At 39.2% G+C, this 72089-nt stretch overlaps 1 protein-coding gene and 1 long non-coding RNA gene across 2 annotated transcripts; one reads left to right on the top strand and one right to left on the bottom strand.

Moving 5' to 3' along the window:
• Positions 1-11969: 11969 nt before the first annotated feature.
• On the bottom strand, positions 11970-13359 carry LOC110934641. Its single transcript, XR_002588516.1, has 2 exons — positions 13309-13359; positions 11970-12177 (listed from the first exon to the last, which is right to left on the bottom strand). It is a non-coding gene; the product is annotated as an uncharacterized LOC110934641 (long non-coding RNA).
• Positions 13360-59476: 46117 nt separating this feature from the next.
• On the top strand, positions 59477-64273 carry LOC110936367. The gene is made up of 7 exons (XM_022178735.2): positions 59477-59921; positions 61563-62117; positions 62605-63202; positions 63296-63396; positions 63480-63569; positions 63740-63867; positions 63950-64273. The coding sequence occupies exons 2-7, from the start codon at positions 61653-61655 to the stop codon at positions 64092-64094; spliced, it is 1527 nt and encodes a 508-aa protein (XP_022034427.1). The 5' UTR covers positions 59477-59921; positions 61563-61652; the 3' UTR covers positions 64095-64273.
• The last annotated feature ends 7816 nt before the right edge of the window (positions 64274-72089 follow it).

The raw sequence follows: 72089 nt of genomic DNA, 5'->3' as shown, positions 1-72089 counted from the left end.
TGTCGTAGTGATCGAAATAATTCAATAATAGTGGTGACTGAATAACACCGTGTTTTGAAATCAACTGAAGGTTCAACGGAGTAAGTCTGAATGTTGGTTTCAAAAAAAAAATCTCATAGGATTTTCGATTGGAAATGAAACAAATAAATGATGTTTTCGAGCAAAGATGAAAAGCAATGAATATCACAAAATGTTCGATCGATGCTGAAAGAACCGATAAGAGGTACACTGGAATATGACATGAATTTTGTGTACCATTATCTTAACACACGATTGTGTTAAAATTGCATTAATATGATAAACCAACAAAGCGGATTTAATATCAACAAACAAATAAATAAATAATTAATACATGATGTGAGCAACGAGATTAGCGCAAGCTTCAAACTTGTGAAAAATAAACGCCACCACAAGGTGATCGTGATCAAAGAAACGATTCAATGAAGCCGAAGACCAAACAAGCATGTTATGGTTCAAAGCAAATGAAGTGCTTGTTAGGATTATTTCGAATATGATGGCCTCAATCCATCATATGGAATCTTGAATCGAATATATATTATGAGCAAGTTCAACAATTGAACTTGGTTTTGTCACATTCCAACGATGAATGCATGTGTTAACAAGAGATTTCGACATGGTTACAATTAACAAACCATGTAATGTATTCAAAAGAAAAGAGTTTCAACTAGTTCGTTGACTCGATATCAAAAAGTCAACACTTCGCAACAATGCGGTTCATCTAGAATACAATGCAAAGATTTAGAATAGCGGAATAATGTATGAGATGTTGACAAAACAACAATTCGAAGTGAAACCACATGCGTAACAAACAATGCATGTGTAGCGTACGAATTTGTCAAGAAATAAGCAAATGAGTGTTTGCTATTATGACATGAGATCCTCATGATGCAATTACCGTTAGGGGGAGTAGAAAAGCGAAAGTCTACTCACAATATGCAAAAAGTCAGGATTTCAATAGAAAACGTTTAAGGACTTTACCTGGAACTTCGTGTGATGATCGGTTGTTAGATGACATTACCATGGAATGTCGAACATAGCGTAATCGCCATTAATGAAGTAGGGGGATGCGGAGACATGTGACTTCTTTTGCAGCGCCAACAAGTGTGAGTCTCTTCAAACTAAGTATCGATTGTTGTGAAATCTTGTTTTAACGTACCTCAGCGTGACTCATGTCATTTGCAGGAACACGTGGCAAAGTACCGCATTTCGGTTGGTGTTCTCACGCTGACGGGATTAACATCATTGTTGTCATGCCGATTTGTGTTTTCTCCAAGGCCTTGCCTCGAAAGTCGTCTGTGGTGTACTTCGACGTCCGCTGACGTATAGTTTAAGTTTCACGTATAGTTGCGCAATAGCGTTTCGTCCCGCGTAGGTTACCTGCTCGGGTAACTAAAATAGCATAGACAATACAGATAATGGTGTTTGCCCGAGTTGTTAGTCATGGTTTCTAAGTGAGGACCTTTAATGAATTTCGACATAAGTTACTCATCAAGAGTTTTCCAAAGGTCTTATATGCGTGTTATCAAAACCCTCCAGGTTTTGCTTACTGTGTGTAATCGTCTCGTGTATCGTGTATCAACTCAACACTTATGTATTTTTTTTTTAAACCGAAATGTTGACTCATTGTTTCGGCAACGGTTGGAACCCATATTCGAGTCTTAGGCGTTCTGTATGCGTTCAAGTCTTAATAATCTAAGTCCCCAGAGGAAAGTGAGGTTAGCGCCTAGGTATCTCTACAGAAACCTAATTCGCTGAAACCTATAGCTCTGATACCAATCTGTCACACCCCGAAATATCAGAGCTGGCATGACTGGACCGGTATCTTCATTGCACAGCGGAAGCAAATAAGCTAAGACTTCTAAACAATGAACGCCAGCTAAGTGCTCGAAATCCCATGGGTTCTCCTATTCCAACCGTTCCATAGTTTTGAAAATGCAACCTGAGAAAGAACATGCGAAAAAGTCAACATAAAGTTGAGCGAGTTCATAGTTTGTTTTGAAAAGATTTAACATAAATCTTTTTGATAACCGGTTTAAAAGTTGTGGAGAAAGCATAGTAAAATCATTTTCTCGGCATGATATATGAAAGTTGTGAGTCTAGCCCACGAGAGTCTTTGTAAGCAGGACCAACTCGTCCTCTTACTTGTACATAAGTTGAAAACATTATCAAAGTTTGTAAATACATGTATTATGAGTTTGCGTCAAATGAATATTAAAAACATTTGAAAGTTATAGTGTTGTAAGTTGGTATGTAAAGCGTCTATGAACATGTTGATCATTAATGTTTCGCGAGGACATTAATATATGCGACGACATAGGAGGTACTCAACCCGCGTAGGCAATTTAAGTGTCAAACTCTCGACGCTGGACACAACAGCACTCTAAGTGGTCACCCATGGACCGTGAGTGGGGCTCGCCCGTACCCATTAGATCTAACCTTTGTTCCTTGGTCCTCAAAAGGATTAATGGCACCTCAGTTACAGCCTATGCTCACATGATCTAAGAGTTCATTCCATAACTTAATCATACCCTAGTTTGACATGTATTTCCCCCCGAAAGTTGTAAACCGAAACGTTGAAAGAAAAGGGGAACATGATCTCACTGAGTTGTCTCGTTTTACGTACGCAGGCCAACCCAGTTCCGTTGTAGTAACTAGGACATTCCCGTCACTAGTCATGAAAATCATGCACGTTTTGTAAAACTGGTATGTTTAGTATAAATCGTTCGTAAACCATTCAAGTTCGTTGAAAATCATTTGCAACATGGTTTATAAATATGTGTTTTCGTTCATCGAAATATTGTTTGCTTTTGCAAAAACTTGCATGTCTTTCCACCCCCGAAAACATTTATAAAAATGTAAAACAGTAAAAAGTGGGGGTTATGAACTCACCTTGACATTCCTGTGCAAAGCTAGCTTAACGTGATTCCGTGATGTTACTCCAAGAATGTGAACTTGCTAGCGTAGCGTGCAACTATGACATTCCTACGAAGGAATACTTATGAGTTTTCTAATAAAATAACATAGTTAAACTACGTGTCCGAGCTCTACCAAGTCGTTAATAAAACGACTCTACGAAGGTGTTGTTAGTTTAAATTAAAATAACCAATCCGTGGTTATGTGATCCCGTTTATAATCGGGATAGAACTAAGTCTCGAGATCGACTTAGTTTTCGAGTGATTAATATATATATTTATATATATTCAAATATAAATATATACCTGCGATGTCGTGTTGGTTGTCGTGAATTAGAAAGCGTAGGTGAATAGTAGTACGGCTCTTTCGAAATGTGGTATATGACACAGTAGTTTACCGTTGTAGTTTTCGTAGAATGTAAAATAAATATATATACATATACATATATTTGATATCTTGATTTTTGAAACGAATATAACCCGATATACTGTTGTTATAAAAGCACTCGAAAATATTCGAGTCGTCGACACTTAAAATAAATATAACACTTATATTTAGTTCACATAAGTGTTTAAAGTTGACGTGTGAAATAAATATAAACAATTATATTTATATTAAATAATCGCCGAATAATAGTCGTTCGAAATAAATATAAACATTATATTTATTGTATAAAAGTGTTCGGAAATCTTGACATTCGAAGAATAAACCTTATATTTATTTTATAAAAGTATTCGAAATCTTGACATTCGAAACAAATACAAACATTATATTCATTTGTAAAAAGCGTTCGAAAGTATTGATGTTCACAATAAGTATATACCTTATATTTGTTTACAAAAGTGTTCGGGAGCATTGATATTCGAAATAAATACATACAATATATTTATTTTAAATGAGCATCGGGTTTCATTAGGCTTATAACGTCGTCAAAATAAATATACTTCTATATTTATTTTTATAAGAAAAGTTGTATTTCGATAAGTGTCGTCTTTATAACAACATACGTTTCGTAAACCGAGTTTTTAACGAAAATCGGACAGAGTTTCCTCTGTTTTTGGACGATCCCGACAACTAAATGTCGATATATTTTGCAAAAATTCAATCAATTTTCACAATATAAACGCTATGTATATAATTTTCGTCAATTGTATCAACGGCAAACTAATGTGTAATCGTTTTAACCGGTCGAGCTCGATTCGCGTAGTATAAAGATCTAAGATCTATTCTAACATATATATACGAGAGTTTTAACGCGTCGTTAAAACTTTACCGGGTCTTAAAGTTGACCAAGTTTGACCATCTTGACTGAGTTGACCCGATGTTGACCCATAGCCTGACTGACTTTGACTGCTTTGACCCGGAACCGACTGAGTTGACCCGAGTTGACTCGGGTGTTAACTGAGTCGACTCGGTTTGACCGGGTTTGACTGCTGTTGACCTCACCCGAACCGAAATTCTGACCGTGATTGACCGTTGACTGGTTTGACTCGAACCCGCATCTCGAACCAAGCCGTGCCTATACTGAACCGACGTGAACCTGAAACAAATCTAAACTAAAGCGTGATCTGAGATGACATTGAAACTGTATAACAACCACCACAGCCGTATCCGTTCTCCGACGTGGCTCCGACAGGCTCCACCTCAGTCGTCGTCACCCGAACCACCACCATCATCAGTGTCATCATCACATACACCACCTGAAACAAACGACATTGTAACCAACCTCACAACATCCTCTTCAGAAAAAAAAAAGAAAACGAAGCGAACGGGAACAAGGGTTTTACCGGATCCACCACCGTCACCTCCTTCGCCGCCGCCGTGAGCGGCGGCGCTACTTCTGCATCTCCGATTCCTCTCTTTCTCTCTCTGCTCTATCTCTCTCGATCTAGATGCGTGGATGGTCGTTTCACCGAGTGAACCACAGCAGGGACTCTCCGCCATTATCGGCCCCACCGTGACTGGTCGGGGACCGGCCGTTCATCTTCGTCAGAGAGGGGAGGTGGGGGTAGGACGGATGAGAGAGATGGGAGGGTGATTGTTTGGGTCTGGTGCATCTTTGAGGAGATTGAGGGTGTGGTTGTGTGACATAGGAGGATTAGGGTTTTCAAAGGAAAGGGATGAAGAAGAGCAGGGGAAAAACTGGTGGGGGCGTGTTTGGTTATCTGTGTTTTCAAAATGAAGGAGTAGGTTTACTACTAACTTATATACCTAGGGTTTAGTTAGTGGGTTGGGCCCAAGGCCCATTAAGTGTATCTAGTTGTTGCTCGGCCCAGTATAATTTCAGAAGCCCGTTAACACACCCAACTCCCGTGAGATGTCGTAAAATATAATTCCTGTATTAAAATGCTAAAAATACGGTCGGTAATCATTGTTTGCGCGTTCGGTTGTCGTTTACTATAATAACCGTGTAAATTCGCATCGTTGCTGTTTTAAACCGTTTTTCTATCCGGTTTTGACTATGGATATAAAATTTTAATCACGAAGCTAAAATATATCGTAAAAATTTAATATTTGTCGGCGTTGTTAGTAATTTTGTACGGTGTCAGTTCGTTATCGCTTAACGCTCCGTAGATTTCCCGAAGATCACCATACGCGCACTGTAACGTCAGATAAGCGTTCCTAGGCATTCCAAAAGCCTAATTAAGTTATTTCGTGTCTTAAACACTATTTATTAGCGAGTTAAACCCTTGTTAATTCCGTAATTAGAAGCCCTTAATTACCGGTTGTCACACGGTGTGATCAAGTAAGGAACCAATCGAGACATAGTATTGAAATTTGTAAGATATACCTGGCAATCTAAGTCCTTCATGACCAATGCCAAGAAATCAGTTTCAATTTTCTCAACTTCATGTTGAGGACAGTAATTTTCATTGATAATGGCAACAAACTGTTCTCATGTTAGATTATACAACGGGATTTTCCCAGTAGCCTGGATTAGCGACCTCCACCAAGCTAGAGCTGCTCCTTTAAAAGATTGTGAAACAAACTTCACAATGTCTTGCTCTGCACATCCGCTAATATCAACAACGTTGTCCATCTCATCGAGCCACGTCATGCAGTCGATGGCTCCCTTTTCCCGTGTGAAGTCTCTAGGCTTGCAGGAGACAAAATATTTATACGAACAGGTTTTAACATGTGGCTCTTGATTAAGCACAACCAGTCTAGACGGAACACTCCTCTGATTTGACGAGTTACGAGAATCGTCCTCCTTTGAATCATGTGATTTAGAAGGGGGGTTACTACGAGCCACAGGTAGAGTCTTAGAGTGTGTATCACTTGATTCATTGTATTGTCTGTCAAGAGCTCGAGTAACAGCATTATCGATTAATGCCTGCAGTTCCGCACCAGTTATATTAACTCTGGTAGCATCATTATTCTCCCTCGGGTGGCTGTTAACTTCATCTGATCCAGCCATGTAGCTTGTTTGCTACACAAATATTGACAATGATTTATTTAGAGGTTATTATGGAATCATCATTTTTGAACGATTCATTAACCATGATAGTGTAAACCATATTGGTTAATTTTTTAGTTATATTTAATTAGTATTTTCGTTATAGTTTATCCTAGTTATAAAACATTAAGTATATTAAAGTGGCGCAAAAGGCCTAGTCACAAAGACAGTTTTTTTTTTTTTTTAATTTATAAGCCATGATTTCGGAGAATCGAGGCATTCAGGTTTGAACATATTTTATTACCTTTTTCTTGACAGAGAGTCAAAGACTACAACTGTCTTTTGTCCCATAGGACAATAGGTATGGCCCGTAGGCATTTCATCATTTTAGGGATGATTATATAAATAAGAAGGGAATTGGAATGACCCAATTTGAGGATGACTTATGTGATTTTATCGTATCACATTTTGCCAAGAATGCTAACATACTTTCAGACGTTAACAAGGATTTGAATCTTTTGAATAGGTTCTACCATCTTGGCCATGTCTGAAATGACAGGTAGGCTAGGTTTTACCTTTAAGATTCTTTTTAATATTATGAGCAGAACAATCCTAAATTGAGATGTTATCAAGGATCTGAATCTAATTGTGGAACTACCATCTCGGCCCTGTCTTAAGATGACACATGGCTAGGTCTTGTCCTTTTTAGATTTTGCCATCTTATTATAATGGTAGATCTTATAACAGGAACGTTATTTTAAATTATTTCATATATTATATTCATATACAATGATATAAATGAAATTTAGATAAAACATTCCAATGATTTTAAAAAGAGGTACATAATTGCCCTGAGCGGGACTTGAAAGGAATAATGTTGTCCTTGAAGGGACTGAAAGATAAATATGTCCTTATAAGGACTACTAAGGAAACGATCTTCAGCAAAAGGAGTTTCTTCTTCATTTTATTTCTGAATGTTTTCTCCTTGGTTGCACGTTAATCCTAGTCGCAGTACGAAGCTCGGCCTTTCCTAGGCTTCAATTGGGGAGAATTTCCATTACAGCTTCTTTGCTTGGCGACATATTAAAAACATATAGAATTGAAAGCAATAATTCTCCGAACAGAGATGAGAGTATTCCTATGTTAAGTCTAGACTCAGAAGGTCAAGGAATGTGCTACTGTGTCATTGAGATTAAACACAAAAGGCTAGTGTTTAATTCACTCAATGTTGGCTCTGATACCAACCTGTCACACCCCGATATTTCCACGTATTACCAGTGGCCCGGTGGGGAGTATCGTGACGTAGTTGATGTCATTATAGTCAAACAACACAATTTAAAATGCACAACGGAAGCAAAAGATAAATATATTACAATCCGATATAAAGTAATATCAAAGTATTACAACGGAAGGTAAAGGATCCGCAGGCGGATCTTAAAACAGAAAGATAACATCGTTCAACAGACTTTAGGCATCCAGAACTTGCGAGATTCCCTATTGACGCCCTGAGCTCCCGGCCAATTACGTATAGTACCTGTCACTTAATCTTTTTGAGAAAATACGTCAGTTTACACTGGTAAATACAACTTAACTGACTCATTTTGAAAATGTTTTAGAAAATTTATTTGAATGCACATGGCACAAAACTTTTATAACTTGGGACAATTATATAAAAATAATCTTGTATACAGATTTACATTGTTCGTTATACATTTAGGGCCCGATGTAGAAACCGAGTCACGATTAACAGACACACCACAAGTATAGGCCCACAAGAGAGTGAGATACCGTTTCCCTTATGCAACTGTCAGGTGTACGCCTACACCCCGTGCAAAAGACGTGGCCATTTTTATTTTATAATGATGCCAAGGATATCCGGGACATGGTCATTAACCCCTAAAGGCCTTTATTTCAAACAAGACAGATTAAAGCGGGTTACCTCAATAATTTAATCACAATACGATTAAACATTCAATACCCGACCAAGCGGTATTATTATAATACCGTATCCCAAGCCCGTATAGGGAAAATAAGTTAAGAGTATTTATCTGAGCTTAAAATGCCATTTATACTCATCCGTATATCCTAATCAGCAAGCACAAGTACTTCTACTAGGGCTCTTAATCTGAGACGAAAGTTTTTAATAACCTTTTAGATTCCTAACGAGTCTTTAATTAAGCCTATGCTTAGACCGGTTAGCTTTGAAGGAAGATACGGTTCAAAACGCATGATTAAGCGAGAACCGGATTCGAATGTGGTTTAGACCCAACAAGCTTGTATACTTGTGTAATAAGGGTAAACTAAACACATTCTGGATTTTGAGATAAAAATGATAAGGTTTGACCCGTTTCGGCTAATTTATGTAAACTAGTTACATAAGCCGATCCGAACGCGAAAAGTGCGTAGCGGGTAACCAAATGAGTCATGAACAGGTTTCCTAAGTTAATATGCCCTAAATATGTTGTGATATCAGTAGGATACCTTCCATTATGCCCAAAACGAATTAAGGACCAATTTATGCCCCGTAGGGGTATTTTAGTCATTTTAAAGGTTATAAAAAAGATTAAATATTATTCTGAGTTACAGGTCTGATTTAATCAGTAAATATACTTAATTTAATAAGTTATAACAGTAGGTATCATATATATGTGAAATTTATTAATTATAACCATACTATGCACCGTAGGGGCATTTTGGTAATTTCACATAGGCTTAAAAGGTCAAAACTGAAAACCTGAGTTTAAAACTTTTCCTTACTGTTAAAATATAAAAATTTACTGAATATATCAGTAGGCGTCAATCCTTATATGTTTAAAATAGTTTTGATACATACTATGCGTTAAAAACGCTTAAAAAGGCGATTTGGAGCCATTTCCGTGTTTTCAAAGGAAAGCTGATGTTTTTATTATCCCATAAAGCTCAAAATATTTTATTTATCATATTAGATCAGTAGAAAAAGGTTTGGCATCAAAAGGATTTGTAAAACTCATTTTATAGTCCAAAAGGGCAAAACCGACAACTACCGAATCAAGCTTAGAACCCTATGTTATGCTCAGCCTAAAAATAAATAAAAATCTTCAAAAATCCCAAAATATTATTTTATATCAGTAGGTAGAAAGTTTGGTATCAAGAATTGGGTTTAGATAGGCTATACGTTAACTATGTCGTTTAATTAGTAAAAAGCTTTTCATTTACGCTAATGAGCATAACTCCTAATCTAAACCTCAAACTGATATCAAATTTTAGGGACAAGTTTATAAATCAGTAATAAAGATTATTGTTCTCTCACATTTTCAAAAATTATTGTTTTAGGGTCAAAAGGGCATAACGGTCAACATTTAGGCATTTTAACGGAAACATGCATGATCTAGGATTTCTACGGAACCAAGTAGTATAACATCGGAGGATTATACTAACCTATAATATGGTCCTAATGGAATCCTAAGGCATATCTAACTAAGTCAAATCGGGTCAGAACTGAAAGTCAAAGCAAAAGTCAACTTTTGCGACTTTCGGTTCCGAACCGAGCCTATACTTAGAATTGTCGGGTTGAATCATGCTTAGGCATGTTCAACTAATATTTACCAAGTTATTAAAGTGAGAAAACTGATTTTATGACTTTTATATTAATAGTTATGAATTTATTTAAAACTAACCCGTTTGACTTTTATTTGACCCGACAATTAAGCTAAGTAAACGTGGTAATTAGGAGGTGCCCTTTTTGAGGGTTTAACACCTACCTATTTACGGTCACGTAGCCATGTTCGTTGCGAACAATGGCTTAACCGTTTAAAAGTCAAAGCGTTTATCGAAAACGCTTGACTTTCGGTTATAACCGCTAAAAATTAAACTAAGCACGAAAGGACACTTACAAAGGGTCCAAGAAAGGAGGGAATTGATCTTGGATGTTCAGGTATGAAGCACAAGGGCCCCAACTTAGAACAATTTGATCAAGGTGTGAATGAGAGCAAAAACAAGTGGGGTATTTATAGGTTTTTGAGAACCGTTAGGATCGTTTCTCGTAAACCGGGATTTGATCTCAGCCCTACAAGTATGCCCTCTGATTTAGAAAACCATGGGTGTCCCAAATTCAGCCCGTAGAATCAACTATGAGAGACAAGAAGCAAAACAACAACTGGTTTTCAACATTTCTGGAACTGGGCATCGTATACGGTCCGTAAGGGACCAGATATGGTCCGTAAGGACCAGTACAGGTATGCATAATCTTTCAATGTTGTCATATTTAGCCCCTGCACTTGATAATTGTCATTTCCGAAACATCTAAGGCCCGTTAAACCATTCTTAAGGCTCTACAATGATGCCTAAGTATAGGGAACATGAAACATGCTCAAAAACATGCCGGATGTTGGTTCGTTTGGTCGTACGGTCACGTTGTTCGGCTAATTACGACGAAACACGGACGGACGGACGCGAAAAACGAACCAAATTACGCGACGAATGGAATTTTATCAAGCCAAACGCTAAAATAAAATATTTTAGTGCTTACATAAATTTTTGGGTGTCCGGATATATTCAGAATGCAAGATATGCGCAAAAATGCAAACTTGTGCACTTTTTGACACTTTTAGTCCCTGCATGACGTAAAAAGTTTATTTTTGCGCACCAAACACCTCTAAGCCTATATCTAAGCTATATAAAGGATGAATAGGGTATATTTAACTTATGGTCATAGTTCGGAAGGTCCGTTACCATACGAATCGGCATACTTTTGCAGTTTGACGCAAATAGTCCTTTAATTGCGCAAAGTAGCGCGAAATGCTGTTCAATGATATCTAAGCCTTCCATTAGCCATATTGATCATTACCAAGCGTATACCTACATATTACTATGCTCCCGTTCGCTTAAATGGTCACCTAAAGGCGTATATTCAAAAGTTGACGCTTTAGGTCCCTCTATTGCGCAAACTTGTGTATCTCATCATTTAATAGCATTGAAACCTCACTTAATCCATATTAGGCATTCTTGAAAGTATTATTAAACATCACGATACTTCGGGTTTGCTAAAAGGTTATTCAGAGGTATATTTAAATATATTGACGCTTTTAGTCCCTCTAACTTGCAAAGTTGCGCGTAACTTAACTTATAGGAATAAAAGCCTTGGACGGCCAACGATTGGCATTACCGAGAGTATAATAAAATATCATGAAGCTCTCGGATTGTTAAAAGGTCACTCAAAGGTAAGAATTAACATGTTGACGCTTTTAACCCTTTATTGCGCAAACTTTTAATTAATTACGCAAACGGCTACACTTGATTAACAAGTGGCTCATTTGTGAATATAAAACCGTAAAAGGTTATTTAGAAACTTATTTTAGGTATGTTAATACTTCCAGTTCTTTCAAAATTAATGTTTTTCGCTTTTTCAAAAAATTGGTCCCTTAAATTCATGGTTTGACTTTATTAGGGTTTATTACACGTGTCAATACATCATTGGACGTGATTTTACGAGGTGTTACAGTAACCAAGGTGGTAATCAAGATGGTGATCGAAGGGGAAATCAAGGACTGGTCAATCAAGAAGTCAACGGTCCTCAACGACGTCAACCACATCTGTAACACTCTTCTTATAATTCCATGTTTAATGATAAAATACAGACTTTTTAAAACAAAATACATAGTTAACAAAAACTTAGTTAATAAACTAAGATGTACTTCATTATAGCATTTGAACATAGTCAACTAACTAGATTAAAATATTCAACGTTTAGAAGTGTTTACAAAACAACATGGTTTGAACTAGATTAGATTATCGCGGAAGCATTCAAAACTTGTGTTCGGTTCTTGATTTCCTTGCTTGATCGACATCCACAACGAAACGAGCATTACCTAAGGTTAAAACCACATCAATTATTAGTTTTGACATCATAATATCAAATAAATTCAAGTTCTAATGCTAAACAATGAAAAACAAACAAAATCAAAATTTTATTTCAAACTGACCGTAGGTTACGGTTTGCCAAGCTCAAAACAGAACTGCCAGACTGTGAGCCACGGTTCAGAACCGTGGCCTACGGTTCGCCCAGCTCAAAGCAGAACTGCCAGACTGTGAGCCACGGTTCAGAACCGTGGCCTACGGTTCGCCCAGCTCAGCCTTCTTTATTATTCTTTTTTCGCTTAATTCCTCATAACTTTTTATTTACATATCCGTCTTAGCCGATTCTTTTTCCTATATGTTCGTATTAAGATTACGGATCTAACCATATAAATTTCACTTAACAAAACCCGGATTATGAACGAATGGCCCACAAAATCCTTGTTTCGATTATTCGACCCGTTAACTATGTGTGCAAATTGTTCGCCAATTTATTCTTTGGCATTCTAATCTTATTTACCCATTCCCCGGGCTTGAAATTCTTGGCGTATCCATACCATTACATGGCTTAACGCTCGTGTTCGAATTTCATGCTTGTTTTATATAAATTCAAGCATTGCCACTTTATGCAATTCTTGCAACTAGTTTCAACCATTCGACCCGATAACACAGATTCATAACCTTAACATTGTATAACCATTCATTACTAAAATTGTTATCTAGCACCAGCGCAATATGAGGCTTTCAAATCTTTACGCGCAAGAATCGATATAAGGACATAGTTTTTGACCCGTTTGGTTGACGAGTGAAAATCCTTACTTTAATGTCAAGCCAAACTATTTCTAACCAATATTTGACCCGTTCTCTATGATACACCGAACGATTCTAACCGTTCATTTCAACCCGTATGGTTTATTCCCACCATACTTTAACCATTTACTTTGACCCATTTGGTTTGCCGAGTGAACTTCGTCACTTCCACGACTTACCAAACATACTCTAATCATTAAATTTGACCCGTTTGATCTATCGAGTGAACTTCGTCACTTCAATGACACATCAAACGCGCATATCACTCCACGATACTATTAACAAGCTATAACTAAACATTCTTGCATAACGTAACGAAACTAATAGTTACGTACCTTTAGTGCTTTTCCTTCAAGCGCGCATCAACTCCGGCTCGTCCGCTTGAAAATTCAATTCCTTTGCCTATAGAGTTCAATCAATGACTTGTTTAGAACTCTTATTATTTCATATAATGCATAATTTACCATAACATTCAAAATGCGTTTTTACTCAATATTTCAACATCTAGTTTTCTTTTAGGCATTTCAACAAACACCTAAAGGGCATAATTTTGCTAAATCAATAACCAAGTTTCATGACTAGTTATTTAGCCAATTTTGAGCATTTTTTTCACAAATTCAAATGTCTAGTTATACGTCAACACCTAGACTTATTTCATGGAGCTCAAGTAACACTAGATTAATAATCATAATTCTAGTGTTCATCATCTTTCTACAAAACCCATTTAACACATAAATGGATGATTATGAATCTCATATCTATTGACACTAACTGTCACGGCCCTCGGCCCCGGTTTGACCCGGTTCAAGAGCCGCGGGGCAGGAAATCCCGTGATATAAATTTTAAGCGACAGCGGAAGTCTTTTATTACAGGATCTTTTCACCGAAAATGCTTGTTTAATATATTACACAAAGGTTTAGGGATAAATTCCCGTTATTTACAATAAGTTGATTTCACAAAGAAATCTTTATTTTCAAAACATGTTTTATTTATTTATATTGAGCCAAGCCACTTCTCTGAGCTGGTAGTGCTTTACTGCACTTTTCCTGGATCACACAGATCACCTGAAACATGTTTGAAAAAGGTTTTGTCAGCGGGGAAATACTGAGTGAATCATTCAAGTTTCTAAAACGACCCGTTAGTTACAAATTACAGTATTAAGAGCGATTACAATGTTTCTGATATCAATCCAACTACCCACAGTATTTGTCACTCGACCATCCATTGGCTAGCCCATTTGTCCAATGGTGTCTGTGACTGTGGTCAGATCACCCCTTGGCCACCTGTTTGTCCAAGTGTGACGGGAAACAAGTAATGTATACAAAACCCCACGTACCGGCTGTAATTTGGTGATTACAAAGACTTAATCCCTGTAATTATAACTTTGAAAATAACTTTGGAGTTTTGTAAAACAGTTGATAAAAAGAGAATGACTCACAAACTGTGAGAAAAGAGTTTATAAAAGAGGAATGACTCACATTATAGATTTACGAGCAGAGTATAAGCCTACTGATTATCCTTGATTAAACCTAATTTAACACAATGCACACACAAACGGGTTAGTAACTAATACAGCAGTTACGTCAATTCACGAGATTAAACCCTCACAACGATTAATCAGTGCAATACTCAATAATTCAATCGGATTCACAACGAATAACAGAGCATAGTCCGAATTCGAACAGCACTCAAATATTCAAGTTGAAATCATGACGAATAATCAAAGTACAAGCTCAATTTGAGCAGCACTCGGACAATCGTTGGATAGTTATAATCGATCGGACGTTGAATCGTAATAGCGATCGAGTTATTACCCTGATTGCGGCAGCACTTTGAGTTTAGTGTGTGGTTGTGTAGTATTCAGACGATCTCTCCGTGTATAAACGGAATTTGGACGTCGAATTATCACAGAATTTCAAGTGCCAACATCCCCTATTTATATCTGAAAAATGCACTCCCTCGCGCCACGCGAGAGAGACAGGTGTACCCGTCGCGTGGCGCGACGGGTCTATTTACTAGCCTAGGTTTGTTTCGTGTCCAGTAGCTTAGATGAGTTGACAACCAAACGAATTTTACTTCTCCAGCAAGAATTTTAAGATAATTACTAGCTAGGGTTTACCCCCCTCGAGTTTTAGGGGCCCTGATCCTGATTCCGATTGTTATGAAAATTTTAGGGTTTATGCGGAATCACCTGGGTGTTTCAATTAGGATTTTCTTATTGCCTAATTATCATCCTAATTATTGATTTTCGTGACAGTTGTTACACTAACGTATCAAATTATTAACTAGGGTTTGTTCTAAATCATGAATTTATCATAACTTCATTCAAAATCAAACATGCAAGTTCAGATTTCTACTTCATGTGTTCATCAAGAAATCAAAACGAAACCAAAAGACTAAATTTAACATACCTTGTGATCCCCTCACTTGAGTGATCACTAGTTTGAGCTTCGTTTTTGATTTGAACTTGATTTGCCTTCTTGATTTGATCAATTTTGTAAGCTAGGGTTTGGGTTTTTTGAGAGCTCTTTTGGCTCTTGTGATTTACACGACCATAACACACACTTTAGTATGTGTTTTGGTGTTTTGTTTTTTAATAAATAAATCCCATTTTAACTTTTGTTCAACATTAGCCCCTTTTGTTGGTGCAGTTGTCTGTCGACTACATCTTCGTTCGAGTCTTAGGATAGGGCTAATTGTATAGTGAACAGTAAACGAGAAATCATGTATTAGGATAGGATTGCTTATTGGGCTTTAGATCGCTTTTGTGGCCCAATTAGATAGTAGGATCGCTCATATGACATTTCATCTGGACCGCTAATGTGTCATTGGGTCGGACCGCTCGTGTGGCAAGTGTGTGGGTCGCTTATTGGACCATGTCTTATAAGCGATCCCCAATGTCTATAAATAGGGGTCCATATGAGCGATCCAGGTAGGTGTTTTTTCAAGGTGTAAAGGCGAAGCCCTGTCCGTTTGTCTCCACGAACGTGTACTTTGATATATAATCAATACAGGAGACTTTAAAGTGTGAAATCAAGATTTACGAAGACTAATTCAATGAATTCCGCCTCTGAACTAGTCTAAGTGCTCTTCTGAACGACTCATCGGGTCAGCAAACGATCCTACATGTGGTATCAGAGCTCAGGAGGAAGAGTTCTTGCCGTTTAGCTCGATTTTTGCTCGAATTTCTCACTTCTACACCTTCTTTTCTGATTCGAAGAGATTTCACGGTCGAAATTTACTAAAAATCTCAGGGATTGTGCATTATAGTACCGTGACAAACCCTGGAAAGTTTGGTGTCAAAATTCGAAGTTTAAGTGAGTGAAATTTAGATTTGAATTTTTGGACCGCTCGTTCGAACATAGTATGAACCGCTCGAACAAACAGTTCTGAACCGCTCATTCAGACGCTGTGTGGATCGCTCATTTGGTCGGTTGATCTGGTTCGTTCGAAATTTCATCCTGGAACCGCTCATTCGGACATTTGCTGGGCCGCTTATTTGGTTTAGTGGTTGAAACCGCTTATCTGGACAAGATTTCGGACCGCTCATAAGGATATTAGTTGGACCGCTTTTATGTTAATCCAACTTAGATCGCTTATTTGAATTCACTCGGACCGCTTATCTGACATATTGTTGATTCGCTTTTTAGTCAACAATTACGTATTGGATTTGTGAAAAATGACGATGGTATTTGACGAGAGAGAAAATGATTTTGTTGGAAGGATAAATGGATTTGGGAGATATCGTACGAATTCATTTGATCAAGATGATAAACATATTTGGACTCTCCGACTTGAAAATTTTGCTTGTCAACAAAATGAGAGTTTGAAAGAGATGGAGAAGAGATTTGATTATATGATGGAGAAGTTAAAATCATTTGATATAAATTTGACAGATACTGAAAAGACATTAAAGTTGGAGGCTGCTTTACCTGCTGAATGGGATGATGTTTTAAAGGAGTTAAAACAAAAACCTAAATTCTCAAAATTACATCCGTCTGATTTCATCAGTAAACTTCAAAAAAGTTATTATAAAAATTTTGATAAAAAGAAGATATTGATGAATAGAGTAAAAGAGAATCTTGAAAAACTGAATCTGGGAAATCTAGATAAAATCAATTTGGATGTAATTACTGAAATTGATAAGAGAAATTGCATATGTTTTGGTGCAATACAAAACATGAAATATGATTATAAAAGAGGATGTTATATTGATGAAAATCTAAAACCTCTTGATTTTGTAAAAATTGTTTGTGCAGGTACATACAAGATGGACACAAAGGACACTCCAAAGGATGAAGAATCTGTGAAGAATGAAACCTCAAGCTCTGCATCAGTTTGTTCAAAATGTGATCACTTCAAGACTGAAAATGACAAACTATTGAAGGATGCGGAAAGTTTGACATCGGAAGTCAAGAAGTTAGAAGATGTGAAGCAAGCTGATGATAAACAGATTCTTATGGTTCAGGAAAATTGTGAAAAGTTGAAAGTTGAAAATGACAAACTGTTAAGTAATCTGAACAGTTTGACATTGGAAAACAAGAAGTTGAAAGAAAATGAAAAGGTTTTTGAAAGCAAACAGAAATCATCAGAAAATGAAGATTTCTGGATAAAATTGGAGAACAAAAATCTGAAAGCTAATGAAGTGAAACTTCAAGAACAGATAAATGTTTTGGAAAATGAAAAATATGTTCTTGAAAAATTGAAAAATGAAAATGAAAATTCAATCAAGTGTCATCTTGAAAGAATCTCTCAGCTTGAAAGTGAAGCTGAGAATTCGAGGAACAGAATTGATGAACTTGAAAAGAAATTGATTGGTTTTGTGACTTCATCTGACAAGTTGAATATTCCTTGTCCAAAACCAATCAACTCTGTTCCAATGAGTGACAAAGTCACAAACTTTGATCATGTCAAAGTTGAAGGCTGTGATGGAAAATCTGATGATAAAAAGGTTAAAATTGAAAAACAAAAATTGGTTTTAAATTTGAAAGAAAAATCTCAGAAATCTGTTCTACAATCAACTGAAAAAGGTGAATGTTCTAAACAGAAACCTTTGAAGAAGAAAGTGGAACAGAAACAAAAAGATAGTAAAAAGTCATCAGATCGATCATCCAACCATAATGCTCAAAAGCTAAATCCATCAGTTTTGAGAAAAGAATATCACCAAGCCAAACAATGGTTTGATCTGAGTGTTTGGACTAAAAATGGTGATAGGTACGATAACAGAGTGTGTTACAGCTGCGGATATCATGGACACATTGCTGTTAACTGCCAATATTGGAGTTATGAGACTAGAAGGTGCTATAACTGCAACATCAAAGGTCACATTGCCAGAGATTGCCCAAGGAGATCAAATGAAAGATTGAGGGCTAATTCTCAAAAATTGGCAAAAATTCCAGTCAAAGTCAAGCCCTAGGAACAGAAGGTTCTGAAACCTAAAGTTCAAGAACAGAAAATTCAAGAAAAGAAAGTCAAGCTTTCACAGGGGCAGAAAGACAGACTGAGGAAGAAAAGAAAGAAAGCGAGAGAGTATCTTGAAAAGATTTTGTCCTCGGATTCACCAAATAGAAAAAGTAAAAGTTCTGATAAATCAACTTCCTCGATTGCAAAGTCTAGCAAGATAGTTTCATCAGATACAAATTTGAGGACTAAAGAGGAAAAGAAGAAGAAGAAACTGGTCGGCGATGAATCTGACAGGTCGAAGTCAGACAAGCCACCTGCAGGCAATGATTCTGGTTCGTTAAAACCAGAGGAGCCTTTGGTTGAGGTAAAGAAGGAGAATTCAGGTTTAGCAATGGATGATGCAAATTTTCCACCATTGTTGAACAAGAATTCGAAATCACCCAAGATTCGTCAGGCTTGGGTGAATCTGTTTAAATGAAAAACCCTGACTTGCCGGAGATCCCAAGATGGTATCGTGGATCATGAATCGGCATCTTTCTAAATCTGTTTGTGAAGTTGCAGGACTTGCCGTATTTTACCAGTGATTAAATCAAGGTCATTGAGTTGGACTTGATTTAATTATCATTCAAGATTTGAAAAACAAGATGATGAAGTTACCCCGTACCTAAACTGTTTGGTAAACAAACTAAGTTTTCCGAAAAAAAAAACAACCATTTTGATTGAAACAAACTTAAGTGTTTTGAAATCATTATGGGAAAATAGTTTGTTGTGAGGGGGAGTTCTGATTGTTTATGCCAGGTGGATGGAGAATGGATGTGATTCTCATCATGTTGTCATTTTTGTACAGTTTCTTTCAAATTTTCCCAGAAAATCAAAATTGAAACATATTTTGATTTTAGGGGGAGTAAAATTTTAAAAAAATTAGAAAATTTGAAAATGTCAAAAACAGTAAAAAATTGTAAAAATGAGTTTTGTTGCAAAACAAGAGGAAATGATAGTAAATCAGTTGGACTATCACAGCACGCTAAAGAAATGTAATGCAAAAGGTGATAAACGGTCTCACTGATGATGTGACGATAGGTTTTTGTACATTTAGTAGATTTATTCGGGATATAAACCTAAAATTTCAAACTTATGAAATTCGTGGGGAACACTACTTGGATATATAGGTAACCCCTGAAATCTCGTTTGAAAGGTCTCGTATTCTGATATACTAGGTGTTTATACTCTATGATGTCTGGGGTATTATTCCGGGACTTCTACTGAACGGTAGTTCTGACCTAGTCCTTGGCTAATACTTTCCTCAAAATGCTTGAAACATAGCATTATAGCCCTCATAATGATTAGACAATAAAATTGATAATCATCTGTTGTAGCTAAAAGATCCTCTAAAGGGGACACACTGCTTAGTCGAAGCTGATATCTCTCTGCTGAACGGAAGTTCTGACCTGAGATCCCTCAGTTCTCGCATTTTTCCCCTAATTTATATACAGACATCGTTGTAGTGTTCATACCTGTAAGACTGAATATTGGGATTCTGGATACGGGAGTATATTCAAGAGGTGGGACACATGAATTGAGCTAAGTTCATAAAACATCTAAAAGTATCCTGAATAGATTGAAAATTGTATGAAAATTTAAGAGGACAATTATATCGTCAATCTACGTGAATCGTTTAGAACTTAAAACGATTAGAAGCTTAACGGTGCTTGTGATGTGTTTCAAATACTGATATGATCCTCTTGCACAAACTCACAAAAATATGTTTGTTTTGCATTTAAATTTCTGTCTTTGCATTTATTTTACATGTTTTGAAAATCCAAAAAGATTTTTGCAACTGATGGTGAAAAGCTGATATTCAAAATCTCAAAGGCTAAACTTGATGAACAGACGGGTTGGTTAAATAATTTGAAATGTTTAAAATGATTCATTAGGTTGAATCAGAAATTGAAATATTTCAAATTTGTGAATCAGTGTTTAATTTGAAAAAGTTATCAAATGATTAGTTGATTCATTAAGTTGAATCACAATTATTTTGGTTTGTGATAGAGTGTTTGAGTTTTGCAGGCTTCTGATCCTGTTGCTACAGAGAAAGCCAGGAGTTGATTTCAATGGTGATAACGATTTCCAGACAGAGATCCCAGCATGATGATAGGGGGAGTCTGATGAAAGTTAGAGCCAGAGAAAGACCCAGGCGTATGATTTCAGGAGGAAGTTTCTGATAAAAAATTGATTCCAGGCTGAGTTCCTGAAGAAGACCGAACAAGAGTGAAGAGCTGGAAATGATTGAAGACTCTCACTGAAGATTCCGTCAACATTCAAGGGGGAGTCTGTTGGTGCAGTTGTCTGTCGACTACATCTTCGTTCGAGTCTTAGGATAGGGCTAATTGTATAGTGAACAGTAAACGAGAAATCATGTATTAGGATAGGATTGCTTATTGGGCTTTAGATCGCTTTTGTGGCCCAATTAGATAGTAGGATCGCTCATATGACATTTCATCTGGACCGCTAATGTGTCATTGGGTCGGACCGCTCGTGTGGCAAGTGTGTGGGTCGCTTATTGGATCATGTCTTATAAGCGATCCCCAATGTCTATAAATAGGGGTCCATATGAGCGATCCAGGTAGGTGTTTTTTCAAGGTGTAAAGGCGAAGCCCTGTCCGTTTGTCTCCACGAACGTGTACTTTGATATATAATCAATACAGGAGACTTTAAAGTGTGAAATCAAGCTTTACGAAGACTAATTCAATGAATTCCGCCTCTGAACTAGTCTAAGTGCTCTTCTGAACGACTCATCGGGTCAGCAAACGATCCTACACCTTTACTTATTCAAGTTTTGTAAAGGGTATTTTAACCATGTTTGTTCTATTATGTCAAGACACTAACTAACTAGGTTATTTATTCCTAGTTATTTTATCTTGACTATTACCGATGTTTAGTTTACAATATAATATTTATATTTTCGAGGTGTTACAAGTCTACCCCCCCTCAAAGAGGTTTCGTCCTCGAAACCTTTATCACGTAATTCAATGGGTTAAAGTTAATGAACCTGATTTTGGCGATTTACTTTGGGCATTGCTCGCGTTCACTAATCTTACTAGGGAATTATTGTAACGTCTTTTTGGTTTCTAAGCGTATGCGCCTTTTACGTGTAAGGCCTCATGGGCCGTAGTTAGGAAATATTTATTTATCCAATTTGGCAGCGGAAATTTTCATCAGGACCGTAGTTAGGAAATATTTAATCAGAGTAAACCACCATGTTTTATAACATTAAACATATGGGTAAAACCCAAGTTTTCAATACACACATTTCATAGGAATAAATCCTATTTATTTAATAAAAACATCTGTTTTATTTTCAGGTAACTTTATTTGCCACTTTTCCAAGCCTCCAGTGCTGTCCAGCTGGCTTCCAGTTGGCTTTCACATATTGTTACCTGAAACGCGTTTTTAAAACATTTTGTCAGTGGAAAATACTGGTGCGTGATTCCCAGTTTAATCAAGTTTAAGTAAAAACCAATTTGCAGTATTGAGGGCACATCCGCAATTACATTTGTATCCAAGACATCACAATTAACATCAGTGGTACGGTCATACTCAACTTATGGGATGTTACCACGCCAGTAACCAATTTTGTATACAAAACCCCAACATACCCACTATAATTGTATTCTTTACAAATACTCAATAACTGCTTTGTATATATTTAATTAAGTGAGGTTTTGTAAAAACAGTAAACAAAAGGTTTACAAAAAGTGAATCAACTCACAAAAATGAGTTCATAAAAAGAAGGATCACTCACATTGCTGTTTTAGGTTTTTCGTAAGGGTTTCCTGGAGATAATCTATAAATTACACAAATGCACGTGTGTTAGTATAATAACCCATTTTAACATTAGTAATACCCTCCCCGAGACGGCATTCCAACGACTACGTCAGGCAGAACCACGACAGCCGTTACGGAACCCTAGATCAATCGGGCAGCGTATCTAATACGTCTCCAGGGGTTATAATACTTACATCGTAGCAGAATCTCGCTATTTTAGGGGGTATAATGCCTGGGTATAGTAACGCCACTACAGAAATTAAGAAAGAAAGAAAGGAAATGAACGACGGAAACTGAAAGCCCGTTGCCTTCTTATATAGGGCTGTAATCGCGTCTCCACGCGGCCCGCGTAAAGAACAGGCCAACCCTTACGCGGCCCGCGTCAACCTGGGTCAACGGCGTAGCTTGGTCCGGTCACCATATAGGCTCGACACGCATCGGACACGTGGCCGCACCGGGCTATGCCACAATTCTGGACACTCGCGGCCCGCTTTAACTTAACCAAACTTGTACGCGGCCCGCATGGACTTATGATTTAAGAGAAGTAACCTTGCGCGGCCCGCGTTATATTGAGGTGAGGTCCCATGCGGCCCGCCTCAACTTAATTTTTATTGTTTTTAATATATATATATATATAATCTACTTTGGGCTCGGTTTTCACATACGGGGTGCATATAAAGACATATTGATATATTTAAAAATATATTAGGGTGTCGGAAATATTATGAGGATGTCGGTTTTTATCGAGGGTTGTTATATCCTCCCCACCTTGTTTTAGAGCTCGTCCTCGAGATCTACTGGAACAAGTGTGGATATTTCTTTTGCATTTCTGATTCAAGTTCCCATGTGTATTCAGGTCCTCTTTTGGATTCCCACTTTACTTTGACCAGAACTAATCTCTTATGCTTGAGATTCTTAATTTTTCTATCTTCAATCTGTAGAGGCCTCTCTACAAATTTGAGTTGTTCATTAACCTCTATATCCTTGAGAGGTACTACGAGTGATTCATCAGCTAGGCACTTTTTGAGATTAGATACATGAAATACATCATGTATTCCTACCATTTCCTCTGGCAGTTGTAGCTGATAGGCTACAGGTCCTATTCTTTTAAGAATTTTGAAAGGTCCAATATACCTGGGACTTAGCTTTCCTCTTTTGATGAATCTTACCACTCCTTTCCAGGGAGAGACTTTCAATAATACTTTATCTCCCACTTGAAATTCTAATGGTTTGCGTCTGTTATCGGCATAGCTCTTTTGTCGATCACGTGCTGTTTTTAGTCGTTCCTTGACTTGAATGATTTTATCAGTTGTTTCCTGTACTATCTCGGGTCCAGATAATTGTTTTTCCCCAATTTCTGCCCAACAGACTAGGGTTCTGCACTTTCGTCCATAAAGTGCTTCGAATGGTGCAGCATTGATACTTGTGTGGTAACTGTTATTATAAGAAAATTCTATTAAAGGTAAATGTTCGTCCCAGTTACCTCCAAAATCAATTACACAAGCTCTAAGCATGTCCTCCGTTGTCTGAATTGTCCTTCGCTTTGTCCATCCGTTTGAGGATGATAAGCTGTGCTTAGATTTATCCTGGTTCCCATTGCTTTTTGGAAACTTGACCAAAAATGAGAAGTAAAACGGCTATCTCTATCGGAAACAATTGATAAAGGAATGCCATGTAAAGAAACAATTTCATTTACATATAATTTGGCTAATTGTTCCATACTAAAGGTTTCCTTCATTGATAAGAAATGAGCTGACTTGCTTAACCTATCTACAATCACCCAGATTGTATCATTACCTTTCCTTGTTTTAGGCAATTTGGTAACAAAATCCATTGTTATCAATTCCCATTTCCAAACTGGTATTTCTAATTGTTGTAACAATCCTGAGGGTTTCTGATGTTCAGCTTTAACTTGTGAGCAAGTTAAACATTTAGAAACATAAGCTGCTACATCCTTTTTCATTCCTATCCACCAGAAATTTTTCCTTAAATCCTGGTACATTTTATTACTTCCTAGATGCATCGTATATTTAGACTTATGGGCTTCTTCTAATATACGGTGACGTAAATTTCCTAATTTAGGTATCCACATTCTCTTTTTATGGAACCTCCAAATTCCATCTGTTCCTTGTTCTAATTCCTTAATCATTCCTTTTAATTTTTCAGTATCCTCCTTGATTACTGATTCTTGTGCTTTTCTAATCTGATTGTTTAAATCTACTTGTAGATTTAATTTAAGAGAACGTACCCTTTTTGGCTTTTCATGATACTTTCGACTTAAAGCATCAGCCACCACATTGGCTTTTCCTGCATGATACTGGATATCACAATCATAATCACTAAGCAACTCCATCCAGCGTCTCTGTCTCATATTCAATTCTTTTTGCCCGAAGACATATCTTAAACTCTTATGATCTGTGAATATGGTAAACTTACTACCATAAAGATAATGTCTCCAAATCTTAAGGGTAAAAATTATGGCTCCTAATTCCAAATCATGGGTTGAATAATTTCCTTCATGACTCTTAAGCTGTCTAGATGCGTAAGCTATAACCTTTTGACGTTGCATTAACACGCATCCATAACCTAACTTAGAAGCGTCACAAAAGACTACAAAGTCTTCAGTTCCTTCTGGTAACGCTAGTATCGGTGTATGGGTTAATCTTTGCTTAAGAATTCTAAAGGCTTCTTCTTGTTTTGGTCCCCATTCAAATTTAACAGATTTACAGGTTAACTTAGTTAAAGGAATGGCTATTCTAGAAAAATCTCGGATAAATCTTCTATAATAACCGGCCAATCCTAAGAAACTTCTAACTTCAGTTGGTGACTCTGGGGTTTTCCATTTGGTAATTGCCTCGATTTTCGTTGGATCTACATGAATTCCTTCATGATTAATTAAATGTCCGAGAAATTGTACTTGTTCTATCCAAAACTCACACTTTGAAAACTTAGCATAAAGCTTTTCCTTCCTCAATAAACTTAAAAGTAAGTGCAAGTGCTTTGCATGCTCTTCTTTACTTTTAGAGTAAATTAGAATATCATCTATGAAAACAATTATGAATTTATCCAAATATGGCTTACATATTCGGTTCATCATGTCCATAAATGCAGCTGGGGCATTGGTTAAACCAAATGGCATGACAGTAAATTCATAATGACCATACCTTGTTCTGAATGCGGTTTTAGGAATGTCCTCTTCCTGTACCTTTAGTTGATGATATCCTGATCTTAAATCGTTTTTAGAGAAAAATCGAGCTCCTTGAAGTTGATCAAACAAATCATCGATTCTTGGTAATGGATACCGATTCTTAATCGTGACTTTGTTCAATTCACGGTAGTCAATGCACATACGCATTGATCCGTCCTTCTTCTTGACAAATAAAATCGGCGCTCCCCATGGCGATGAGCTTGGCTGTATGAATCCTTTCTCTAACAATTCGTCTAATTGTTTCTTCAGTTCTTGCATTTCCGCGGGTGCCAAACGGTAAGGTGCTTTGGCAATCGGTGCTGTCCCTGGTAATAGGTGAATTCTGAATTCAACTTCCCTGTCTGGTGGTAGTCCTGGCAATTCTTCTGGAAAAATATCTGAAAATTGGGACACTACTGGAATGTCTTTTAATTCTTTTCCTTTCGTTTTAGTGATTATAGAAATCAAATACACTATAGATCCTTTCCTTATACAACTTGCAGTTTTCATCACCGAGATGAATTTAGTGGATCTAGACGACTTATCTCCTTTGATTGTGATCTTTTCACCTCTTGGTGATTTTATCTGTATTGACTTTTGATCACATAAGATATTTGCTTTATTGGCTATTAACCAATCCATTCCTAATACGACATCAAATCCTACCAGATTCATTGGGTAAAGGTTTGCAATAAATTTTTGATTAAAAATTTCTATTCTTGCTCCCTGCAAGATTTCAGAAATTCTAACGGTTTCTCCATTTGTGGTTTCTACTAGACATTCTTGTGGTAGTTTAGTTAATGATTGATTTAGGAGTTTGCAAAATGAAGTATTAATAAAACTTTGGTTGGCATCAGAGTCAAATAATACTTTAGCAAAAATATCATTAACTAAAAACGTACCAGCAATGACGTACGGAATTAGTCTAGCTTCGTCTGCAGTTAGCACGAATGCTCTAGCATTTTTAGTATTCTTGTTGGTTGCAGCTGGAGCCAATTTCGGACAGTTTGTCCTAATGTGACCTTTTTCTCCACAATTGAAACACATTCCATTACTGGATTTCTTCTTGCAATTCTCTTCCTTGTGTCCTGGGGCCTTGCAAAAATTACAGTAAGTAGAGCATCTTCCAGAATGCTTCTTTCTGCAGGCTTTGCAGTATGGTGCAGAGGTAGAACCTACATTCCTACGATTGGAATTCCCAGAACGGAATTCTTGAGTAAACCTTTGGGTTAGGTTTCTCCTCTGGTCTTCTTCTCTAGTACGGATTAACTCATCTGTCAAGGTATTAGCTAGTTCTACAGCTTCCTCTATGGTTTGGGGTCTAGCTGCCTTGACTACATGTCTAATCTCTCCAATTAATCCCCAGATATAACGGGAGATTAATACCGGTTCAGGTGATGCAAGGGTAGGTACTCTCCTAGCATATTCAAAGAATGTGGTAGTGTAACCCTTACTGTCTACCCCGGTCATTCTAAGATTTAGAAACTTATTTGCTATCTGTTCCTTTTCATTGGGAGGGCAGAATTTCCTTTCTACCATGTTCTTAAATTCCTCCCATTCCATGTTATAAATCCTATCACTTCCTCTTGACTGGAGGATAGTGTTCCACCATTCTAAGGCTGCGTTTTTAAACAGATTTGAAGCAAACATTATCTTATCTTCTTCAGCACATTTGCTTATTTTTAAAACGGCCTCAGTTTTCTCTTTCCAGCGTAGGGCTGCAATGGGTCCTTCATTTCCCGAGAATTCTATTGGTTTACAGGACCAGAATTCCTTGTAAGAACAACCATATGGCATGGTTCTTCTTCTTTTGGGAATGGGCGCTTGAAGTACGGGTCCATTGTTCACGTTGTGTTCCAGTTCACTTGGTCGCTTACTGCTATGCTTACTTTTATTATTCGCTTCTTGAACCGTTTGAATAATAAATGGCATTGCATCTATAATTCCTTGTGCCACTATATGTTGAACGGCACTATTATCCATTTGGTTTCCATTGTTATTGTTGTCCGGATTCTCATTAACCACGTTAATGTTACTCTGGTTATCGTTATTCAGATTATCTTGATTTCCCTCGTCGGCCATCTGAATTTTAAGCAATTTACCAAATATTAATATCACAAAAATATTTGAATATAGCCAATCACATGTCACGCACTTTTAACCAAAAGCGTCGAGCATTGCGACTTTTACTCTATTTATATAGTATGCATCATTACACACTAGTACTGAAATTTAAATTACAATACTGACTGAAATGTAAAGCTACAATACTAATAGTAGGCATCCATATTGTTTTTTTTTTCTAACACATACACACATATATTTTATTATTATTATTATTACTACTACCGTTCCTGTCATCACCTTCACTGATATGGATTCATCCAAAAATCCATATTACGCTCATCGTATTTCCATACGAGGCGTTCTCCCACCTGTCGCATACGATCACTGCTTTCTAAAATTTCCTCCCCAAAAGTCCTAAGTTCTTGGACATTTTCTGCACTCATTGGGGGTGCAGGTTCTAGGACTGGGTTTGGAAACTGGGGTACGGGTTCCTGATACGGAGGCATAGGGGCCTGGTACGGGTATGGATTCTCTAAAATTTCCCTAACATATGCATCACTAATGTTGTAGGGATCTTGAGGATCTAACCCTGGGTAAGCTCCTAAGTTGGGCATTGGCACATTTTCCTGTATTGGGTTTTGTTGCACGTAGTCCCTAACATCGTCCCACCAGGGGTCATAGTTGTTTGGGTCTAGGGGATCTGGTGCAGGTACCCTAGGTATCTCCTCCGGGTTGAAATCAGGCATTTCTATCTGGTCTTCTACTTCCATGGGTTGGTCAGGATTTTGTGGTTGTGGTGCTAGCATTTGTTCCAGGTTTGGGTCAGCAGCAGTGGTTGCTAAAATATGGATATTAGCGATACCCCTATTGAGCATGTCCTGATTATAAGCATCAGTTTCTCTTTTTGCTGCGGCTAACACTCGCTGTTCCTGCAACTTTTTCATCCTTTTCCTACGCTCGTGCGCTCCCCTACTGAACCATCCCCTCTTTTTATGAGGAAATGGCTCTTCAGACTGAGCCTTAAACACAAAGATTCCTTCTTCTGTGTCAGCAGAATACCCTGAGAGGGCAGGCTGAGAAGAGGAGGTGCCTTCGCTCCTAGGCGAACCAAACAGTTGACGATAGGCGTCAGAAGGTCCTTGGTCGCTCATACTGTAAACTAACAAATAGTCAGATAACACAGAGCAAGGAATACAATTATACACGTATTTCCATAATTTATTTCCTAACACTTTGAATTTTGATGTCAGCAGAACACTTCTGTGGTTGAATCAGTGGCATAGCTCTTATACCACCTTCTGTCACAACCCCCGGTCCCTAGTTCCCGGGGACGGGCGGCCGTGAGCCAGTTTCGGTGGTATCACATTTATTTATCCAATTTGGCAGCGGAAATTTTCATCAGGACCGTAGTTAGGAAATATTTAATCAGAGTAAACCACCATGTTTTATAACATTAAACATATGGGTAAAACCCAAGTTTTCAATACACACATTTCATAGGAATAAATCCTATTTATTTAATAAAAACATCTGTTTTATTTTCAGGTAACTTTATTTGCCACTTTTCCAAGCCTCCAGTGCTGTCCAGCTGGCTTCCAGTTGGCTTTCACATATTGTTACCTGAAACGCGTTTTTAAAACATTTTGTCAGTGGAAAATACTGGTGAGTGATTCCCAGTTTAATCAAGTTTAAGTAAAAACCAATTTGCAGTATTGAGGGCACATCCGCAATTATATTTGTATCCAAGACATCACAATTAACATCAGTGGTACGGTCATACTCAACTTATGGGATGTTACCACGCCAGTAACCAATTTTGTATACAAAACCCCAACATACCCACTATAATTGTATTCTTTACAAATACTCAATAACTGCTTTGTATATATTTAATTAAGTGAGGTTTTGTAAAAACAGTAAACAAAAGGTTTACAAAAAGTGAATCAACTCACAAAAATGAGTTCATAAAAAGAAGGATCACTCACATTGCTGTTTTAGGTTTTTCGTAAGGGTTTCCTGGAGATAATCTATAAATTACACAAATGCACGTGTGTTAGTATAATAACCCATTTTAACATTAGTAATACCCTCCCCGAGACGGCATTCCAACGACTACGTCGGGCAGAACCACGACAGCCGTTACGGAACCCTAGATCAATCGGGCAGCGTATCTAATACGTCTCCAGGGGTTATAATACTTACATCGTAGCAGAATCTCGCTATTTTAGGGGGTATAATGCCCGGGTATAGTAACGCCACTACAGAAATTAAGAAAGAAAGAAAGGAAATGAACGACGGAAACTGAAAGCCCGTTGCCTTCTTATATAGGGCTGTAATCGCGTCTCCACGCGGCCCGCATAAAGAACAGGCCAACCCTTACGCGGCCCGCGTCAACCTAGGTCAACGGCGTAGCTTGGTCCGGTCACCATATAGGCTCGACACGCATCGGACACGTGGCCGCACCGGGCTATGCCACAATTCTGGACACTCGCGGCCCGCTTTAACTTAACCAAACTTGTACGCGGCCCGCATGGACTTATGATTTAAGAGAAGTCTGGTTACACCCTTGCGCGGCCCGCGTTATATTGAGGTGAGGTCCCATGCGGCCCGCCTCAACTTAAGTTTTATTGTTTTTAATATATATATATAATCTACTTTGGGCTCGGTTTTCACATACGGGGTGCATATAAAGACATATTGATATATTTAAAAATATATTAGGGTGTCGGAAATATTATGAGGATGTCGGTTTTTATCGAGGGTTGTTATATCTGGTAGTTGTAAACGATAAGCAACTGGTCCTATTCGTTGACTTATTGGAAATGGTCCTACGTATCATGGACTCAGTTTTCCTTTCTTACCAAATCGTACTACTCCTTTCCAAGGAGATACTTTCAAAAGTACCTTGTCTCCGACTTGAAATTCTAACGGCTTGCGACGAGTGTCTGCATAGCTCTTCTGACGATCTCTAGCAGTCTTCAGTCTTTCCTTGATTTGGGATATTTTGTCAGTGGTTTCTTGCACAATCTCTGGACCTGATAATTGACTTTCTCCTATTTATGCCCAACATACAGTAGTTCTGCACTTGCGTCCATACAGTGCTTCGAATGGAGCAGCTTCAATGCTTGAATGATAACTATTGTTATAGGAGAATTCAATTAAAGGTAGATGGCTATCCCAGTTTCCACCAAAATCTATTACACATGCTCGGAGCATGTCTTCTAGAGTTTGTATGGTCCTTTCACTCTGTCCATCTGTTTGTGGATGGTAAGCGGTACTCAGATTTAGTCGAGTTCCCATTGCTTTCTGAAAACTTGTCCAGAAACGGGAAGTGAAACGACTATCTCTATCCGATACAATGGAGAGCGGAACTCCATGTAAAGATACCACTTCGTCCACGTATAGCTGAGCTAACCTTTCCATGCTATAGGTTTCTTTCATTGGTAGGAAATGAGCTAATTTGGTTAATCGATCCACAATTACCCAAATAGCATCATTACCTTTTCTGGTTTTGGGTAACTTAGTAACAAAGTCCATTGTTATGAGTTCCCATTTCCATACAGGCATTTCTAGCTGTTGTAGTAGTCCTGAAGGTTTCTGATGTTCGGCTTTAACTTGTGAACAGGTTAAACACTTAGATACGTATTCGGCTATGTCCTTTTTCATTCCTATCCACCAAAAATTATTTCTTAAATCTTGGTACATCTTATTATTTCCTGGATGCATGGTATATCTAGATTTATGGGCTTCTTCTAAAATCTTATTTCTTAACTTTCCTTGCTTAGGTACCCAAATTCGTTTCTTATGGAATCTCCAAATTCCATTATTTCCTTGTTCTAGTTCTTTTATGTAACCTTTCATTCCTTCAGCATCATCCTTGATTGCTGTTTCCTGAATTTTCTTCAGTTGCTCCATTAAATCTACTTGTAGATTTAATCTAAGAGCACGGACTCGCTTTTGCTTCTCGTGATATTTACGACTTAAGGCATCTGCGACTACGTTCGCCTTTCCTTCATGATATTGAATATCGCAGTCGTAATCGCTCAGGATTTCCATCCATCTTCTTTGCCTCATATTCAACTCTTTTTGCCCAAATATGTACCTTAAACTTTTATGATCTGTATAGACAGTAAACTTGCTTCCATACAGATAATGTCTCCAGATCTTAAGGGCAAAAATTATGGCTCCTAATTCCAAATCATGAGTCGTATAATTCTCTTCATGCTTTTTCAATTGTCTAGAAGCGTACGCAATTACCTTCTTGCGTTGAATCAATACACATCCGTATCCTAATTTTGAAGCATCACAGTAGACTTCAAAGTCTTCTGTTCCTTCGGGTAAAGCTAAAATTGGAGCATTTGTCAATCGGTGTTTTAAAATCTTAAAAGCTTCTTCTTGTCTAGGTCCCCACTCAAACTTAGTGGCTTTACAGGTTAACTTAGTCAAAGGTACAGCTATTTTAGAAAAATCTTTAATAAATCGTCTGTAGTATCCAGCTAAGCCTAGAAAACTTCTAATTTCCATAGCTGTTTGTGGGACTTTCCATTTGGTAATTGCTTCTATTTTAGCAGGATCTACATGGATACCTTCATGATTCACCACATGACCTAAGAATTGTACTTCTTTCAACCAAAATTCGCATTTCGAGAACTTGGCGTAAAGTTGTTCTTTTCTTAACAGAGTTAAGAGTACATGCAAGTGCTCACAATGCTCTTTTTGATTTTTGGAATAAATAAGTATATCGTCGATGAAAACGATCACAAATTTATCCAAGTATGGTTTACAGATTCGATTCATCATGTCCATAAATGCTGTTGGGGCATTTGTTAGTCCAAAGGGCATGACTGTAAACTCATAATGACCATACCTAGTTCTAAAGGCAGTTTTAGGTATGTCTTCTTCTTGTACTTTCAACTGGTGATATCCGGATCTTAAATCTATCTTTGAGAAATACCTAGCTCCTTGAAGTTGATCAAAAAGATCATCAATCCTAGGTAATGGGTGTCGATTCTTAATGGTAACCTTATTCAACTCCCTATAATCAATACACATTCTCATCGATCCATCTTTCTTTTTCACAAACAACACCGGCGCTCCCCAAGGGGATGAACTAGGTTGTATAAATCCTTTACTTAGTAATTCATCTAATTGCTTTTTCAATTCTAGCATTTCGGTAGGTGCTAATCTATAAGGTGCTTTAGCTATTGGTGCAGTATCTGGAATTAAATGAATTCTAAACTCTACTTCTCTACCGGGTGGTAATCCAGGTAGTTCTTCTGGAAAAACATCTGGGTATTCTGAGACTACAGGGATGTCTTGAAGTTCCTTATCTTTAGTGTTAATGATTACGGATGTCACACCCCCAAAATCCCACACGCGGAGTACCACCGCTTGGAGGCGTGACTGACCAGGATCAAGCCATCAATCATATCAAACATAGCATTTAATAATAAAAGTAGATAAAGTAATTCATCACGACATGATTGATGTTTCAAAAACCAAACTTTGTTTAAGTAGCGGAAGCTTAATAATGAAAACCCAAATAAGTTATAAGATCAAATATCGTTCACGATCCGTATCCCACAACGACCTGCTCCTCCCTGTGCAAGCTCCATAATGTACCTAAGGTCCTGCAAGGCATGCAGCAGATAATCAACAACTAGTTGAGCGAGTTCACAGAAAAATAAGTTCGTAATAGTAATGAGTATGTTCATCTAGTTGGGGGCTTCCCATGCATGTATGTACTAATGGTGGGGGTTTCCCATGCCTTGTATATAAATTTCTAGTGGGGGATTCCCACGTTTATCTTTACTAATGGGGGCTTCCCATTATGGTACTTACTAGACTATTTGCAACCATGTGTTCTTCTTAATCCGAGAACAGGAATACGTACTAGGTCACGCAGGATTTACGTGAGTGCCCTTTCCCCGAGGACCGTGGTACGCGTGGGGTTTACGTAGGATTTACGTAAGTGTCCTTCCGACCCGGAAGACAGTAGCGGGTATTAGGTTACGTAGGATTTACGTAAGTGTCCTCCCGACCCGGGAGACAATGGTAGATACTAATTTACGTAGGTTTTACGTAAGTGTCCTGACTATCCTGAGGACGATGGTCTATAGTCTAGTGATTGCGTGAGTATGAGTAAACATTTCCATATCAACATTCCAACCCAATTCCCAACCCGGGAATCCCATGCCTTGGCTGTGTGAACTCACCTTGGTTTGCTCGGCAGATACACAAAAAGGTTCCTTGAACTAAAGTGGTCAATCACGTCCTAACAGAGTTACCACACAAGTCAGGTTTTGACTCAAGTAATGCACGTATTAATTCATAGCAAACACGTATTGCATGCAAACAGTCAAAGTATAGCAATTCACCACGTGTGCGATTCGGATGTCTAAGCCCAAACTATACCCGGCCCAGCTAACATAAACAGTCCGATAAACAGTCAAGTACGTAAGTCCAATTACTTGGCCCAATCGATTGGGCCCGTGATAGTGTAGGGTCCAAAACAGTGTGTGCGGAATAACTGGTCTCGAGTCGCAACCAGCGATCTCGAGTCGCAACAGGAGTGTCTCGAGTCGCAACGGGGCTGGTTTCGACTCGTCATGGTCCGGTTTCGAGTCGCAACGGGACTCGCAACCTCCGTCTCGGCTTGTCATGGTTCGGTTTCGAGTCGCAACGGGACTCGCAACCATGGTTTCGGCTTGTGCTGTTGTGGTCTCGAGTCGAGATCGTGAGGTTTCGACTCGCAATCTATGTCGCAACCGGATGTGTAACTAATTTCCATAATTCATGCAACAATTTATACCGTGATTCTAGCAAACAACTTAGCAGTTTCGAAAATCAGATCAAATCAATAATCAATTCAGAAATCATCCTTAATCATATACGTTCATATCATCATCATCAAGAACATTGAATCAGTAATTAATCAAGCATACAAATCGGATCATCATTCAAACCAAAACCGAATCATAATCATATCATCAGACTAGCATGCAACCTAGCCGGTTATACTCGAACCAAATATCAATCATATACGCATCAGAAACAATAACAGGAACAATGAGTTCATAATTCAATTATCATGTTTTCATATGTGAACCGAAACCCTAGTGTAGATCCTAACCGGTTGCAAAGATCCAATAACTAACAAAACATATAAGCATACAATTTGTGGCATCATACTAACCGAGATGATAGAGAGCTTCGAAGGAACAAGGGGCTTCGAGAGAGAGAGGGCTGCCTTCGGTTCCGAGAGAGAGAGAGAGTTTAGTGTGTGTGTGTGTTCTTGGTTGCAAAGTTGTGAAAACTAAACCCTAAAGGGATGTGGGTGAACATATACGTATGGAATGGAAGTGGGCCGAAACCCCCACTTGGGCTACCTCATGGTCTCGAGCCCAACTACATGGACCGAGTGGGTTTGTGCAATTGAGTAGGTGTTGTGCAATAGGGCCGTTTATAAACATACACACATAATGCACATAATAACATAACATTCAATCGAAGTATCACATAGGCACGTAACGTTACACAAGATAAGTCTAAAGTACGAGTTGTCACATTATCCCCAACTAAAAAGAAATTTCGTCCCGAAATTTGGTACGCACTCACTGAGGAAGCTAGGTAGATTATAACGTTCACTGGTTTTCCTGGGGTGTCACATCCTCCCCCCGTTGATCTGGAATTTCGTCCCGAAATTCCGAAGTAGTAGCTTCAGCCTCAGTAGTGGTTGTATTGGTTCCGAATAACTGGGGGTACTTTTCTGTCATCCTGTCTTCGCGCTCCCAGGTGTACTCTGGGCCACGTTTGGAGTTCCAACGTACTCGAACAAGAGGGATTCTCTTGTTTTTGAGGACCTTCACATCCCGGTCCGTGATTTCAACTGGTTCCTCGACGAACTGCAACCGCTCGTCGATAGTGAGTTCTTTGAAAGGAATGATGAGGGTCTCATCTGATAGGCACTTCTTCAGATTCGACACGTGAAAGACGTTGTGAACTGCACCGAGTTCAGCTGGTAAGTTCAATCTGTAGGCTACCTTGCCAATCTTTTCTATGATTTTGAATGGTCCGACGTATCGCGGATTCAGTTTGCCCCGTTTGCCAAAACGAACCACACCCTTCCAGGGTGAGACTTTAAGTAAAACCCGGTCCCCGACCTGAAATTCCAAAGGCTTTCTACGCTTATCCGCGTAGGCTTTCTGGCGGTCGCGTGCTGCCGCCATGCGTTGTCTTATTTGTGCAATCTTTTCTGTGGCGTCCACTACAATCTCTGGACCCGTGATCTGACTATCCCCCACCTCTGCCCAACAGAGAGGTGACCGGCATTTACGTCCGTACAATGCCTCGAATGGAGCGGCTTGTATGCTGGTGTGATAACTGTTATTATATGAGAACTCCACCAAAGGGAGGTGCTTTTCCCAGCCGTTGCCGAAATCAATAACGCATGCCCTAAGCATGTCTTCAAGAGTTTGGATCGTTCGCTCAGACTGCCCATCCGTCTGAGGATGATATGCTGTGCTCATGTCTAACCGTGAGCCGAAAGATTTGTGCATCGCTTGCCATAGCTCAGACGTGAATCGTGCGTCGCGATCCGAAATGATGGAGATGGGCACCCCGTGCCTCGAAACAACTTCTTTAAGATAGACGTCTGCGAGTGTGGAGAACTTATCCGTTTCCTTTATAGCCAGAAAGTGTGCAGACTTGGTGAGTCGATCCACGATCACCCATATGGTATCATTCCCACGCTGGGATCTAGGTAGGCCTGTAACGAAATCCATGGAAATTTCTTCCCATTTCCATTGAGGTATCTTAGGTTGCTGAAGTAGGCCAGCTGGTTTCTGATATTCGACCTTGACTCTCGCACAGGTCAAGCATTTGCCGACATAAGTAGCGATGTGGGCCTTCATGCTAGGCCACCAATAAGTAGTTCTGATGTCGTGGTACATCTTATCCGACCCTGGATGTACCGAGTAACGAGACTTGTGAGCTTCGTCCATTACCAGTTCGCGTAGACCGCCATATAGTGGGACCCAAATACGCCCCGTTACATAGTAGGCGTCGTCTGCCTTCTGTTCCATTCGTTGTCGTGAGCCGCGTAAGGCTTCAGCTTTGACATTTTCGGGTTTCAATGCTTCTACCTGAGCATCTCGTATCTGTGCAGGAAGGCTAGACTGAATCGTAAGCTGTAGCGCTCGCACACGCCGTGGTAGAGTGTCTTTTCGACTGAGGGCGTCAGCCACCACATTGGCTTTGCCTAGATGGTACTTGATAGCGCATTCATAATCGTTCAGTAGTTCAACCCATCTTCGTTGACGCATGTTCAAATCCTTCTGCTTAAGGATATGCTCGAGACTCCTGTGATCGGTGTAAATCGTGCACCTGGTACCGTACAGGTAGTGTCGCCATATCTTAAGCGCGAAAACAACAGCTCCCAGCTCTAAATCGTGCGTCGTGTAGTTCCGTTCGTGAATATTAAGTTGGCGCGAGGCGTAAGCAATGACCTTATCGCGCTGCATTAACACACATCCAAGACCCTGGATGGATGCATCACAGTATACTACAAAATCGTCCGTGCCCTCTGGCAAAGAGAGGATAGGTGCACTGCAAAGTCTATCCTTTAAGTGCTGAAAAGCAGTCTCCTGAGGGTCTCCCCAGCGATAGGTGACACCCTTCTGTGTCAGTAGCGTAAGCGGCTGAGCAATCTTTGAAAAGTCTTTAATAAACCGTCTGTAATACCCCGCCAAGCCCAAGAATTGGCGTATTTCCGTTGGCGTACGTGGTGCAGGCCAGTTTCTGATCGAGTCTACCTTGGATAGATCGACATGGATCCCATCCTTGTTCACTACATGGCCTAGAAAGTGGACTTCACGAAGCCAGAAGTCGCATTTTGAAAACTTAGCGTACAGCTGTTCCTTCCGAAGAAGTTCCAAAATAAGACGTAGATGCCGCTCGTGCTCCTCTTGACTCTTAGAGTAAATCAGAATGTCGTCGATGAATACTATGACGAACTTGTCAAGATAGGGTTTGCACACCCTGTTCATAAGACCCATAAATACGGCAGGCGCGTTCGTTAACCCGAACGGCATGACAAGAAACTCGTAGTGGCCATAACGAGTTCTGAATGCTGTCTTGGAGACGTCCTCCTCCCGGACTCTCAGCTGATGATAACCAGACCTCAAGTCTATCTTGGAATAGTAACACGACCCTTGCAACTGGTCGAATAAGTCGTCTATGCGTGGAAGAGGATAACGGTTCTTCACCGTCACCTTGTTGAGTTCACGGTAGTCGATGCACATTCTGAACGTACCGTTCTTCTTTTTCACAAATAACACTGGAGCTCCCCAAGGCGAAGAGCTTGGACGAATGAAGCCCTTATCCAAGAGCTCTTGTAGTTGCTTTGACAGTTCCTCCAATTCTGATGGAGCTAGACGATATGGTGCGCGGGCTATTGGTGCTGCTCCTGGAGCGAGCTCGATTTGAAATTCGACCTGACGGTGAGGCGGTAAGCCAGGTAAGTCTTCAGGAAACACCTGAGGGTAGTCGCGTACAATTGGAATATCTTCCAATTTCTTTTCCTTCACTGATGCATCTGAAACGAGCGCCAAGATTGCGGTGTGACCCTTTCGTAGACATTTCTGAGCCTTCAAGAAAGAAATGATGCCAACCACAGCACCACTCTTGTCACCTTGAACTTCGAGAGGTTCTTGACCAGAACGTGGAATGCGAATAATCTTCTCACTACATAAGATCTCTGCCTGATGCTGGGATAACCAATCCATCCCTATGACGATATCGAAACTTCCCAAGACTATGGGAATAAGGTCGATGGAGAAAACCTGACCGGCTAAGACAATACTACAACCCTTGACCATCTGCGTGGCTTCTAAACTCTTACCGTTAGCTAGTTCTACGACATGTTTGGCGTTTAGGGGTGTTGACGCACGTTTTAACAATTTACTGGCTTTCACAGAAATATAACTTGTATCCGCACCCGAATCAAATAAAACAGTAACATAAATATCGTCGAGGAGAAACTTACCCATAACCACATTGGGATCGTTCATTGCGTCTCCTCGTCCTAGCACGAAAGCTCGACCCCTTGCCTCGTTGCCATTGTTGTTGTTGTTTCCCCCGTTGTTGTGCCCGTTGCCCTGGTTGTTGTTGTTGCGATTCTGATTCTGGTTCAACTGAGGACAATCGCGTTTGAAATGACCTTCAGCCCCACACTGGAAACATCCCCGGTTTCCACGCTGTGGCTGCTGCTGCTGTTGTGGGTTCTGTGGAGCTGCTTGTTGCGGTTGCTGGTTCTGATTTGCAGGCCGTGGGCTCCTACAGTCTTTGGCCTCGTGACCCATCTTGAGACATCTTTGACAACGACCCTTGTTGCACTGGCCGCTGTGATGTCTGTTGCAGTTGTGACACTTAGGGTGAAACCCTTGATACCTTCTCTGTCTATGACCACCAGAGGATTGCTGACCAGGACTCTGGTAGTGTTCAGTCTTCTGCTGCTGAGTTTGGGATTGAACTGCTGCTGATCCTTTGCTTGAATCCCCATCCCACTTTCTTTTGTTGTCACTGGGTGTAGTGGGAGTAGCGGCTGAAGTGGTAGCACTGATGCGTTTGGGCAACTTGTTCTGATCCACCGCCTGATCCGTGAGGCGATGAGCAAGACGCTGGATGTCTTGGATGTTATCGAGGTTAGCCGATGTAACGTGGCTATGAATTTCTGAGGCTAGACCCTTGAGGTACAACTCGATGCGCTTGATCGGAGGGTCTACCATGGTAGGACACAAAATAGCCAGTTCGTTCGATCGCTTCGTGTATGCTTCTATCTCTGACCCCGTCATCTTCAAATGATAAAACTCATTTTCCAGCTTGTGAATGTTGTCACGCGTGCAGTACTCACGCTTGATGAGTTCCTTGAAATCGTTCCAGGGTGTGGCGTTAGCAGCTGCCAACCCTAAGATCTGAACTTGGGCGTTCCACCAAGTTAGCGCTATTCCTTCTAGCGTGCCAGTGGCGTATTTCACCCTGCGAGCCTCAGGGCATTCACACATTTCGAAAACTGACTCGAGCTTCTCAAACCAGTGGAAGAGTCCCACTGCCCCCTCTGTGCCGCTGAAAGTACTTGGACGACAGTCCATGAAGTTCTTGAAAGTGCAGACAGGCTGCTGCGCGTGTTGACCTATTGGGTACGAATAGGACGAGATTAAATACGAGAGTTAATGCAGGATCTAAGGATCCTAGTATGAGTCTATACTGCAGGGTATACTACCTGCTTGAGCAGCTGCAAGTGCCGCAGCAACTTGAGCTTGAACGAGAGCCTCTAGCTGGGCTTGAGTCATGTTGATTCGTCCAGACATGATCTTCATAGTAAAAGTAACGTAAGTGAGAGTGGTTCGCGAGTAGGGCGATGACAGAAAAGTGTAAGTACATAGGTATTCTCATGTAACAAGGTCATGTGTATCTAAGCGTAATGCGAGCAAAGTTTTAAACAAAGTTCTAAGCAGTTCTAGCAAACAGGCAATAAACATAAACCTTATTACCTAAGATGTCGAGTCTTGCACGTGGAGCGAAGCGTCGTTGTGGATCGTTGAGAGCACTGTTCTGGTTATAGTCTGGTTTTAATAAAAACGTTTTCCCATATTAAAACCAAGTTCTCTATAACCAATGGCTCTGATACCAATCTGTCACACCCCCAAAATCCCACACGCGGAGTACCACCGCTTGGAGGCGTGACTGACCAGGATCAAGCCATCAATCATATCAAACATAGCATTTAATAATAAAAGTAGATAAAGTAATTCATCACGACATGATTGATGTTTCAAAAACCAAACTTTGTTTAAGTAGCGGAAGCTTAATAATGAAAACCCAAATAAGTTATAAGATCAAATATCGTTCACGATCCGTATCCCACAACGACCTGCTCCTCCCTGTGCAAGCTCCATAATGTACCTAAGGTCCTGCAAGGCATGCAGCAGATAATCAACAACTAGTTGAGCGAGTTCACAGAAAAATAAGTTCGTAATAGTAATGAGTATGTTCATCTAGTTGGGGGCTTCCCATGCATGTATGTACTAATGGTGGGGGTTTCCCATGCCTTGTATATAAATTTCTAGTGGGGGATTCCCACGTTTATCTTTACTAATGGGGGCTTCCCATTATGGTACTTACTAGACTATTTGCAACCATGTGTTCTTCTTAATCCGAGAACAGGAATACGTACTAGGTCACGCAGGATTTACGTGAGTGCCCTTTCCCCGAGGACCGTGGTACGCGTGGGGTTTACGTAGGATTTACGTAAGTGTCCTTCCGACCCGGAAGACAGTAGCGGGTATTAGGTTACGTAGGATTTACGTAAGTGTCCTCCCGACCCGGGAGACAATGGTAGATACTAATTTACGTAGGTTTTACGTAAGTGTCCTGACTATCCTGAGGACGATGGTCTATAGTCTAGTGATTGCGTGAGTATGAGTAAACATTTCCATATCAACATTCCAACCCAATTCCCAACCCGGGAATCCCATGCCTTGGCTGTGTGAACTCACCTTGGTTTGCTCGACAGATACACAAAAAGGTTCCTTGAACTAAAGTGGTCAATCACGTCCTAACAGAGTTACCACACAAGTCAGGTTTTGACTCAAGTAATGCACGTATTAATTCATAGCAAACACGTATTGCATGCAAACAGTCAAAGTATAGCAATTCACCACGTGTGCGATTCGGATGTCTAAGCCCAAACTATACCCGGCCCAGCTAACATAAACAGTCCGATAAACAGTCAAGTACGTAAGTCCAATTACTTGGCCCAATCGATTGGGCCCGTGATAGTGTAGGGTCCAAAACAGTGTGTGCGGAATAACTGGTCTCGAGTCGCAACCAGCGATCTCGAGTCGCAACAGGAGTGTCTCGAGTCGCAACGGGGCTGGTTTCGACTCGTCATGGTCCGGTTTCGAGTCGCAACGGGACTCGCAACCTCCGTCTCGGCTTGTCATGGTTCGGTTTCGAGTCGCAACGGGACTCGCAACCATGGTTTCGGCTTGTGCTGTTGTGGTCTCGAGTCGAGATCGTGAGGTTTCGACTCGCAATCTATGTCGCAACCGGATGTGTAACTAATTTCCATAATTCATGCAACAATTTATACCGTGATTCTAGCAAACAACTTAGCAGTTTCGAAAATCAGATCAAATCAATAATCAATTCAGAAATCATCCTTAATCATATACGTTCATATCATCATCATCAAGAACATTGAATCAGTAATTAATCAAGCATACAAATCGGATCATCATTCAAACCAAAACCGAATCATAATCATATCATCAGACTAGCATGCAACCTAGCCGGTTATACTCGAACCAAATATCAATCATATACGCATCAGAAACAATAACAGGAACAATGAGTTCATAATTCAATTATCATGTTTTCATATGTGAACCGAAACCCTAGTGTAGATCCTAACCGGTTGCAAAGATCCAATAACTAACAAAACATATAAGCATACAATTTGTGGCATCATACTAACCGAGATGATAGAGAGCTTCGAAGGAACAAGGGGCTTCGAGAGAGAGAGGGCTGCCTTCGGTTCCGAGAGAGAGAGAGTTTAGTGTGTGTGTGTGTTCTTGGTTGCAAAGTTGTGAAAACTAAACCCTAAAGGGATGTGGGTGAACATATACGTATGGAATGGAAGTGGGCCGAAACCCCCACTTGGGCTACCTCATGGTCTCGAGCCCAACTACATGGACCGAGTGGGTTTGTGCAATTGAGTAGGTGTTGTGCAATAGGGCCGTTTATAAACATACACACATAATGCACATAATAACATAACATTCAATCGAAGTATCACATAGGCACGTAACGTTACACAAGATAAGTCTAAAGTACGAGTTGTCACAACGGAAATCATATATACCATTTCTTGTTTTCTCGAATAACTAGCCAATTTCATTACTGAGATGAATTTCAATGGCTTTCGAGATCTATCTCCTGTAATCAAGATTACTTCTCCTGTGGGGGTTTGAATTTCTACGGAATTCTTATCACAAAGGATTCGGGCATGGTTGGCTACTAACCAATCCATTCCTAATACCACATCGAATCCAGCTAAATTCATAGGTAACAGGTTTGCAGAAAACTTATGGCCTAGAAGTTCTATTTTTCCTTCTTGAAGGACCTTATCTATGTTAATAGAATTCCCATCTGCCGTTTCAACAGTAAAGATCTGCCTAAGGGTGGTTAAGGGTAAGTTAAGAGCTTGGCAGAATGAAGTATTGATAAAACTTTGGTTTGCACCAGAGTCAAATAATACTTTTGCAAACACGTCGTGAACTAGGAACGTACCGGCTATCACGTCTGGGATGAGTTTGGCTTCTTGAGTGGTCAACTGGAATGCTCGTACATTCTTCTTGGTTGTTCCCTCAGCCGTTTTAGCTTTGTTGTCTGCTAACTTAGGACATTCAGATTGGAAATGTCCCCTTTCTCTGCAGTTATAACAAATTCTTGTTTTTCTTCTGCAGTCTTCTTCACGATGTCCTCTTGCCTTACAAAAATTGCAAATTATATTACATTATCCATAATGTTTCTTCTTGCAATTTCTGCAGAAAGGCGGTGATGAGGATTGCCCTGTTCCTCTTTTCTTAGTATTACCCACACGAAATCCTTGGGTAATCTTTTGAGCTAATTCCTTCCTGCGATCTTCTTCTCTTGTGCGCACCAGTTCATCTGTTAGGGTATTAGCTAATTCCACAGCATCGTCAATAGTACGAGGTCTCGCAGCCTTAACGATGTTACGGATCTCACTAATTAAACCCCAAATGTAACGGGAAATGAGTACCGGTTCTGGCGAAGCCAGTGTTGGCACTACTCTCGCGTATTCAAAGAATGTCGAAGTATAACCACGACAATCTACACCCGTCATACGATGATTTAGGAACTTATTCGCCATTTGATCTTTTTCATATTCAGGACAAAATTTTCTTTCTACAAGACTCTTAAATTCTTCCCAGCTCATGGCATAGGCTACTCTTCTTCCTTTTGCCTGTAATATTGTGTTCCACCATTCTAGTGCTCCTTCTTTGAACAGATTTGAGGTATACATGACTTGATCCTCTTCGGCACATTTACTTATTGCAATTACTGCTTCGGTTTTCTCTAACCAACGCAGTGTTGCAGTTGCCCCTTCGTTACCTGCAAATTCAGTGGGTTTGCAAGCAAGAAACTCTTTGTAAGTGCAGCCAGGCGTTGCAACTTTCATTTTCTTAGGAAGTGGGACTTGTCGTGAATCATTATCATGATTGTCATGATTGCCGCCTCCATTTATGCTGTTACTGCCGTTATCTTCAGGAGTACGTTTACTAGGAATTAATTGTTGTGGTTCGGCAGGTTTTTGAACAGCAGCCACAATTTCTGGAATAGCATTGGCTATCCCTTGAGCAATAAAGTGCTCAATATCTTGTCTAGTTATATATTGATCTTCCTGATTTTGCTCAGACTGATTTACTTCATTAATTGGTTCACTATTAGCGTTTTCCATCTGCTAATTAGTAGGAATTATTAGTGTCTAATTATTGATAACAAAATCACAGATAAACACATAAATCATTATAACATGCAAGCATAGCCAAAATTGTCGATGCCTCGACTTTTGTTTTGTTTTATATATTATACATGCTTCAATACACACTGTTTATCTTACATTGTTTTATTTCCCATTTTACAGAGTCAGTTTTACTATATTAGTTATAATACAAACAAACTTCTCCAAACCTTTCCTATCTTTTAGTTCACTGGCAGTTTCAGTAACGACGCTCCCTCTTGTCGTACTTCCAAGAGATTTGTTCCCCCATTTCCCGGATCCTATTCCCGGTGCCTATTAGTTCTTCACCAAACTGACGCAGTTCAGCTAAATTTTCATAGCTCATTGGCGGATTAGGGATAGGTTCTGGATCAAATTGTGGGAGAAAACTATAGGGACTATTGACTATATTTTGGAATTGCCAGTCATTGGTCCACCATTCCTCCATTTGGCCTAACGGTCGTGTGTGGACTAGTGGGTCTGGAATAGCTGGTCCTAGGTTTATTGGGAGTTGGGCTGTAGCAGGATAAGAGAAGAGATTATCGTTGATAGGCTCTAGTACATCACAATTATCCAGTAGGCGGTCTATTTCGTCCTGGAATGTGATTTCCTCAGACTGTTTAGAGCTTTCTCCGATCTCTATTCCCTTTTGCTTTAGGTCTATCCCTATTTCTGCTGGCTTGGAACTTTCTCCGGTTTCTATTTCTTTTCCCTTGCTCACACTCACAGGATTTTCTATTTTAGGGAGTCTCCTAGGTTTCCTTCTGCGCACTTTTCGCCACCCTACATATCTTCTCTTCTTTTTAGGTTTTGCTTTTTCTTGTGGTGGAGCTTGAAATTCCAGTGGTTCCTCTATGTCAGCAATGTAACCAGTGAAGTTGTGGGAGACTTCAATTGGCACTGGATAGAGGTTGAGATTCTGAAATGCTTCCGACATCTCATTCATGCTGAGCAGCATATATGCAAAATGTACAAAATGTTAAGTTAAAACTTTGGAACAAAGTTTAACAAATAAACATTTTTATTGCACATTTAATTTGTACAACATAACAGGAAGGAAAACACACTCAGGTTTATTTATTTATATACTGGGAAGTGTTGTTACTAAACTTAGGGTTTTAAAGATTTGCATGTTCTGCTACAGTAGCTAACATATACAGGTTTGCCCATTTTTCATCTAAATTATCTAATTCCTGGACTTCTAGATTAAACCTCACTCTCTTGACTTGGGGTTTCTTTTTCTCTTGACCCTTTTTAAGAATTGAATTCCTTTTCTCCGGGGTAAGAGGGTTTTCATAATTTGCCTTACGGACAAAGGTTCCTTCCTCTAACTCGATGGGAGATTTGGAGGAAGAGGTTCCCTGTTCTTTAGGTGTACTATCTAATTTGTGGTAGATAGCAGAAAGCTTTTGTTTACCCATACTGTACTACCAAATAAGCAGTTAATAAATCACAGAATCACAGAATAGAGGTTAATAGAATTAAGTATTTTATTCGATACTTAATTTCATAGACTTAAATCAGTGGCTCGATCAGTGGCTTAATTAATATGGCTCTGATACCACCTTTTTCCTGTCACGGCCCTCGGCCCCGGTTTGACCCGGTTCAAGAGCCGCGGGGCAGGAAATCCCGTGGTATAAATTTTAAGCGACAGCGGAAGTCTTTTATTACAGGATCTTTTCACCGAAAATGCTTGTTTAATATATTACACAAAGGTTTAGGGATAAATTCCCGTTATTTACAATAAGTTGATTTCACAAAGAAATCTTTATTTTCAAAACATGTTTTATTTATTTATATTGAGCCAAGCCACTTCTCTGAGCTGGTAGTGCTTTACTACACTTTTCCTAGATCACACAGATCACCTGAAACATGTTTGAAAAAGGTTTTGTCAGCGGGGAAATACTGAGTGAATCATTCAAGTTTCTAAAACGACCCGTTAGTTACAAATTACAGTATTAAGAGCGATTACAATGTTTCTGATATCAATCCAACTACCCACAGTATTTGTCACTCGACCATCCATTGGCTAGCCCATTTGTCCAATGGTGTCTGTGACTGTGGTCAGATCACCCCTTGGCCACCCGTTTGTCCAAGTGTGACGGGAAACAAGTAATGTATACAAAACCCCACATACCGGCTGTAATTTGGTGATTACAAAGACTTAATCCCTGTAATTATAACTTTGAAAATAACTTTGGAGTTTTGTAAAAACAGTTGATAAAAAGAGAATGACTCACAAACTGTGAGAAAAGAGTTTATAAAAGAGGAATGACTCACATTATAGATTTACGAGCAGAGTATAAGCCTACTGATTATCCTTGATTAAACCTAATTTAACACAATGCACACACAAACGGGTTAGTAACTAATACAGCAGTTACGTCAATTCACGAGATTAAACCCTCACAACGATTAATCAGTGCAATACTCAATAATTCAATCGGATTCACAACGAATAACAGAGCATAGTCCGAATTCGAACAGCACTCAAATATTCAAGTTGAAATCACGACGAATAATCAAAGTACAAGCTCAATTTGAGCAGCACTAGGACAATCGTTGGATAGTTATAATCGATCGGACGTTGAATCGTAATAGCGATCGAGTTATTACCCTGATTGCGGCAGCACTTTGAGTTTAGTGTGTGGTTGTGTAGTATTCAGACGATCTCTCCGTGTATAAACGGAATTTGGACGTCGAATTATCATAGAATTTCAAGTGCCAACATCCCCTATTTATATCTGAAAAATGCACTCCCTCGCGCCACGCGAGAGAGACAGGTGTACCCGTCGCATGGCGCGACGGGTCTATTTACTAGCCTAGGTTTGTTTCGTGTCCAGTAGCTTAGATGAGTTGACAACCAAAGGAATTTTACTTCTCCAGCAAGAATTTTAAGATAATTACTAGCTAGGGTTTACCCCCCTCGAGTTTTAGGGGCCCTGATCCTGATTCCGATTGTTATGAAAATTTTAGGGTTTATGCGGAATCACCTGGGCGTTTCAATTAGGGTTTTCTTATTGCCTAATTATCATCCTAATTATTGATTTTCGTGACAGTTGTTACACTAACGCATCAAATTATTAACTAGGGTTTGTTCTAAATCATGAATTTATCATAACTTCATTCAAAATCAAACATGCAAGTTCAGATTTCTACTTCATGTGTTCATCAAGAAATCAAAACGAAACCAAAAGACTAAATTTAACATACCTTGTGATCCCCTCACTTGAGTGATCACTAGTTTGAGCTTGGTTTTTGATTTGAACTTGATTTGCCTTCTTGATTTGATCAATTTTGTAAGCTAGGGTTTGGGTTTTTTGAGAGCTCTTTTGGCTCTTGTGATTTACACGACCATAACACACACTTTAGTGTGTGTTTTGGTGTTTTGTTTTTTAATAAATAAATCCCATTTTAACTTTTGTTCAACATTAGCCCCTTTACTTATTCAAGTTTTGTAAAGGGTATTTTAACCATGTTTGTTCTATTATGTCAAGACACTAACTAACTAGGTTATTTATTCCTAGTTATTTTATCTTGACTATTACCGATGTTTAGTTTACAATATAATATTTATATTTTCGAGGTGTTACAAGTCTACCCCCCTCAAAGAGGTTTCGTCCTCGAAACCTTTATCACGTAATTCAATGGGTTAAAGTTAATGAACCTGATTTTGGCGATTTACTTTGGGCATTGCTCGCGTTCACTAATCTTACTAGGGAATTATTGTAACGTCTTTTTGGTTTCTAAGTGTATGCGCCTTTTACGTGTAAGGCCTCATGGGCCGTTAACTTCGGCTCTTATCCTTTATCTTTATTAATTGCTCGTCTTGGCGGTTAGACTTATTAGTCACCGGTTACCTTATACCCCATTGACCGGGTATATCCACTTTGCCTTCTTAAGTCTTACAAACTTCTATTATCCTCAATTCATAGTTCACGCTATAACATGATTATATTCCATATTACTTTTCTTAACCGTGATCGCTTCACGTCATGCTTAAGTTTATACAAAACTTTTCATTATCGAAAATCTTCATTTTTGTCAACCAGACCCTTCATGATCTCTTCATTTAAACTCATTTAATTAACTTAGCGAAACCCATCGCTTCTATACTAACCTTACCTCTCGTTATTATTTTACACGGGGAGTTACAACTAGTTTCCTTGCTTTACATTATTGACTCGTATGCTCTTTTTTACTTAGCCTCATAGGCTATTTCCTTAGATTTCCACCTTTTTAAGGTGAGACTCAAACAATTTGTTTCTTTCTATTTGTGACCCAAGGGTCTTTCTGGTCTGATAGACCTTTCATTACTTTTAATTCCTGAAGGTTGTGATGATCCCCTAGATTCATCTTTTACTCATCTTATTCTAAAATATACTTTCGGTGTCAATGCACCCTTTATAAGTTTAGAAATCATTCGTTTTCGTTCTTGAATTCTATGGACCTTGACCGTAGTCTAAGGCTACATTTGTTTTCTTCCGAATTATCCTTCCAACTCTATGACTTCTAACGTCATTTACACGTCGGTTTGTCCTACGTTTACCGTTACTCGGTTCTTACCTATACTTCCTTATGACCCGTTACCCGGGTTCTTTATCTTAATGTTTTTAACATTCTTATTTCGCTAGTTTGCGTTTTCCTTACTATTTCAAGCGTTATTCCTTTCGCGCATCTCCTCAGTCATGAGGAATACCGTATTGTCGCCAACTATGGTTGACATCACTGCATTGTAACAATAACAGAAATCAATTCATTTCATTTTATTATTCCATGTCGTTGTATGGAATTTTCCCACATTGTTTATCAATATAAACGATGTTCCTACATGTTTTATTTGGTTTGGCCAAGTCTATAACCTTGTCTTCGCGATTTACGACTGTTACAAATTCCGGGTTCGGGTGTAATTACACTCCTTCCCAACACAACATTTATTCACTTCATTAAGTTCCTGGGTTCGAGTGTACATGCACTCCTTCCCATTGCAATATTTATCGAGATTACTTTTACCTCGGTTTCACATACTCGTCATTATATATATATATATATATATATATATATATATATATATATATATATATATATATATATATATATATATATATATATATATATATATCAACTATCGACCTTTGGCCGTTGCCACCCCCAACTAACCCTTTGACACCTGGCACCCCCAACTTGACTTTTTGTTTACACTGGCACCACTCTGTTAAATTTGCTCTAACTTGGTTAGTCTTTTGTCCGACGTGGCACTATTTCGCTGATGTGTACATGATTACGTGGCTGATGATGTGTTATACCTCACTTCCCTTCTCTCGTTTATAACACAGACACCCCAAAAAACCTAATCTCCTTCATTCTTCCATTCATCCCTAAAGAACTACCCTTGAATCCTATTAACAAAATCAAACAAATTGTGAATCCCTACAGTTTGTGATTTGTATGATGCTACTACTGATGTTAACCTACCGTTTCAAATCTCTGGTTGATTTGTATGATGCTACTACAGATCCAGTAGAAGATCGAATTAGCAGAATTCAAACACCCCTGCAGACAAAATACCTTATTTTTCTGAAATTAACAAAAGTACCAAACACCATTTTTCCAGTCCCATTCCTGATGAACTCTCAACTGGTCCAGAGGGTAAGCAATTTTTTCACCGGTACCTTTAAAATGCACCATTTATTTCGACTCGGTTTTCCCAATAACCTTCCTGATCCACCAGCCATCGCGATCACAGGCATCAATGACCTCCGACAAATGAAAGGCAGCAGCCATGGCTGGTCTCATCCTTACCTCCGGGTAGAAACATTAAATGATTCCACCGGAGTGACAAGATCGGTGCTTTCTGCGATCAAGATTGGAGGCTAGTGCGGAGAACCGGAGCCCAGGTGCTAGCAACGTCGGCGGCGACGGCGGCGACGGCGGCATCCGATCTGTAACAGGAATCGGTGTGGTGGGTGTTGTTATGTGGTGTTTGGGAATTTGATGATGAACCGTTGAAGATAAAGAACCGATGAACATGATGATGATTTGATTTTGTATATTGACAAGGGGTTGAAGATGAAGAGCCGATGCAGTAGATGATGATTTGATTTTGTAAATTGATAAGGGTTGTTTGATTTAGGGATAATTTATTGGTTTTGTATATATATATATATATATATATATATATATATATATATATAATTAGCCACCTCATCATAACACCTCATCAAAAATAAGCCACGTAATGATGTCCAGGTAAGCAAGTTGGTGCCACATAGGTTTAAAAACTAACAGAGTTAGTGATTTGTTAACAGAGTGGTGCCAGTGCAAACAAAAAGTCAAGTTGGGGGTGTCGGATGTCAAAGTGTTAGTTGGGGGTGGCAACGGCCAAAGGTCGATAGTTGAGGGTGATAAAATCCAATAACCCATATATATTTACATAATTCATTCATTTCACTAATCATATATGCTCATATGCAACTATCGTTCATTATGTGAATTATTGCATTCTACTTATCTTATCGTAATTTATAACGTGTACCTGATTGATATTCGCCCTGATGTACTCCGTTGTCTCAAGTCATCGCTTGATTTGAGTTCTTTGCTAGCATGTTCTTTGTCATGCTTCCGAACCTTCCTTCATTTAGATTATTTATCTCCCGTCATCTTCAGATGCGGTTATCATATCATTCGAACATTTCCAATTTATTATTAATCTTGCTATTCAATGTTGCCCGTCTTGTTATACGAGGCATTTAAATATACTTATTTCATAAGTACTTATTTTATAGTCAATCTATGGTTAGGGTTTATACTACCTAATCATCTTTTATCAACACTAGACATCTCGAATCCGTAATGTTTTTGTCACTATTAAACATTTCATTTTATAACATATGCATCATTCGCTTTGGTTTAGCCAAGTTTACCACTTGCTTAAACCATTCATGTTTAGTGCACTTTCCGGGTTTGTGTGTGTTAACACGCTCCTCCCGTGCATATCAAATCAATTTCCTTTTTCTAATATTCAAATAAAATTTACTAAATGACTAATTCTTACCGGATGTTTGATCAAGCTTGAACCGAACACACTTTGTTGACAACCTTGAGCTCTGATACCAACTTGTAACACTCTTCTTATAATTCCATTGTTTAATGATAAAATACAGACTTTTTAAAACGAAATACATAGTTAACAAAAACTTAGGTAATAAACTAAGATGTACTTCATTATAGCATTTGAACATAGTCAACTAACTAGATTAAAATATTCAACGTTTAGAAGTGTTTACAGAACAACATGGTTTGAACTAGATTAGATTATCGCGGAAGCATTCAAAACTTGTGTTCGGTTCTTGATTTCCTTGCTTGATCGACATCCATAACGAAACGAGCATTACCTAAGGTTAAAACCACATCAATTATTAGTTTTGACATCATAATATCAAATAAATTCAAGTTACATTGCTAAACAATGAAAAACAAACAAAATCAAAATTTTATTTCAAACCGACCGTAGGTTATGGTTTGCCAAGCTCAAAACAGAACTGCCAGACTGTGAGCCACGGTTCAGAACCGTGGCCTACGGTTCGCCCAGCTCAAAGCAGAACTGCCAGACTGTGAGCCACGGTTCAAAACCGTGGCCTACGGTTCGCCCAGCTCAGCCTTCTTTATTATTTTTTCTCGCTTAATTCCTCATAACTTTTTATTTACATATCCGTTTTAGCCGATTCTTTTTTCCTATATGTTCGTATTAAGATTACGGATCTAACCATATAAATTTCACTTAACGAAACCCAGATTATGAACGAATGGCCCACAAAATCCTTGTTTCGATTATTCGACCCGTTAACTATGTGTGCAAATTGTTCGCCAATTTATTCTTTGGCATTCTAATCTTATTTACCCATTCCCCGGGCTTGAAATTCTTGGCGTATCCGTACCATTACATTGCTTAACGCTCGTATTCGAATTTCATGCTTGTTTTCTATAAATTTAAGCATTGCCACTTTATGCAATTCTTGCAACTAGTTTCTACCATTCGACCCGATAACACAGATTCATAACCTTAACTTAGTATAACCATTCATTACTAAAATTGTTATCTTGCACCAGCGCAATATGAGGCTTTCAAATCTTTACGCGCAAGAGTCGATATAAGGACATAGTTTTTGACCCGTTTGGTTGACGAGTGAAAATCCTCACTTTAATGTCAAGCCAAACTATTTCTAACCAATATTTGACCCGTTCTCTATGATATACCGAATGATTCTAACCGTTCATTTCAACCCGTATGGTTTATTCCCACCATACTTTAACCATTTACTTTGACCCATTTGGTTTGCCGAGTGAACTTCGTCACTTCCATGGCTTACCAAACATACTCTAATCATTAAATTTGACCCGTTTTATCTATCGAGTGAACTTCGTCACTTCAATGACACATCAATCGCGCATATCCCTCCACGATACTATTAACAAGCTATAACTAAACATTCTTGCATAACATAACGAAACTAATAGTTACGTACCTTTAGTGCTTTTCCTTCAAGCGCGCATCAACTCCGGCTCGTCCGCTTGAAGATTCAATTCCTTTGCCTATAGAGTTCAATCAATGACTTGTTTAGAACTCTTATTATTTCATATAACGCATAATTCACCATAACATTCAAAATGCGTTTTTACTCAATATTTCAACATCTAGTTTTCTTTTAGGCATTTCAACAAACACCTAAAGGGCATAATTTTGCTAAATCAATAACCAAGTTTCATGACTAGTTATTTAGCCAATTTTGAGCATTTTTTTCACAAATTCAAATGTCTAGTTATACATCAACACCTAGGCTTATTTCATGGAGCTCAAGTAACACTAGATTAATAATCATAATTCTAGAGTTCATCATCTTTTTACAAAACCCATTTAACACATAAATGGATGATTATTAATCTCATATCTATTGACACTACTGCATCAAATTATTGACTAGGGTTTGTTCTAAATCATGAATTTATTATAACTTCATTCCAAAATCAAACATGCAAGTTCAGATTTCTACTTCATGTGTTCATCAAGAAATCAAAACGAAACCAAAAGATTAAATTCAACATACCTTGTGATCCCCTCACTTGAGTGATCACTAGTTTGAGCTTGGTTTTTGATTTGAACTTGATTTGCCTTCTTGATTTGATCAATTTTGTAAGCTAGAGTTTGGGTTTTTGAGAGTTCTTTTGGCTCTTGTGATCAATTTTGGTGTTTTGTTTTTTAATAAATAAAACCCATTTTAACTTTTGTTCAACATTAGCCCCTTTACTTATTCAAGTTTTGTAAAGGGTATTTTAACCATGTTTGTTCTATTATGTCAAGACACTAACTAACTAGGTTATTTATTCCTAGTTATTTTATCTTTACTATTACCGATGTTTAGTTTACAATAATATATTTATATTTTCAGGGTGTTACAACATCAACAAGCCCCACGAGGTGTAAACGGTTGATTTAGACCGGTGGTCACCGAAAATGATTCACCTATTGTTCCTACGCCTTGAGGGAGAAGATCTTTCGATTGTAACCCCAACTATATCAACATCTTAGCTAATTTCAAGGGAGGACTCATGATGAGCCATATACTCATTTGGCGGAATTCTCTGCTATATGTGGTACGATTGGGGGTTATGATTTTGCGTTAGAGGAAGTGAAGTTACGATTGTTCTAATTCTCATTGAAGGACAAGGCTAAGCAGTGGTTCCTCATACTTGGGCATAAATGCAACAAGTGTTCCTTGATGAATACTATTTGATAGCGAAGACTGATGATACACGAGATGAGATTCGGTCGTTTCGACAGTTATTGGGGGAGTTGTTACATGAGGCCCTTTCTCGCTTCAAGGAATTGTTTCGTAAATGCCCTCACCATCAGATTGCTAGATGGGAATTGTTGAAGTGTTTTGTGAGGGGCTTGGATTCGGAAGACCACAAGTATCTGCTATCCGCAAGCAAAGGAACATTGTTGAACAACCATGAGGAAGACGATTGGGATTTTTTTTAGAGAATGAGTAAAAACTCCATGGCATTTGCGATGGCGGACCGATCCAAAAAGCATCCAGTCTCAAGGTCTTAGCCTGACCGTGATGCTAGTTCTAAGGATCAGATTGAAACATTAGAACGGGAGTTGGCACGTATGAAGAAGAAAGATGTGGGGGCGGTGAAATTTGCCGTTTGTGAAGATTGTAGTGACGTCGATCACCGGGCCGAGAATTATCAAGTGAACATAGCTCAAACCACTGACGAGGTGAATCAAGTGTATGGATACGGAAAACAATTTGGTATGAACTACAACACTTATCACCCGGGTTTAAGGAACCATCCTAATTTTAGGTATGGTAACGCCTCAAACCAAATGAACCAAAACTTTCAAGCGGGTAATCAAGGTGGTTCATCTTACCAAAATCGCTAAGGTGGTAACCAAGGGGGTTACCAAAGGAATTACAAAATGGTGGTGATGGTAACGGGTCGGTGAACAACCAAGGCGGTGTTGATGAGTTGAATGCAAAGATTGATGCGCTATTGAGTGTGGTGAAGGAATCAAATAACAACATCAAAGAAATGAAGAAGGCGAATGAGATGAGGGATAAATCTCATGAGGCTTTGGCGAGGCAAGTGGGTCAATTAGCGGAAGATGTGGCCCAACTCAAATAAAGTGGAGGAAGACTCCCAAGCAACACTACAGTGAACCCGAAGCATCAAAGTTCAAGCACGAATAATATGAGGAATGTGCACATTAATGCGGTAAGTCTTCTTTCAAATGATGAGGTTTGTAGTGTTGAGAGTACTCCACCACCACAACTTGTTGATGGTGTAGTGGAGGATTTTATTGATGAAAGCAACCATGAGCAAGAAACAATTTCACAACCTAAAATTGAAAAAAAAAAATAAGTCAAAAAATTCTTTTTGTGAAAGTTGTTTAAATGAATTGCATGTTAAGGCCGATGATATGGGTGTGGAGTTTAATACCATCCCATACCCGTTAGTTCTATTAAAACCAATTAACGCATCAAAGTTTGAAAAACGGAACCCACCAAAGGATGAGAGGTGGGATAATTTTAAACAAGAAAAAAATTAAATTGTCATTACTTAATGATATTAAACAGGTCCCGGCTCATGTAGAATGTTTAAAAAAATTGAACACTGAAAACGACACAACAAATTACCTAGACAATTTGATTTAATTTCTCATGTAAGTGTCATTTTATCGAGTGCTCTCCCCCAAAAAGCTCAAGAATCGAGGGACCCTCTTATTCCAATCCAAATTGGTAAATTTAAAATTAAGAGGGGGCTCCTAGATCTTGGAGCTTGTGTGAGTATCTTGCCTGGAAGTCTGTACGACCAATATGATTTTGGACCTTTGAAAAAGTTTAACAGCCCCGTGGTGTTGGCCAATCAGACTCCCATGCATCCAAGGGGGATGGTGGAAGATGTGATAGTGAAGGTTGAAGATTGCTATTACCCAGTTGACCTTTTGGTAGTTGACTATGTTGGTTGTGTTGAAGACACACAACCGATAGTGATACTGGGTAAACCGTTCCTTGCAACTGCGAATGCCATAATAAATTATGCAACAGGAACGGTAAGCATGAAATTTGGGGACTGGGAATTGATCTTGAATGTATTTCCTAAATTACTAACCTGCTCGGTGAGGATAATTGTCCTAAGGAGGATATTAGTCCAAACAAAAAAATATGTGATATGGTTGGTAGGTTTGGAGAATCGAAGAAAAAGTCGGTCAAGAAGAAGAAGGCGAAGAAGTCACCTCAAGAAAAGAGGGAAGAAGAGGAGTTTAGGAAGTTTGGTCCATTTGGGACTAAGTGGTATGAATCACCAATGAGTGGTGTGGAAGAGTGTGTAGGCGACATGCACCCCGTTCGACCACCATGAGGTGGTATGTTTATTGTTATTGTATACTATTTTTAGTTCTTTTCATCTTTTCTTTTATTTTAGTTTTTCTTTTATATTTTTGTATCATCTTTCTTTTTGCATTTTTTTAGTAGCTAAATGAACTTTTTGGTTGTGTTCCCTATTTAACCCTCACAAGACCTACTCGTCCTCCCGAGCTATCAGGAGGTGTAAAGGGCTTGTGTGCATACCTAAATGCCGTCGTGATTCCTATGAAAGTGAGTTAGGTTTGTTGTTGTTGTAAAATTTTCTTTTCCACAAAAAAAAATCAAAGTTGAATAAAAACATAGCTTGGTAAATTCTTTATTAAAATGGTAAAACTGGTTTAACTACTAAGTTTTGATGGTTGTGAGAAGTTTGCTTCTACACGAGGGTTAAGCCTTGTAGGTACACTACTTTCACGAGGACGGCCATTTTCGTTGAAGAATGAAGAGCACACGAGGAATGGGCGAAAACCAGGTGCATATGCTTCTTTTTAGCTTTGATTATTAGTTAGTAAGTGGAGTGTACTTTGTATATTTTGTCCGGGGTGAAGTTTGGGAGGTTGGCCGTGTCACATCCCTTGTGCGTTTTTAAAAGCTCTTATTCCTACGCATTGAGGACAAATTTGACCTCAAGTGTGGGGATTGCCACTTTCTTCTGCTTCCTCCACCTAAGAGGACACTAATCAACTCCAGGGAAGCCTTGTGACACTTAGCATCACCTTGCGAGTCTTGATCAACTATAAATAGAGCCCATTCTTGCACTTGCCAACTTGCACCTTCACTTCTATTTTTCTCTATCTCTCTGGAGCAGCTTCTGATCTATAGATGCCTCCCTCCTGGAGTTTTAACACTCTCTTGAACACTTGTAAATGTTCTAACTTAGTCTTGTTTCATCTATAGGCTAGTTATCAGCCAAAAGTCAATCAAATTGACTTTTGCTTTGACGTTCGGTTATAACCATTTCGGTCAAGCCAAAATTCGTATCGAACATGGCTACGTGATCGTAATAACGAAGGTATTAATCCCTTATAAGGGCACCTTCAGAAGATCATGTTAACTTAGTGAAATGACGGGTCAAAGTTTTATTAAATAAAAGTAAAAAACGTAGATTTTCGTAATTCATGTTAAATGAACTCTTAACCTTAAATTTTAACATTATAACAGTTTATATAACATATTAGGACATGTTAGATCATGTCCAACTCGTCATTTTCTGCTTAATGCTAGGTTCGCAACCGAAAGTCAAACAATTTGACTTCTTCTTTGACTTTCGATTCTGACCCGTTTGAGATAGTTTAAATACTGATTAAGGGTTGTAATATGATCATATTATTATAGGAAATAACCCTATGGGTTATACCTTCTGATCATCTCATATGTCGGGTTTTATGCAAAGTCCACATATTATGCCTAGATAATGCCTAAAATGCCCTTTTTTCACATAGATTGATTTTAAAACATAATAAACATACAATCTGAGTTTGAAACTGACGTGGTAACGTAATAAATTATGTTCTGGCATATTGGAATTATCATAGACCCATTTGACTACCTGATTCCACATATACGCGTACGGTTGACTTATATAGCATAGTTTATATACGTTAGCCGAATCGGGTCTAAACCTTTCCAAATAAGTTATAATCAGAATGTATGGTTGTTTGACCCATATTATACGAGTCCTTGTACTCGTAAGGGTATAAACCACATTCTACCCGGTCTCCGCTTAATCTAGTGAACCGTGCCTATTTATTAAAGTTAACCGGTCCAAGTCAGATGACTTGAAATAAGACCCATTAACATTCTAAAGGATCATAATTCCATCCATTCCAGACTAGGAGTCTCCAGTAAATTGCGCCTGTGTTTATGTTGTTTTGATTACGGTTGTGCTTAAATATCTTTGATTTGTAAAGATAAGCTCAGGTAAATACTCTTAGCCTATTTTCCCTATACGGGCTTGGGATACGACATTAGCCGCTTGGTCGGGTATTAAATCATGGGCGAATGATGCTTAAAATTTAAATAACCCGTTTAATCTGTTTTGCTTGATAACTTAAATATTGAGGGTTAATGCGACCGTGTCCTGGATATCCTCGGCTCGCTTAATTGCAAGTGGCCACGACCTAAGCGCGGAGTGTAGGTGTAGCAAATACGGAATAGGCTGGAGCTGCTCGGTCTAAGCATATTGGAATTTGCGACTCCATGCGAGACCTATTAGTCTAAAGTTTCCTTTTGTTATTTCCGATCCGCCCGTGGGTCTTTTAAGTACAATTCAGTCTATATAATTATTTTTGAACTTCCGGACACTATTGTACTTTGTAATATATAATTTAAAATTCCAGACTTCCGCTGTGCTATGTGAATTACTGATATCAATCGTTATGCATAAACCCCAAGTGGCCCACCGGGAAATCAGGGTGTGACAAGTGTACTCCCTCAATAAAAAAAAGTTGAAAGGAACTTATAGGCAAAACATAAACTAATAGAACGAACAACCAAAAACAAGCCAACTAAACCTTTACTTAGGGTTAAGGATTAAAAAACAAGTCTTGAAATTACTACAAAGTTGAAAGGAACTTATAGGCAAAACATAAACTAATAGAACGAACAACCAAAAACAAGCCAACTAAACCTTTACTTAGGGTTCAAGGATTAAAAAACAAGTCTTGAAATTACTACAACTCCAACATAGGGAAATAAATCACTAACAAGTTAAGTTGATTAGAACCTGAAATAGAGGCCAACGTTGACAGGCTAGGGTATAAAAAAGCCCTAGAAACCAAGTGTTAAATCCAAATACAGTAGTTGCTGAATTAAATAACAGAGAAAACTCAAATTGTGATTTACTAAGCGAACACATGTTTGATTAAACCTAAATCGTGATTGATATGATGAAGTAGCATAACTAGTCGACCAATTTGAACAATCGAGCCCAAGGCTTTGATACCATGATAGAATGGTAATAGTATTACTCAAACAAAGTTAACACAAATTACAATAAAATGATATAGCATCCTAGTCTGGAGTTTACTGTATAGGATATGAAACGAACAATTCATCATTCGAATAAAACAAGTCCTAAAAACCAAACAAAATAGAAGCCAACAATGATTCCATGCTTATTGCAGGACTATGGGATGGTCTTAGAATAAGAAGCACATCTTACAGAGGCGCAATCATAAAACTTACATGACTCTCAAGCGAGAAGATAAAAGAAAAGGCCATCTTGTTTAACCGAAAGCTAAGAAAAGCCAACTATCTTGAAACAATACATGAAAAAAGACCAAAGAGATTGTATTACTAAATTAGCCACTTTAATAGTTATATAATATAATATTAATAAACACTTTTAAAATATTTAAACAAGTCTAAATAAAAAAACCACAATTCACAAGTGATAAATTATCCTTTTCACTAGGCAAATAAGGCATGTGAGATAGCGACGGCGGTGCTAGAATAAGCCGGATGTGCATAGGCACTTAACGTACGCATATACTTTCAGAAAAAAGGACTAGAAAGAGAGAAGAAACGAGAAGCAAGCGATCAGGAAGAAACGAGGCAAGAGAGAGAAATACGGGCGGGTCATACACAAACGGGTCACGGATCCGGGTGTAACCCAAGAAACAAAATCACTCGCAGGGGCTGTGTGATAAGAAATGAAAAAAATGGAGAAGATTACGACCATCTCATCCCTCTCTTTACCACTACACTCATTACCCCTCCTCACCCCCAAATACCCAAACCCTAATTTCCCCAATTCACCTTCACCCCGTTTATATAATCCATCCATCCATCCGTTTTATTTTACTTCTACTCTCTCTCTCTCTATCTCTATACCTCTCTCTCTCTATATCCTCTCTATCTTACGCTACCTCTTCTGTTATCTCGCAAGGGTTTCGACTTTCCTACGGCGATCGAAGCGGTTCCAGTTTCAGTTTCTGTTCGTTTCGTCAGGTAATTGTGTAATTGTTTCGCCTGTTGTTGTAATTCAGCTTCTGTATGTGTTCATGGTTGTTGTGTTGCTGTTTGATCGGCTTAATGTGTGCATCACAAGCTGGATTTGTTTCAATTTTGGGGGTTTTGTTGTGTTTGTAATGTGTGATGTTGTTGATTGGTTTTTGTTATGGTTTTAGCGGGAATTGTGTGTTTGATTATTATATACGGAACTGATTGATTGGAATTTGGAACGAGTTTGTTTATTTTATGTGCATTCAGCACTACTTCTCGTTCATCTGGTTGTTAAAAAACTATCACACATCGGTTGTATGCTGTGGTTGAATTTCGAAATTGATGTCATATGGATTTACAACTTTATAGGGACGATTTGGTAACCGCATTAAAGCTTGTATAAAAGCGCCACAAATAGCCCGAGATTGTGTCGAATTTGTAGTAAGTTGTTTTCGTGTCGGAAGTAATGGAATTGACTTTGGAAACAAGTGTAGGCGTTGGCTACTTCTTTTTGTTTTTCGATAATGTGGTACTAATGTCATTAGCATGACTAATCAGTTGTTGTTTGGTTATGTTATTGTTGAATGTTTTGTTTTATGACAATGTATAAGCATTATGTGCGTTAACGCCTAACGGTATCCTACGGTTTTTGATGTTCTATCGAGTCACTTAATGATCTGTATGTCGTGAATGTGTCAGGACTCGGGATATCCGTTAATATGTGTGAAGTTATTATATATACATTGATTTTAAATTTCTGTTTCTTTGTTGGCGCGTGGGTTATATATTTATGGTATTTTACATTAAAACTTTCACTTTAACGGTTAACTCGCGCAAAAATAGTAGATAGACACAATAAATCTGTAAAACCACTTGTATCGGTGACAGGTTCTCATATTTCGACAATGCGGAAATAGTCATTGGTATGAATGATCAGTTGCTGTTATGTTATGTTACTGTTGAATGTGTGTCTTTGTGACAATGTATAAGCATTATGTGCATTAACGGTATCCTACAGTTTTAATGTTCTGTCGAGTTACGTAATAAACCGTATGTGGTGATTGTGTGAGAATATCTGTTGATATGCGTGCGTTATGATACATACGTTAATTTCAAATTCTCGATTCTTTGTTGGCAGACGGATTATATATTATATATTTAATAAATGTATAACCCATCTACTATTTTTTGCGCTGTTAACGGTTAAAGTGAAAGTTTTAATGTAAAAATATCATAAATAATATATATGGTACTTTTACATTAAAATTTCACTTTAACGGTTAACTCGCGCAAAAACAGTAGATATACACAATAACTCTGTAAACCATCTGTATACGTAATTACATATTCTTTTTCAAATCTTCATTACTCTCAAATTATAAGCAGACTTTTAATGCTTTCTTTCTATAATAAATTGAGTAGCTCATAATCAGCTAATGGGCTCGTGTGGAATTTGTATATCTATGGAAAAGGGAGTGTTTACTAGGTTTTGCGTATTGTATTTGCAATTTTTTTCAATATGTTAAACCCATAACTCACAAGAACATATTTACTCTGCACAACCGTATGTATCTAAATTTCGTTACTTTTAAGAAATTAGCATGCAGTGAATATGATACTTATCATTTAATATTTGTATCTCTTTAGGGGCATATAGCATTCCAATTTGCTGCATTACTGGGCTTCCATGTGGGTGATTTTTGCCAACATTTAATTGTTGGCTAAAAACGGAGCAAAATGGACGAGTTGGTGGGAGGTCCTCTGTTTGACGGCATCGGGAATACCTTTAGAAAAAAGAGGACACAAACCTGCAGAAGGCCTAAACCAGAGGTTCAAGCTTTACCTGAAAATCATGATCATGCATCTCTATCATCAACACCATCAGATGATGCTGGAAAGATATCGAGCGATGAGAATGCTGTTGATGCTAATCCTAAGAGAAAAGTATTTAATCTTAATCAATGTGCTACTAAAACGGAAGGTGAATACTCACGTAAGAGAGCTCAAATGAATGATGGGAAATATAATAGTAATGGAGGTTTGATAGATGCAAATGAAGGTGGAAATGATAACAAATTAAAGAAAGTCAAACTTAAGGTAGGTGGTGTGACTCGGACTATTCAACCCAACACCAGTTTTGGAGCTTCAAAGAATTCAGGATCTTTAGATTCCTCTCGTTCCAGGCCAAAATTAATACTACAGGTATGTCATACTTGCTTTATTTGTCAATTGGAAGTGACTTTCGCTTAAACATATAACATTTTGTTTAATTGTCTTTGTGTTCCATTCATCTGAAGTATCTTTAGCTAATCATGATATTGTTATTTTAACTTGAGTCGAGCCTTTTGTTTACTTAGGGTGTATATGTTTATGGTCAGGTGTCACTATGGGTATGGGTTTGATACCCCGGTGTTATGGGTATGGATTTTAAGCGCAACCTTAGACCGAAATACCCAAACACTATCAAAACTTATTCACAATACTATACAATTTTTTTTTTTTTTTTTTTTGGAATTGCACATTGGCTTTGAAATTAGTTTGATACATCGGAATCTTTTATCACGCTCAAAATGAGATTTAGGGGGCATTATGGAAAATTTATATTTTCTTTCAAAATGTAATTATTGTCATTTAAAGCTTTCTTTTTAATTAATTCGTGTATTAACTTAAATTCGATTAATAAAATTAGGACAATTCCGACGAAGACGATTCTCCTGCCCTAAGTAAAAAGATCGGTTTACAAGGGATTCCTTGGAAGGATTTCTCAAAGGGCGGCTTTACTCTCGGGAGAGAAAACACTTCAATGGGCAAGAATTCGGGAGCAAAAGAGAAATCGGATCGGGCCCGGAAGAGCAAAAGGATACCGAAGAAACGGGTCCTAGATGGTGATTTCATTGAAGAAGAAGACGACGATGAGATACGGTATCTTGAAAAACTCAAGACGGTTAGGGTTGCTGCTGCAAGCAGAGATTATGACGATGAGTCGAGTAAGAAACACAGGAGTCTTTCTAGGGTTTCTAAAGAAGATCCGAGCGTGTTGAGATCAGGTAGGGATAGTGTATCTGCTGATACCGATTACGAGGAGGAAGATTTGGTATTATCTGATCATGAAAATGAAGGAAATAAAGGAAAGAAACCGAGGAAGGATTCTCCCGATTCTCCAAATGAAACCAAGAAGGAAACAACCCTCACTTCACGCCAACGGGCCCTACTTTCTGGTCGGGATTCCGCATCTGCTGCTACTCAAATCGAGTTTCCAAATGGATTGCCACCTGCCCCTCCTCGAAGTAAGTTTTTCTTCTAAATCATGTAAACTGTTTTCATAACAATGTCTACGGGTTCATAATATGTTTTGTGGATTTTGCCCTAAATATATACAGAGCAAAAAGAGAAACTTACAGAAGTGGAGCAGCAACTTAAGAAAGCTGAGGCTGCTGAAAGGCGCAGGATTCAGAATGAGAAAGCAGCTCGGGAATCAGAGGTTTGACTTGCTTTGACCAACGTTTCAGTTACATTTTATATTTTCTTGCTTTTTTTTCTCATTGCATAGCGAAAACTGTTTAGGCTGAAGCAATCAGGAAGATACTTGGTCAAGATTCAAGTCGGAAGAAACGAGAAGACAAACTAAAGAAGCGCCAGGAAGAGTTGGCTCAGGTATGTGTCACCCTCTGATTCTTGATAGAATATTTTAACAGAAACTATTTTGTTTTAAGTTAAATAGATTTGTGACAGAAAATTATTCGTTTTTAAACTCAAAATAGATTTGTGAAACTACACACTGGTTATGTGGAATCAAACTAATGTTATAATTTTCATTTTATCAGGAAAAGGCTGCCAATGCAAAAACGCTAGCACCGAGCACTATTCGAACTGTTATGGGGCCAACTGGAACTACTGTTGCATTTGCTGAAAATATTGGCCTGCCTCATATTTTTGACCCCAAACCCACCTGGTGAGTATAAAACATTCTATTTTATAACGGTTCAAAACCAAATGTTTTCTGATTGTTATATGTAATTTAAATTATAATGCAGTTATCCTCCTCCAAGGGAAAAATGCGCTGGACCAGATTGTACCAATGCGTACAAGTATCGAGATTCGAAATCAAACCTACCTCTTTGTAGCCTCCAATGTTATAAAGCAGTTAATGCGAGGATGGAGTCTGAAGCCAACCGCTAGTGTCATGAAGGTACATTTGATGCTACAGGTGTTGGTAGGTAGGGGGAGTGACAGTGAGAGAATCATAGTTTTGTCTTAACAACATTGAGATTATCAAATTAATGGAGTTTGCATTGGTACTATGTTTAGAGGCAACCGTTTTTTTAATTAGCCAGTCTTTTATTTCTTGGGGCTTTGAATCTCGCATGATGTCAATTTTTCTTGACGTGACCCCGTGCCTATGTGGATTTTTCTTACCTGTCAGCTGTTTTATTTTCACAACTCTTGACCCACTGGTTGGTCAGGTTGGATGATTTTGATGTCGGATACAAGTATTTCTATTCTTGGTTTTAAATTGCGTATCAAGGTTGCATAATGCGCACATCACATGATGCGGTGATGAAATTGCATTGTGCGATGCGATTTCATGATGCAGTCTAATGCTGAGTCACAGTTGAGTGTTGACCAGTGTTTAAACAAATTGGACCCGACTGCAATGAATCTTAGTTTTTCAAATATGTTTTGAACAAATTTGCCCATTGATTGAGCAATGGGTTTGAGTTTTTGAACAAATTAGACTATTGAATGAACAAATCTGACTAGATGAGAATCCTATATTTTAATGTTTTAAAGTTTGAAACGTTACCTATAACTTTTTAGTATTTTCTTTTTAATAAGGAGCGCCTCATGTAGGTACATAATGTGCGCACATTGCACATTGCGCATCACGCATCGGGTTTTGGAATCAAAAGTCAAAACACATTGAGCCTTATTAAAACCAAGTTTCTAAACTAAGATGTCTTTATCTAATGGGCTGATAAATAATTTAGCTGATGTGTGGTTTATGTTTTAGTGGTTGTAATTTGTTACTTCGGTTGTCATTACATTTCTTTCTTTTGCTAAAGTTAAACATGAATAATAAAAAAGTAAATTACATAAACCATTACCGTGGTTTTGTCAAAATTACGGATATGAATCTATCGAAATTTTACATGCTCTTATTGGTTTGTTAAATGGTTACTTCATGAGCCTCTATACACCTACTTTGCTTTCAAGCTATGTGGTGTGGTGATGTTTCTAATCATCATCACCACTATCCACGTCATTGCTATATCACTCCATCTACATTCATCATCCTCATCCACAATCTTATATGGTATGGTCCATGACTCTCACCATCCTCCACCACCAATCAAATTCCTCAATTTCTTTAAAGAGGCTCGTGGTCTACGTAGGAATATCCATGCTCACCACACATGGATTTATAAGGGGGCGGTGTACCATGCTCACCACGGCCCACGTAGCCTTTCATGATCCCATCCACGCTCCCCACATCCGTTTAGCCTCGGTGGTTTAAAAACGAAACCCACATAATTATAAGTGAATGTAAGCATGAGAAATCAAAAAACCCTAAATGATCTAAATTAGATTCCGCACAACATTGTGTATTTACCCCCAAAGCTGAGAATTGGTTCGTATACGCACACAAGCAACTCACCTCTTTGAATTGATGGTACTTTTGGCATTGAAGACGACGGGGGTGTTTGGGTTACCTTTTCTCCTTCTCCTTCTCAGAAGGAATTTTCAAAATCAAAAAGTCACAAATTATAACTTCTTCTTTTCTCCTTTTTGAAGACAAAAAAAGCTTCAAAAGAACTTATTTCCATAGTGTTTGGGATTCCTTTTCTCCTTCTCCCGACTTCTAGATAGTGTTTGGATGGAAAAGTCCTTCTCAAAAGTCCTTTTAGTTCTAAAAGAACTTTTAAAAAGGAAACCCGAACACCCCTGACGTCATCAGAGATGGGGTTGGGTGAGATGCCTTTAGAGATGGGACAAAGAGGTTGTTTGATTTGGTGAAGAAGGTAGAGAGAGGGAGACTACTTATTTAAGGTTTTCAGTTATTTGTTTTAATTGATTGAAAAATTTAAAAGTTAGTATCGGAATATGACTGTTTACTCTTGTTACTATGTATTGGTGTTTGGATATTGATGAATTATGACAAGCTTAGTTAACCGAAATTGGCTGAAATCAACCAAAATTCTAATAATATGTGCTTTTGAATCACAAGGTACACAATAATAATCACATTCACAATGTGTCTTTTGACATGATGTTATTATAGTATAAAAACACGCATTTGATAGTTGTTTGTAGTAAATATTGTTTAGAATGGATTAAATGTTCGTTTATGAGTATTTTACATGTTCATAAGTGAAAAGGAGGATTTCCGGGCCAGAATTGATGATTATTAAATATTGCTAAAGTGTCACACCCCCAAAATCCACCCGCGGAGTATCACCGCTTGGGAGCGTGACATGACCAGGATCAAGCCACCAATCATATTGAACATATAAGTAGTAATAAAATCCACCAATACGAAAGGTGTTTATCAAAACCAACATAGTTAAGTATAGCGGAAGCATTAATGTAAAAACCCAATCGTAAGTATTAATGTGTGAAATATCATAAGTGTTCAAATAGCATTCACGATCCTTTGCCCACAACGACCTGCTCCTCCCTGTGCAAGCTCCATAATGTACCTAAGGTCCTGCAAGGCATGCAGCAGAGAATCAACAACTAGTTGAGCGAGTTCACAGAAAGTAAGTTCAGTAATAGAAATGGTATAGCAAGCATTGCGTTCGTTCATCTAATCATGTATCGTATTAGTTCGTTCGTAGTTCATGTATAGTATTGGTTTCCATCGCGGGCCCTTTCGGCATGTATGCGAAGATTTGGGTTAATACTCCCAAATATCCTAGACTATGTATATTTGTATCGCTGGCCACCCTGGCATGTGTGCGAAGTTCTAGTATGTATAGTTCGCAGCCTTCCCGAGGCATGTATGCGAAGATCAGTCATAATTATCGCAGCCAACCCTTGGCGTGTGTGCGAAGATCAGTTCAAGTAGGTATACTAGTCTAGCCGTATCTTATCATTTGCCATCCTCACCCTGAGGACCTTATCATTAGGTTCCATTAACTAAGTACGCACGAAATAATCATCCAATCCCATTCCCACCCTGGGAACCCCATGCCTTGGCTGTGTGAACTCACCTTGGCTTGCTCGGCAGATACACAAAAGGTTCTTGAACTAAGGGTGGTCAACCACGTCCTAACAGGGTTACCATACAAGTCAGGTTTGGTTCAAGTAATGCACTCATGAATCATAGCAAACACGTATAGCAGGCAAACAATCAAAGTATAGCAATTCACCACATGTGCGATTCGGATGTCTAAACCCAAACTATACCCGGCCCAGCTAACATAAACAGTCAAATTAACAGTCAAGTACGTAAGTCCAATTACTTGGCCCAATCGATTGGGCCCGTGACAGTGCAAGTCCAAAACAGTGTGTGCGAAATAACTGGTCTCGAGTCGCAACCAGCGATCTCGAGTCGCAACAGGAGTGTCTCGAGTCGCAAGAGGACTCGCAACCTCGGTCTCGGCTTGTCATGGTCCGGTTTCGAGTCGCAACGGGACTCGCAACCATGGTCTCGAGTTGTGCTGCTTGTGGTCTCGAGTCGAGATTGTGAGGTTTCGACTCGCAATCTATGTCGCAACCGGATGTGTAACTAATTTCCATAATTTATCCAACGATTATTCCGTGATTTCAGCTAACACATACGGAAGTTTCATAAACCAGATCAAACAACAACTTATTCCAACCTTTTAACATATTCATATCAATTCCAAAACAATGAATCAGTATCATAAGAACATACAATCTAATCCTTGAATCAATCGATTTTAAACTAGCATGCATCCTAGTTTGTGTGCACATCAAATCGTTCAAGTTAGCATATTTGCCTATTCGAATCATCCCCATAAATCTGTTACATGTTCTTAACCCATTTGATTTATATAAACCCTACCCATCATACATAAGCCGATTTCAAGATCATCACACTAACAGTTTATACACAAACACCTATATTCACCATGTAGAGCATGCATAACATAATATCACATATAATACAAACCGATACTAGGGCACTAACCAGATTAGAGGATGAACAAGGTTTGATCCGAATGAAAAGCAAAACCTTCGATCACCAAGAGTTGTTGCCGTCGGGTTCTAAGAGAAACGAGGGAGAGAGAGAGAGAGAGAGAGCCTCTAGGGTTTTGTGTGTGTTGTGATATTTTGCAACAAGTGAGAAACAACCTCCTAAGGTTGTGTGTATACACGAATAGTGGAGTGGGCCGAACCCAACTCGGCAGCCTATGGGTCCGCGTACAAGCCACACGGCCCAAAGAGGCTTGTGAGATCAAGCGGTGTGGTGTGTTGTGCGGTTCGGGTTGTGTGCTTAACATACACGTAACACATAATAACATAGCATTCATTAAATCGAAGCATCACATAAGCACGTAGCATTACACAAGTAAGTCTAAAGTTCGAGTTGTCACATTATCCCCAACTAAAAAGAAATTTCGTCCCAAAATTTGGTATGCACTCACTGAGGAAGCTAGGTAAGTTGTATTGTTCACTGGTTTTCCTGGGGTGTCACATCCTCCCCCCGTTGATCTGGAATTTCGTCCCGAAATTCCGAAGTAGTAGCTTCAGCCTCAGTAGTGGTTGCATTGGTTCCGAATAACTGGGGGTACTTTTCTGTCATCCTGTCTTCGCGTTCCCAGGTGTACTCTGGGCCACGTTTGGAGTTCCAACGAACTCGAACAAGAGGGATTCTCTTGTGTTTGAGGACCTTCACATCCCGGTCCGTGATTTCTACTGGTTCCTCGACGAACTGCAACCGCTCGTCGATAGTGAGTTCTTTGAACGGAATGATAAGGGTCTCATCTGATAGGCACTTCTTCAGATTCGACACGTGAAATACATTGTGAACTGCCCCGAGTTCAGCTGGTAGGTTTAGCTTGTAGGCTACTTTGCCGATTTTCTCAATGATTTCGAACGGTCCGACGTACCGCGGATTTAGTTTGCCCCGTTTGCCAAAACGAACTACACCCTTCCAGGGTGAGACTTTTAGTAAAACCCGGTCCCCGACCTGAAATTCCAAAGGCTTTCTACGCTTATCCGCGTAGGCTTTCTGACGGTCGCGTGCTGCCGCCATGCGTTGTCGTATCTGTGAAATCTTTTCTGTGGCGTCCACTACAATCTCTGGACCCGTAATCTGACTATCCCCCACCTCTGCCCAACAGAGAGGTGACCGGCATTTACGTCCGTACAATGCCTCGAATGGAGCGGCTTGTATGCTGGTGTGATAACTATTATTGTAAGGAAACTCCACCAAAGGGAGGTGCTTTTCCCAGCCGTTGCCGAAGTCGATAACACATGCCCGAAGCATGTCTTCAAGAGTTTGAATTGTTCGCTCAGACTGCCCATCCGTCTGAGGGTGATATGCTGTGCTCATGTCTAGTCGTGAGCCGAAAGATTTGTGCATCGCTTGCCATTGTTCTGACGTGAATCGTGCATCGCGATCCGAAATGATGGATGTGGGCACCTCGTGCCTCGAAACAACTTCTTTAAGATAGACGTCTGCGAGAGTGGAGAACTTATCCGTTTCCTTTATAGCTAGGAAGTGTGCAGACTTGGTGAGTCGATCCACGATCACCCATATGGTATCATTCCCCCGCTGGGATCTAGATAGGCCTGTAACGAAATCCATGGAAATTTCTTCCCATTTCCATTGCGGTATCTTAGGCTGCTGAAGTAGGCCCGCTGGTTTCTGGTATTCAACCTTGACTCTCGCACAGGTCAAGCATTTTCCAACGTACGTAGCGATGTGGGCCTTCATGCTAGGCCACCAATAAGTAGTTCTGATGTCGTGGTACATTTTGTCCGACCCTGGATGTACCGAGTAACGAGACTTGTGAGCTTCGTCCATTACCAGCTCGCGTAAACCACCAAAAGTGGGACCCAATTACGCCCCGTTACATAGTAGGCGCCGTCTGCCTTCTGTTCCAATCGTTGCCTTGAGCCGCGTAAGGCTTCAGCTTTGACATTTTCGGGTTTCAATGCTTCTACCTGAGCACCTCGTATCTGTGTAGGGAGGCTAGACTGAATCGTAGGCTGTAGCGCTCGCACGCGCCGAGGTAAAGTATCCTTCCGACTGAGTGCGTCAGCCACAACATTGGCTTTGCCTGGATGGTATTTGATGGCGCATTCATAATCGTTCAGTAGTTCAACCCATCGTCGTTGACGCATGTTCAAATCCTTCTGCTTAAGAATATGCTCGAGACTCCTGTGATCGGTGTAAATCGTGCACCTGGTACCGTACAGGTAGTGTCGCCATATCTTAAGCGCGAAAACAACAGCTCCCAGCTCTAAGTCGTGCGTCGTGTAGTTCCGTTCGTGAATCTTAAGTTGGCGTGAAGCGTAAGCAATAACCTTGTCGCGCTGCATTAACACACATCCAAGACCCTGAATGGATGTATCACAATAAACCACAAAGTTGTCTGTGCCCTCTGGCAAAGAGAGGATAGGTGCGCTGCAAAGTCTATCCTTTAAGTGCTGAAAAGCAGTTTCCTGGGACTCTCCCCAATGGTAGGTGACACCTTTCTGTGTCAGTAGCGTAAGTGGCTGAGCAATCCTTGAAAAGTCTTTAATAAACCGTCTGTAATAACCCGCCAAACCCAAGAATTGGCGTATTTCCGTTGGCGTACGTGGTGCAGGACAGTTCCTGATCGAGTCTACCTTGGATGGATCAACATGGATCCCATCCTTGTTCACTATGTGGCCTAGAAAATGGACTTCACGAAGCCAGAAGTCGCATTTCGAAAACTTAGCGTACAGCTGTTCCTTCCGTAGGAGTTCCAAAATAAGGCGTAGGTGCTGCTCGTGCTCCTCCTGACTCTTGGAGTAGATCAGGATGTCATCGATGAATACTATGACGAACTTGTCAAGATAGGGTTTGCACACCCTGTTCATAAGGTCCATAAATACGGCAGGTGCGTTCAATAATATCAAACCATCCATCATATCAAACATAAAGTATAGTAGTTAAAATAATTCATAAAACTCAATACGATTGATGTTCAAACCAAACTTTGTTTGAGTAGTGGAAGCATAATAATGAAAACCCAAAATAAGTTATAAGTTCAAATATCGTTCATTGCGTCTCCTCGTCCTAACACGAAAGCTCGACCTCTTGCCTCGTTGCCATTGTTGTTGTTGTTTCCCCCGTTGTTGTTGTTGTTCCCGTTGCCCTGGTTATTGTTGTGGTTCTGATTCTGGTTCAACTGAGGGCAATCGCGTTTGTAATGACCTTCAGCCCCACACTGGAAACATCCCCGGTTTCCACGCTGTGGCTGTTGCTGCTGTGGGTTCTGAGGAGCTGGTGGTGGAAGTTGCTGATTCTGGTTTGCAGGTCGTGAGCTCCTGCAATCTTTGGCTTCGTGCCCTATCTTGAGATATCTCTGACAACGTTCTTTACGACACCTTCCACTGTGGTGCCTGTTACACTTGTTACATAGTGGGTGTACTCCCCGGTATCCACCCTACTCCTGACCGCCAGATGATTGCTGACTCGGATTCTGGTAGTCATTCGTCCTGCGCTGCTGTGCTTGTGACTGAATGGAAACTGATCCCCTGCTGGAATCCCCATCCCATTTCCGTTTGTTGTCGTTGGGTGTAGCAGAAGTAGCAGCTGAAGTGGTAGCACTGATGCGTTTGGGCAACTTGTTCTGTTCCACCGCCTGATCCGTGAGGCGATGGGCAAGACGCTGGATATCCTGAATGTTGTCGAGGTTAGCCGATGTAACATGGCTCTGAATCTCTGGCGCAAGTCCCTTGAGATACAACTCAATGCGCTTCACTGGAGGGTCCACCATAGTTGGACACAGAATGGCCAGTTCGTTTGACCGCTTTGTATAGGCTTCAATCTCTGACCCCGTCATTTTCAAGTGATAAAGCTCGTTCTCCAACTTGTGGATGTCATCACGCGTGCAGTATTCCCTCTTAATGAGTTCCTTGAAGTCGTTCCAGGGTGTGGCGTTAGCAGCTGCCAACCCTAAAATCTGAACTTGGGCGTTCCACCAAGTTAGTGCTATTCCTTCTAGTGTG

Source organism: Helianthus annuus, chromosome 4 (genome assembly GCF_002127325.2).
Source record: "Helianthus annuus cultivar XRQ/B chromosome 4, HanXRQr2.0-SUNRISE, whole genome shotgun sequence".
In the NCBI taxonomy this organism is placed as follows: domain Eukaryota; kingdom Viridiplantae; phylum Streptophyta; class Magnoliopsida; order Asterales; family Asteraceae; genus Helianthus; species Helianthus annuus.
This window is presented reverse-complemented; position numbering and strand designations above follow the sequence as displayed.

Excerpts from the sequence above, each read along its gene's own strand:
- LOC110936367 (XM_022178735.2), top strand. The coding sequence starts at position 61,653 with ATGGACGAGTTGGTGGGAGGTCCTCTGTTTGACGGCATCGGGAATACC. Across the intron at positions 63,570-63,739 it reads GCCAGGAAGAGTTGGCTCAG|GAAAAGGCTGCCAATGCAAA; the intron begins GTATGTGTCACC and ends TCATTTTATCAG. Across the intron at positions 63,868-63,949 it reads TTTGACCCCAAACCCACCTG|TTATCCTCCTCCAAGGGAAA; the intron begins GTGAGTATAAAA and ends ATTATAATGCAG.